The sequence below is a fragment of the Pinus tabuliformis genome, chromosome 5_2 (genome assembly GCF_031772625.1).
Source record: "Pinus tabuliformis cultivar Carrire ecotype Pingquan chromosome 5_2, CPIR1, whole genome shotgun sequence".
Taxonomy (NCBI): domain Eukaryota; kingdom Viridiplantae; phylum Streptophyta; class Pinopsida; order Pinales; family Pinaceae; genus Pinus; species Pinus tabuliformis.
The window spans coordinates 734,298,177-734,370,265 of record NC_142306.1 but is presented as its reverse complement, the minus strand read 5'-3'; the positions used below and the strand labels follow the sequence as shown (position 1 = coordinate 734,370,265).

General features: G+C 37.6%; 1 protein-coding gene across 1 annotated transcript; it reads right to left on the bottom strand.

Moving 5' to 3' along the window:
• Window positions 1–28,357: 28,357 nt before the first annotated feature.
• On the bottom strand, window positions 28,358–58,924 carry LOC149161321 (uncharacterized). The gene is made up of 2 exons (XM_089434842.1): window positions 58,292–58,924; window positions 28,358–28,453 (listed from the first exon to the last, which is right to left on the bottom strand). The coding sequence occupies exons 1-2, from the start codon at window positions 58,922–58,924 to the stop codon at window positions 28,358–28,360; spliced, it is 729 nt and encodes a 242-aa protein (XP_089290968.1).
• Window positions 58,925–72,089: the final 13,165 nt, after the last annotated feature.

Genomic DNA, 72,089 nt, shown 5'->3' with positions numbered 1-72,089 from the left:
CTACCCTTATCTCTTCCAAGGTCCCAGATTAAGCTGTTGGGAGCCTTTTCTTCTCTACCTGAACTACTTGTCTGCCAAGATTAAACAGTTTGGACAGACTTTCTTCTCTATTCTACAACTGCAAATTTAAACCATGGAATGATCCAGATTAGACTGTTGGACCATCCATCAAAATCTTAAGTCCATGCCTAGCTATATACATAGATTGGATTCTCTTGAAAATATGTGATCTTTGGGTTATCAAAGCAGAGTATAGTTGGTCCTTTCATAGTCAATCATGAAATATGAAACCTATTGGTATAGGTAGCTAACAATACCTTCCTTGTTGTTCCTGATGTCAGTATGGCGACGAGAGCTTGCCTCAGCTCTCTCCCTGCAATGGAAACTGCCATGGGATGATGGGGATGTTTTCCCATCATTCTCTTTCCTCGGCAATGTCTCGGACGAATCTGACACCTTTTAACGCTCTCCTTTAGTGTATCTCCAGCTTGAAAATCAATGTTCATGCACAACCTCCAAAGGTTGAGTGATGCCTTGGTTATTAGCACCAAGTTCTTCTTTCTCCTCGTGCCTCATCCTTGTAAGGAGCCTCATGTTTGTCCCTGTAATTAGGATCTCCAAATCTCCAACAGACATCATACTATGAGAAGATGAAATCAAAAGGAAATCAACATTGTTTACCTTCTCTTTAGATTTGGAAAGATCTGATGAGGGTTTCTCAACATCCGTTGTTGGTGGTTCGCTAACTGTCTCAGCGCATTCCCCAACTTCTTTCCTGACATACTCGAGTCCCGCCTGACAAGGTAATTCCTCTACTTTTATGGGATTAACAATGCCTTGGCCATTAACGCCCAAGCCTTTTCCTTCGTACCCCATTTTATTCAACAGTTTGGAGCCAATTCTTGTGGTATGATTTTTGAAAACAGCGAAATCATTATCAGGAAACATACATGAAGATGGAGAACTACTTTTTACCTCACATGGGTCTCGCTGTAGCTTGTCTAAGGCGTCGTCCTTTGCTTGTAGCTGTCGTAGCAAAATTTGTTTTTCCTCTTTCTCTTCATGTAAGCGCATCTTTAATTCATCATTCTCTGTTTGAAGATTATGCTTGTTTTGCTTTAGTTCTTCAATGGCCTCTTCTGTGGCTTGTAACTGAAGCTACAATCGCTCCTTTTCCTCTGTCTCTTTCTGTAGAGTTTTATACACGATTTACACTTTCTTGGAAATTTTGACCATGGTCTTGTACATTTCTCTTTCATCCTCTGTCATTGTCTACACTGCAATTCACATACACGTAAAGACCACTTCGATACCACTTGATCCAGGTCCAGGTGTGAAGAAGGACCCTTCCAAGACCTTTTACTTTCATGATGTGTTAAAATTTCATTTTAAAAGAACATTAACGAATACATATGGATGCAGAAAAGAAGAGGAACATAACAATCATCAACACATGAAAACATAAGCATTGATAACGGAGTTTGTCTAGGAGGGACTAAGTCTCCGAGCCCCGGTGTCAAGATGGTGTAGGCCGCTGCATTAAGTGCTGTCAATAAAGGTGATGTACACAAGAGATGATGTGGCGATCATGCAAGGAAAAATGCCCTCACGCAAGAGTGGCTTTAAGAGATATTCCACAATTGAAATTCTCAATCAAAAGACTCCTATCAATATGATACAAAAACATACATGAAGAGCATCTCGCCAACATGGCACAAAAGGGATCTCAATGCAAAATCATGTATGACGACAACAAGAGTATCCCAACAACATACAACAAGGGATCTCAAAGCATAACATGATGAGTTATGATAGCAAGTACATCACGTAAAATATTCCGCATCAAATCAAGCAAGGAATCATGACAACAAGTAATAAACAAGATCCTGCATCAAGATCAATCAAGGATCCCTGCAACATAATGTAAAAGAAGTACATGAACAATAATCATATACCTCACACCACGGGCTATCTGAAGAAGTGGATGTCTCACTGCTGAAACTGCTCAGACCATCAATCTCAAGGAAACAATCATACGAAGATGGTTGCTCGCATAAGAATGTGGACATTTGAAACAGAAGCTATCAAAATGTTGAAGCTTACTGAACACTGATTTCACAACATCGATTGCAAGAAGAATCAATCAAAATATGAATCGATCCTAAGAAGAAGAATCGATGATAAAGAAAAGAATTGATCATAAAGAGAATAACTTCTCTGGACTCTCGGTTTTGTAGTTTGCTGGATATCTAGCTCTGTAGCGCTTTAGCCTATGTCACTGCAGCTCTGCGATATCCCTGAACTTTAAGTTCTGTGGCTCTATGCATCTCAAGCGCAGCTCTGGCTTTAAGCTTCTCTGCATAATTCACAGCACAATCTAGTTATCTTTGCATAGCCTGGCCTTCTCATTCTATGAAAATTCATCAGGCGCAGTCTCCTTATTAGCTCTCTAGTACTTCAGGCTCTCGGGGATCTATAACATAGGCTCTTGGGCACTTTAGCATAGGCTCTCTGGCCCTCTGTCACGTAGCCTCTCACCTCCCCCCTCGGCTCTCTGCACCCATCGTGTTTTATAACATGTTTGGGGACAAGGCCGCTTAGAAATCAGAGTTATTTTGTTCAGAATAGAAGCCATTTGCATAGAAACATCGGTGGTGTAACAAAATCCTCCAAAATGGCATTTTTTCTATTAAAATAGAAATACACAGAAATACTAAAAACATTGGAAATTCCGACCAAAATTATAAAAGACCGGACTTCAAAAGATAGTAAATCAGCCCTATAAACCCTATCGGGTCTGCATTAGTCGCTTATCTCATCGCATCGCGGATTTGGCCAAAACCAAAAATACACGAGATTCCACTAAAAAGTCTGAATTCTCGGATCTCAGATTTTATCAAATCGAGCTTATAATTCCCATCGGGTCCGCGCTTATCGCTTATCGCCATCGCTGCTACCAACAGCCCTGCATATCGGGGAATCGTTGATTACCAATATGCCGATATGTCGATCGTCGATCTGTCGATCATTCCAATCGCCGATCACCGATATTGGCAATCGCTACGGCCCGAGTCCTGGTCCTAGGCCTTTGGGTTTCACCAACCTGATCTGTTGATCCAACACTCCATCGTTGATTTGCAAGTGCCTATATCACCAATCACTACCTGAATAGCATTGATATCATCCATCATTAGCCTCTGATTGCGATTTGCCTTATAAAGGCTTAAAACCCATTTTTTAGAGAAAATGCCTCATTTTCCTAAGGAACAAAGAAATCTTCTTTTCATGATAACTTCATCATCCGAACTCAGATTGAAGTGTCGTTCATGCTGTTGGAATCAGGACGAAAAGATCTACACTCTGGTCCTAGGTCAAAGTCATTCTGAGCACTTTGATTTTTGAGTGTTCATAAGCCTTCTTTGTCCTGGGTGTCTCTCTGGAGCCACCTGGATCAGTCTACCTTTCTCACGTTTGCTTGCAAGTCATAGTCAAGAGAATGCATACACTCAACATTTGTACATAGTGTAGCACAACACCATGGCAAGTCCACAAAGTGCATGACATGAAATTTCACTCATTTTTGTTCTATGGATGCTTGTAAGCTCGAAGTGTGTATGTCTTCATCATTATATCTTTCATGCTTGTTGGCTTGCGCAATTGCGATGATCGCAAACCATGCCTTCACCAACATGGGCCAACCAATGCGTCGATGGCTGCATTGGAAGTATCACTTCACGTGAGACGACCCATGCATTGTTAGCTTAGGAGTAGGAGTAGTATTTGCTTTGAGTTGTTTTCTTACATGCATGTTTGATTCTTTCTTTATGTGTTTTCTTGCTTGCTTGTTTGTTTTCTTACTCACTCTACATATGCATTTGCTTTTGTTTCTTGCTTTTATTTTTGGTTCGTTTTCTTGTTTATGTTCGTAGGTTAGTTTCACATGGATCGTGTGCGACTCTTAAAACAAGCTAGGTGAAGTACATGAGGACTTGTACAACTATAAATACTTGGTTATCTATCGTCCTACCTCTTATGTAAGATCTTGTTTCCTTCAGTCCATGATACATCGATGGAAAATACGTACATATTCCATGAGAAGCTTGGCCCACACACGTATTGGCTACAATCACTTGACAAGTGTTATCGGGAAAAGTGTCTATTCAGAACGACCCTATCCCACTGAGTTGTGACAGTGACCTCAGAAACAAATATGGAAAACTACTCTTGTATTCTCCTTTATGAACTATAAACGAAGAGGAATAGGATGAACCAACCTGTGTCTTGCGCTAGTCCTTTGATCCAATCTCTCTTCTCTTTGACAGCTTCCAGCTACCTGCTCCCTTACTTGCCCAGCGTCACCAAGTTCCTGCAAGATCACAGAAGAAGGAAACTACACAAAGACATGGATTTATGTTCATAAAAAGCTTAGGATCAGATTTAAGCTAAACATACAAATATAACAACATCAATGATATACAAGCATGTAGGAGAAACTAAAATAGCTTTATTGATAAAACAAGAAGATCCAGGAGGAGTTACAACCGATGATTCCTGATCCAGCATCAACCTCCCAGCATAGAATCCCCTCTTCACCTCCAACAAAGCATAAATCACCCAATACCACTACAACAAAACCCTGTGATTAGCATCTCTTTTTGCTTCCTTTTTTGCATCTAGAGCCCATTTTTGGTGCTATTTGTGTCCATTTATCAAATATGGTGCAAACATTGATGCAAAGTTTGCACCGATTTTTGCACCAAGTCTTACATCAATTTTAGCACCAGGTATTGTAATAGGTTTTGCACTAGATTTTACACCAAGTTTTATGCCAGGTTTTATGCAAATTTTTGTGCCATCCTTTGCACCATGTTTTGCATCAAGTTTGACATCTAATTTTGTTTCACCAACTTTTTCATCCTCTATTGCATCCACTTTTTGTGCCTACACTTGCATCAACTTTTGCATCATCTCTTGCATCCTCTTTTGCATCATTTTTTAAATCATTTTTTGCATCAATTTTTGCATATTTTTTGCATCCCCTTTGTGTCAAGTTTTGCATCAAGGTTTGTGTCTAGTTTTGCATCTAATTTTGCATCTACTTTTGTTTCATTTACTTTTACATATTGTTTTGCATCCATATTTACATCATCTTTTTCATCTGTTATTGTGTCCACTATTGCATCCATTTTTCTTGCGCCATAATTTGCACCTAGTTTGACACCTCCCTTTGCACCCTTTTTTGTTTCTAAATTTGCATCCACAGTTGTGTCCTCATATACATCTAGGTTTTCATTGACTTTTACATCTATTTTTGCATCCCTTTTTATATCCACTTTTGCGTCAATATTTGCATCACGTTTTGTTTCTCATATTGCATCTACTTTTGCATCGAATTTTGTTGCATCAAATTTTGCATCCTATTTTACATCCATTGTTTCACCCATGTTTACGCCCACTTTTACATCCCTTTTTGCATCTTATTTTGCATCTCATTTGCTTCTTTTTTTGTATCTATCATTACATCCACTTTTGTTGTGACACAAATTGTGCCATGTTTTGTACTTACTGTTGTACCCACGTTTGCTTCCAATTTTGCATCCATCTTCGCATCCTCTTTTTCATAAAATATTGCATCTATTTTTGCATCCACTTTTGTGTTGGGTTTTGCATCTCATTTTGTTTATTCTTTTGCATGTACTTCCATTGCATCCATATTTTGCATCCAATTTTGTTTCTCCTATTACACCCGTGTTTGCATCCACTTTTACATCCCTTACAGCATCTTGTCTTGCATCTTTTTTTGTGTCTATTATTACATCCACTTTCTCATCCACTTTTTTTGTTCTATGATTTGTGCCATATCTTATGCCTATCGTTGAAACCCACATTTTCTTCCACTATTGCATCATGTTTTGTGTCCAAGTTTGCATCAAATATTGTTTATGTTTTTTGCATCCCATTTTGAATCTACTTTTACATCCACTTTTGATTCATCCAATTTTGAAACTAATTTTGTGTCCACTATTGCACCCATGTTTGGCCCATGTTTACATCCCTTTTTGCATCCAAGCTTTCCTCCTTTTTGCATTCAAGTTTGTGTCTTTTTTTTTACATTCATTGTTGTATCCACATTTGTTTCACCACAATTCATGCTAAGTTTTATGCCTACTATTGTTCCCATGTTTTCTTCCACTTTTTCATCCATGTTTGAATCCTATTTTGTGTTCAGGTTTGCATCAACTATTGCATCTACTTTTTCATCCACTTGTGTCAATTTTTCTATCTTTTTTTGCATCTACTTATGTTGTGTCCACTCTTCATCCAATTTTACGTCTATTTTTACCCCCATTTTTTTTGTTCACTTTTGCATCCCTTTTCCAACACACATCATATTTTTTGCATTGATAATATTTCTTATGACATTGAAAATTATGAACAACTAATGACAATGTCAATAATTATGAAGATGATGAGGATGACATGAATTGCAATTGTTATGATACTGACAACGATGATAAAGACGATGGGGGTTACAATGATAATGATGATGACGATGCTAATGACCTTGGCCATTCTTCCCAATTTTTAAATGTTGTCATGGTCATAATCATAATAATTATCTTTGGTGTCGTCTTCCAAGTCATCATCATATGATCATCATTATCATTATTTTCATCTTGGTCATCATCAACAACAATGATGACATGAATGATGATTATGATGTTCATGATGAAGATGGCAACAATTATGATAAAAAATTATATTAGTTATGATGATGGGGATTATGACAATTATAATGACGATGATAATGGTAGTGATGATGTTGATCATTGATCATCTCTAAAAAACAAATTGTTATTTCTCTTGCATATATCATGTGTCCTAACAACCCTTGTCGAGCACTTGTAACATTTTTTGGGTTGATGATATTTCTTACGATACCTATAATTATGAACAATTGACAACAATGTCCATAATCATGATGATGATGATGATGATGAAGACATGAATGTTGATTATGACGATAATGAAATGATGACAGTAATGATGACAATGATGGTAGTGATGATGGCGATAACGAAGATGATGACCCTCCCTCTAAACTAGAAAGGTACTCATAATGAGACAAAAAAGTACCCTCAAGTTGAAATATCCATATAAGAAGGGATCTAGATTGATAAGCATCAATGATGATTTACATCATCATAGCCAACATTGTCAAAATAGCAAGGCCTTGAATAACAAGTTTATCTCTCCATTAGATTAGAGCACAATGTTGGGAGGCAAAAATTTGGACACCACTGCCTCTCTAGGCACTTACCCCACCAGGATTTTCACTAGGTATGTCCTCACATGATCATTTCCTAATCCACTATCATAATATTTGACACTAGGAAATGTCAATCCTCATGACTATTCTTATCTTGGATTAATGTACTTGACTTATGGCGGTTAGTCCTAGTCAAAGTACAAATTCTCAAAGAATATTGGTCCCAAATGTTTATCCAATCCACCATTCTCCCTACTGGTGTCTTTACTAGGCTTACGACTATTAGTCCTAGCCATAGTACATGACACATGGATAACACGGTATCTATCCTCACTCCCTCTCAACTAGAGAGGATACATCCACAAGCATAAGATTTTCTCAAGAACACCCATCATTTTCATAGAGAATAACATCATTAATTTGTTTTCATCGCATGATGCCTTTACGATTAAGCATTCATAGATTTGTGGCAAAATATTTCCCATTTTGTCATTTCTGATGAAATAAAATCAAAAAGTGAAAGCCAAAATCATTAAAGATACACTATAATGATTTATCCAAGTCTAAACTCTATGGTGGAAGTGAAAATTCATGTAAATGTTATATCTATGAGTTGTGCCAAACTTATGAAAACCTTATTCCCTAAGTCCTATATATAACAAAAAGAAAAAGAAAGAAAAATAAGGCCCAATGAATGGTAACTCATGTATTCACTCCCTCTTTCGAAAATATATGAATATATACACTCCTAGTCACACTTGATCACATGTTTGTGATGGTTAAATCATGAAATCCTATTTTCCCCTTGCATTTTCACTTCATCATTTAAGCACCTAATTGAGGATCTAGGGAATGTTTGTTGTGTAAGGGTTTAATGTCTACTCTTGGTATATTTATGTCACACTACTATCAATTTATATGACAGAGTGAAATACATAAGTTTGTGGAGTTATTAGAATAGTGTATTAATTTAGTCACCACACAAACATGTATTACATCTCATTGATCCACATGTGTGGGTTGGAGACTCATTGCTTGACAACTTTAATGGAGACTACTTTATGGCTTTAATGGCATAGCTTACAAAATATCTTGTTAAACATTGTGATTCATACTTTCTTTTCCTCGAGATACTTGATAATATTGAAGTCACTCCCAATAATCCATGGAGATGGGGAGTATAAACTACTTGTACTATAAATAGAATTGAGAAATAGAGGTTTTCCATTTGCGATATTGGAGTCATAGACATTGGATACATGGTAGTAGTCCTCAATGTCAATTAACTAAAATTGCATTCTCATAATGTGAAAAGAGATAAACATATTGGTAACCTTGATGTCGTAATCATTTCAAATAATAACCATTCCACCCAAGTATCTCTAAGCATCAATCACTACTACTTGGAAATTCCTCCCCCATTTTCTAATTATATGAGGTAGAACCTCACTTAATATTTTTGTTTCTTATATCAACATTATTGATGGGTGCTTTGCGTACCATTTTTCTTGTAGGAGTCTTTGTTTTCCTTTACTATTGAGGCCCCTCATGTTCCATGAGACTATTTTTATCGAGAATTTACAGAGAAATGAAGTATAGTGTGACTAAAAAAACATGTCTCAAGATTTAAGTGCTTGGACAATTCCACTTCATGACTCCTATATTTCCTTAACCTGGGACCGAATGGTGAACATGATGGCCTTAAGGGAAATTGACCAATGAAAAACTAAAAAAGAGGTGAGTTTTGACTTTATCAGATACAATCTAATATACTAAAAAAATATCCATAACAATTTCATCAATCAGTGAATCATTAAAAAAAAAATATCCAAAACAATTTCATCAAGCGATGAATCATTGCATTATAAAATACAATCTATAAACCTTTTGGGAACGTTTTGCTAAACCATGCTCAAAAACCAACATATTTAATATTAATATTTAACAATAATATGGACAATAACAACATTTTGATAAATTAAAAAACATATTATCAAGCCTAAAAATGTTACTAACAGAAAACTATCAAGCATGCAACTAATGAAAGTGACCACTCAAGGCCGCCATAAGACAATTAATCTATTAAGACCAAGATTAATGGGGACAGAGATCTACAAAGGACAAAGGCAAACCTATTTTAACTTTATTTTTTTATTAGGTTCAAGATGAACATTTCAAGATATAATGAAGAACATAATTAGTTTTATTGCATTAAGAAAACCCAAGCACATTCTATAACTTAGCAAAGAAGAGATGTATAATACCCATCTCAGTGACACAACACATGGCATTAAGTTACTCTTTATATATAATTTAAACTCCTATCATAAAATCAAAAATTTAGCATGAATGGGATGTTTAAAATCCATTTTTATAAAAAATATATATATATAATTTTTCTCATAGAAAAAAAAATACCAAAAACTAAATATTTTATTTTAGAAAATAAAAAAAAAATATTAAAACTAATATATTAAAAAAAAACTAAAACATAAGCAAACTAGAATTTGAATTTGACACTCTTGTTCACTTGCGGAAACTCATATGGTGGAATATGATCTCTTTATCCTCATCTTTAGCTTTTTCCTAAAAAATAAAATCATACAAAAGCGGGAAAGAGCCATAAAGCATAGGGAAGCTTTTTCCTAAGCACAAAAGCATCTAAAAAGTGGAAAAGGCCATTTATATATGAGGAAACATTATTCACCCAAAATATTTTGCCCAAATTTAACTAATGAGGAATTTGGGAAATATTCATAGCCTTCACTTTCCTATATATTGGAGGCTTGGCCATTAATAAAATGATGGGAATTCTTGTATTGTCAGGCTGCTGAGATCTATCTTGAGAGGGAGAGTTTTGGAGCTAGGAGTTGGGGGAGTTGTTGCTGCAACTACATATAATTGTTGTAACTCTCCTGCAACTCCTTTATTAATATAGATCAGTTGTTATTCCTTCCATATGTTTCTATTCATTCTTTACTTATTCTATTTAACTAATGAATGTATGGAATTTTGGTTTATATTTATTTATTCAATAATATTTATATGTTTCTGATAGTTTCGGTTATCAAGATATTATGTTGTGAAGGTTGCTTTATTCTCTCTCTTATGTGTAGGACCAAGCTTTGGAGCTAGCTAGGAGCACTTCCTAGCTATAATAAAAACTCCAAGAAGACCTGCATGCGAGGACTCACAAGAATTCCTTCTCTTTTTCTTAATCTATACTCTACATCTTGATCTACTAAGAATCCTGAGCCTTAGAACAACCTTTCTCTTAATTGGCATGTCCTAGGTTTCCGAGATAAACTGAGAGGGTTTTATGTTCTTCTAACCGTGCATTAAATCATACAGCAAAATGATATGTAGAAACTTTAATATATTTCACTATGTAAATGAAATTAGTAAAATGAACCCATAGAGGGGGTCATAAATGGAAATAAAAGTAAAACTCTAAACAAGAAGCCAAAAGTGGATGTAACCATGGATGCAAAATTGGGAGTAGAATTGGATGTTAAACTAGCCATCAAAACAAGATGCAAACAAAGACACAAAAACGGTTTTAAAGTAAAATTAAAAATGGGTGCAACACTAGACACAAAGAAGGGAACAAAATAGGGCATATGAAAGGATACCAAATTGGGCACAAACAAGGATGCAAAAATGGACACCAAAATGAGGATGCAAAGAATGGTGTAAAATTAGGATGCAAAATTGGGTGCAAAAAGGATGTAAAAAAAGACACAAAAAATATGCAAAATGGGACTAAAAAAGGGTGAAACCAAGGATGTCAAAAATTATGCATAACTAGATGAAAATTAAAACTAAAATCTAGGTGAAAAATGAAATGCAAATGTGGACACAAAATGTGGCAGAAGAAAAGCATGCCAATTTGGATGCCAAAAAGGATGCAAAATTAGATACCAAAAAGGATGCAAATTTGGACATAAAAAATGGTGCAAAATTGGACACAAAAGAAGAAAAAATGGTGCAACAATGTTCATAAAAATGAACCAAATTTGAATGCAAATTGAGATGCAACATTGGATGTAAAATGAGGTGCAACAAATCATTCAAAACTTGTTGCAAAAACAAATGCAAAAGTAGACGAAAAAATAGCTCAAAATTGAACATAACAATAGACACAAAATGGGTTGCAAAGGTGGATGCAACACATGGTTCAAAATAGGATGTAAATTTAGATGCTCAAAAGGATGAAAAATTGGATGCAAGAAATGGTGTTAAAAATGATGCTAAATTGATGCAACAAATGATGCAAAATTGGATGCAACAAATCATGCAAAATTGGATGCAAAATATGGTGCAAAATAGGATGCAAAAAAGGGAGATAAATAAAATGCAAAAGTGGATGAAAAAATGGTGCAAAAATGCATGCAAAATTTGGCACTAAATCAGATTCAACATATGGTGCAAAATTGGATGGAAAAAATGGTGTAAAAAAAGGCAGAAAAACTGGCGCAAAAATAGATGTAAAAATAAGTACAAAATTAGAAGCAAAAAATGGCATAAGACCAGATGAAAAAATTGGCACAAACTGGATGTAAAAAAAGGCACTAAATCAGATGCCAAAGATGGTTTAAAACCTGATGCAAATTATGACACAAAACTAGAAGCAAAGAATGCCACAAAAGAGGAATCAAAAAATGATGCAAAAATAGATGCAAAAAATGGCACAAAACTAGAATCAAAACCTGTTGTAAAACCAAATGAAAATCTCGATGCAAAATATGATGCAAAAAATGATGGAAATTTTGGCATAAAAAAAGATGCAAAATTTGGTGCAAAAAAAAATGCTTTAAAAATTGTACAATAGAGCCAGATTTAGCACCAAGCTGCTCATCCCAATTGAGAAAAAAATGCACTAAAATCTGGTGCTAAATCTGGCGTAAATTGCCTGTTTTGTTGTAGTGTACTCTGATATCTATCTTAAAACCAACAGCAATTCTCTGCAATGTACAAAATTCCAGCCCCCTGGATCTCTTGGTGAGGGATCCATATATAGATGTATGCAAAGAGGATGAGTCATCTCATGAATTGATTAGTGGCCTCTCTCTGTCAGTTCTTGCTTCCACTTGGAGACTGAGAGCCTCTTACTCATCACTGGTCGAATTCAGTGTGGCAAGTGTCATTGGAGAAGATTCTGGAAGCTTCCATTGTCTCTCCACCTCGTGGAATGACTCTGCCACTTGTCATTTCCCGCTCAACGCACCCTGGTAGTGCATTCAAGTGCATTGCAACGCACCTAGCCAGTGTATTTGGGTGCTTTGCAACGCAGCTAGCTAGTGGAGCAGCTGAAATGATCCTGATTTGACTAGTCCTAAGCAGTTTCTGGTGGAGAACTTCTGGGAGAAGCTGTAATTTGTTGACCTTATTTCTTTAGGAGCTGGAACAACACTTTTAGGGACTTAGGATCCCTTGGTTTATGGACATTTCATGCTTATAGCTATAAGGCACAAAAATGTCTATAACAACAAGGGGATTGACAACCTTCCTATCAACGGCCAAGATCTCAAGCATTATTTACAGTGGGTTGGGCTGCGCCCCGTGCCATGTACAAAGTCTTCTTGCTGCTTTTTGTTTTCATTTTGTTTGCCTTGCTTACTATCTTTGTTCTTATATGGTTTGTTCTACTTACTATTTTTGTTTACGTTTGTTTTGTTTGCTTGATACCTTACTATTTTTGTTTCTGGAAATAAGTGCTACCAACTACTTCGTTCTAGATTTTGAATAGAGTGTGTGGCTGAGATTTGAAGAAACTTGTGACACTGTCGCACTTGGCCAGTCTTTTGTCCGTATTCTCTGTGCTTGGTTATAACCTTCATCCAATGAATTCTTGACGGAAAATATGAGCCATCTACGAGGGAAGTTTTGGTCCAACCATGAACTGGTGTCCACACTGGGAAGCCCCATGCTTGCACTCAGCCTTTTGCTCTATGATTTCAAGCTCATCCAACTAGTAGAAATAGAGAAGGGGAAAATCTAAACGAGGAAACCTATGTCAGAGGTATTACATGCTTCTCTGAAGGAACAAACTCTTCTGCTCTCAATAAGTTGGGATCCCTCTTCGGCCCAAAATAAATAAGTGGCTATGCATAGTCCTCTTGAAAAATACAAAGGTGAAAGAAGAGAAAGGCTTCCTGTGCAGAGGGGTGAAGCATGAAAATCCACTGTGGTATTGACCAAGCTCGACGGCAGTGGAGCAATGCATGTGTTCCTGCGTGACTCCAACAGGGTACTGTCCAAGCATGCTGGCAAAGTTGCAACACCAGAGATAAAACCTTATACTCTGAAAATCTTCAACTCATTAGCTAAACTACCCTTCCTAAATTCGAAACACTGTGATCAAGTTGAAATTTTGATTGTGTTTGACTGAGTTGGAAAATGGTGAACCATGTATGTCCATGGGGTATGTGGGGAAGCTAGAGTAACTCGCATAGTGATTTAATGCTCCCCGAGAGACCAAGGCCATGTGCTATCAATGAATCAAAACAGAGAAGTTGGAGTTCTACCAGTGTGTCACCAAGTGTTGTAGCGGCTACAACCACACTCCAAAATTTTGGCCTGCACCCAATTTCAGAGCCTCCCTTGAGAGTTTCACTTGATGACACTCGGGTTCACTCCATGAGCTTGTGTGAGTCTTCACACCCACCTTTCTTGATCATTTCACCCAAGTTTTTGCATTTTCATGTCAAAGTCATGCTTGTGACCATGTTCTGGTTATGCTCAAAGTCTTCGCTTTTTGTGTACTTGTTGTGTTCGCTATGAAATCATTTGTCGCACTCACACACGAGTCACATTCACTGTCATGCAAGTGTCGTCACGGTCGACCAACGATCAATCACAAGTGTCGCGCTTGTCGCTTACACCGTTAGTCAGTGATGTTGAGCATGTGTGTCTAGATGGTTTGAGTCATCTCGTCGTCAAGTCATGTAAGTGTGTGTTTGCAAGATCGCGTATGGATCTTTCGCTCATTCACACACTTAGTCACTTTGTTGAATTTCTAACTACCGGATTCCCCTCTAATAGCCATACCATCACCCCACCATCGACTCGATTGATTGTCACCCAAAACCGTGCAGAAGCACCAAGAAAACCATTTCAAGCTGCGTTGTCCGCAAGAAAATCAATCAACCTTCATGCTGGTCAACTGAAGAGTTTGACCCAGCAGCCACCCCAGGATTGATTCCCCCAAAAAATTGTGCAGAGGATACAGACCTTACCCGCTCTGCTGACTGATAAAATTGCGTAGACATGCCGGACAGACACCCAGTACCCGTCCCTATCTCCCTCAAAAAATTGTGCAGTTTTCCTCAGCAAGTCCTCTACTACCCAGCAGTCCGCTTAGTTCTGAAACTATGTAGAGGTGACCAGCAGGCCAGCCTCCCAGCATCAGTGCAATTTTTCCCACTAGAAGCCTCTTGGAAGCTGACTAACAGTTCCCTTAAAGAATTGCACATTTTTTGCTGCCAAGCTCTAGCAGTTGACTTCCACTTCCCTCTAGGAATTGCGCAGTTTTTTCTGCCAAGTAGCCGACAGTTGATTTCCAGTTCCCCTCAGGAATTGCATAGTTTTTGCTACCAGTGACCCAACAACTGTCTATCAATTCCCCTTAGGAACTGTGCAGTTTTTGCTACTAAGCTCCCACTGCCCGCTCGTTCCAGAAATTGCGCAGATTTTGTCTACCCAACATTTCCGCAACCTAGATTGTTCCTCTCAAAAACTATGCAGTTTTGTCCTCCAGCTTAGCGAGACCCCGCAGAAAGTCACTGTTGATCTATATTGCCCATCTTCATCACCCAGTGACTCCTGCACAGTTTTCATCAGCAGTCCCTGGAGCCTCCATCCTGCCTCGCAACCTTGTCACCTCTCCCATTCACCTACATCTGAAATGATCATGCATCATGGTAGACTAGGAGGTTTATGGATTTGATGTCATCTCATCATGAGTGAATTGAGACACAGGTACATAAACAAACATGGCGCGATGACAGATGGGATGAACAAAGGTAGCACATGCAGAAGGACAGGTTCACCAACGGATGAATAGACGATTCATGCAAAGAGATGTGCTCGCGAACAGATGATCATGCAAAGATGTGTTCACAGATGGACAGATGAGAAAACATGCAATATGTGTTCACAAACGGATGGATGGATGAACATGCACCTTTCGCGAACGAATGAATATGTCAAGCTTACCAACATACAAGCAGGGAAAATTTTAAGAACCCCCCCAAATTTATATGTATAATAAATGGGCGAATCTCCATGGTATATAGGAAAAATGGAAGGCGATTTTATCAATAATATAATATGTATATATAATTTTTTGGCGAATCTCTCATCAGGCATGGTGAATATTTTACTCAATTATAAAATCTTGTAAGATCTTGGCGAGTCTTTCACTAAATAATAAAACTTTGTAAGGTCCTAATGAATCTTAGCATTGTGAACTCTTAGAGAATTTTTTGAAAAAGTATAAAACCATATATGACAAGAGCCACATGGTGGAAATTTCACTGTTTTTGTCACATTTCCATGACATGGAACTTGTTTAAAAAAATATAAAAAAATCCAACCAAGTCCCTTATAATATGCAGGTAAGCTTATAACAGAGTCTGATACATCTACTATGCTTGTCTTCATTCAAGTGTCATAGCTGCTATACTTAACACTATGAATCACAACTCTCTCAGAACTCAACTCTATGGTGTAATTAAAACCTTTGGAAATTGAATCTGACAACTCTATAAAAAGGATTAGTGAAATAGAAGCTTTTGTGAATGAGCCCACTAATTATCACTGCTAAACAATCAATCTAGACTATGAAGTCTTCCATCTTGATCGCAATTGTGCTCACGATCAAGGAAGTGTGACCATCTGGCCTGACATAATGGCCATCATAACTTCCAATAATCAACAACCACCTTGCAAGGACATCCTAGCTCATGTCTCATGAATTTTATTCATCAATCTTAACTGATATAAATCTTATAAAGATAATATTAGAATCCTCTCCAGATTCACTGTTAATACAAGGGTAAAGGAAATTTTCTAGCTCAAGGCACTAGACAATACCAACTTTGGTATTTGTGACCCCTTTGTGGGTATGAACCTGCCCTGCCCCATTGGGTTTCTGCCTTGTAACATAGTTCAAGGATCACAAGCTTTCCAATCTTCCTACTCCATTAGACACACTTTATATGCTATACATAGTGAATGGAAAAGAAGCATTATAGAACACATAATTTCACAGAAGGAAGAAAAATCTTAGCCAGTTCAATATCAAAATCTTAACCACTAATTAATAAAGAATAACAAGTAGTGTAATGAATTGTTCCAAGTTATTTATTTACAAGCTGTAAAGAATGTAGTGGAATGGAAAATATTACTTAGGCAACCGTTCGATATTTTCTACTAATATGTCTATGCATGTACATATGAAATTAAGAGCATTGTTGAATACAAAGTTTCCTTTTCTCTTGCCTCCATTTTGACAAATCAGTGTGAAATCAGTGTCACTTTGAATCTCCTTTCCTATGTGGATGTTTTGACAAATCAATGTGAAATCAAAGTCACTTTGAATTTCCTTTCCTACGAGGGATCACATCCACAGTTGATTAGTGAAATATAATCTACTATATATTATGTTCAAGAAACTGACTGCAATCTACAGTGGAAACGAGACCTCAATTCTTATTCTGAATTTGAATATCTCAAGACAACATAAGAGATAAAAATGCATATGGCCTTAGTAGCTAGAAAAAAATCATTCCATCATTACAAGACCACCTAGATTTCGGCACTTAATCTAAATAATGGCACTAGTTGGATTGCTTATTTGCATTAACACCATGGAAAAGCAACAACAATGTTTCAAAGCACACTTACTGGAAAAGTTGTAACGCTCCGAGAATATTTAATGATAGCATCTAAACCTTGTAGCTGTGGTGGGGAAACTAGGAAACCCAAATATTGGAAGATATCTCATACCAAATCTGAGAAAAAAATAAAAAGGGGAAAAATCAAAATCTATAAATCAAGCAATGAATTGTTTACAAATCAAATACAATTCCTTTAACTAACAGTTAAATTGTGGTGATATATTTAAATATTTAGTAAGAGGGTAACTTCAAGCCATGGAATATTACGTTTGTCATTACTGTCATCCCTCAGTGACTGAGATTACAAATCAATACTTATGGAAAGATTGTAAGAAATTTTGTGAAATAGTAAAGCATAACCTCTATTTTCAAGCAACAAAATCAAGAGCCATAATTGATACATAATCAATGAATCAAGTCCTTGTATGGCACAAGCTTGTTTCACAACCTCTATTTTCTTAATAACAAAATCAAGACATTGTATGTGGTTATTGCCAAAAGGAAACTGCGTTCTAATTTGGAAGAAGATCTTATCAAAAGACATGGATTTATTCAAAGCTACAAAGCCTAATGGGTTATTGAAAAATAAGTTGGAATATGGGATCATGATACTTAAATTGAAAAAATATGCTTTCCTTTTAGAAACATTACAGTTATACAATTTTTTTTGAAAGCATTAGAATTTGAAATTGGGCCTTTCTATCAAGACAAATTTTCATTAACATAATGTACTTTCCTACTAAAACGTTGTAGATATCCAAGAAAAACTTGAAAAGCATAAGAGAACTTAGCATAATGTACTTTCTTTCCTTCCTTAACATTCTTAAAGAGTTGAGGTTCCCCAAGTCATCAGGTAACTTTCGAAGGAAATGACAGTTAGTAATAGTCCAATTCACAACTAAATATGTGTCACAAATACGAGGGGGCATCTTCTCCAAATCACAAAAGTGCTCCAAGTTAAAATCTAGCATTATTGAAAGCTTAATGCTCGACTAGGTGTTATTGAACCCAGACATTTTTCCAATCTTCACTAAAAGCTTAAATATAGCTTCTCTAAGTTCTATATGACTTTGCTATGCTCTTGAAGTGGGGGCACATGTAGCCTATCCAAGTGAATAGTCTTAAACTAAGTGAAGATATGGTCGATAGATCATTCAGTGTGGATCTCTTTAACCCATAATTGAATACTATGTCTCTCTTGAACCCATAATTGAATACTATTAGGACTTCCAAATTTTTCATGAAACTCAATAATGTTGGAAGAAAGTATTTGCTTCCAGAAAAGAGTAAAACTAAAGCCTCTGCTTGAGGACAATTGATGTCACACCACTAATACTTCTCCATGGAATATGTATAGGTAAACCACAAATGCAGAATTGCATTAGAATATTGTGTTTATTGAATACACAAATGAAATCATTGCATTTCTTTAAAATATCTTTTGAAATCAAAATTACCGAAATTACATATCGATAACCTAGTGGGTGTAGGATAAAATTCACCCGTGTCATTCACAGAAAGCATGAGAAAAAACCTAACACTATATATAAAATTACATATCGATTACCTAGTGGGTGTAGGATAAAATTCACCCGTGTCATTCACACAAAGCATGAGAAAAAACATAATACTATATATAAAACCAAGAAAAATTCAAATTCATCACTTCTAGGGACCTCGTAACCACCCTGCCAATACACAAGTATGTTCCTGTTTGCAGTTAGAAAAATTACCCAAATTACAATCGGTTTACTCCAGCATATGTTGGAAAGTTATAGAAGGATGACTAGTGCAATCAATCCATTCCTTTTAGCCCTGGATTTGTTTCAGTTTAAAACAGAAGTATACAAATATACTTGTCCAATGTTTATGCTTTAACCATTCACCTTAAGATGTTTTTACAATATAATTTCCTAATTCTATTTAATATCTTCATTATTATAAAAACCAACCTATATCCATCTTAACTTCACATCTACCACTCTTAGGGGGATGAAATCTATTTATCCCTCTGAGCACTTGGTAGACCCAGAATTAAGATGGATCTAAGATGATAGAATTTCCCCTTTAATTAGTCTATGCTCACATGAATACCATGGTATTACCATGGGTCAATACCATGGGTTATCATAAACCTGGAGCTTAAAAATTACTATTAGTAATTTATAAAAATTAATAAAATTGATAGTTTATTTTTATTTTGTTTTTTTATTTTAACCAAGCTAAAATGTTTAACATACATTAAATTACAACATCCATTTTTACTCTTGATCCACCAAGCCCCGAGAGGGATCAAATATTTTTTCACTCTATGCTAGTTTGCATATCACAATATTTGATACCTCTCGGGGGTTTAGTAGATCCAGAGTAAAGATGGATCTATGCTGGTTTAATTCCCCCATTTAAATAGGCTACATTCCAGGTGAATACCATGGGATTTTGGTGAATACCACGGGTCAATACCATGTGCCATTTTTATTTTTATTAATACTAATATTGGGGTTAATAATATTTTTTTGCATGGTATTAATAACAATATAGTCCATGATATTTGTCCCATAGTATTTTGTCCATAGGTTTCACCTAAATATAACGCATTTTTTGAGTGTTCGTAAATATAAGGTGACTTATGGAGTAAATATAAAAAAATGCTTTATTTGTTTACCATACCTCTCGTTTATTTATATTTTTATTAATTTACCATACCTCTTTTACAAATATGGTATTTGGCCCATAGGATTCACTTAAATAAAACCTCTTTCTTGAGCCTTCATAAATAGAACGAGGGTTATGGACTAAATATAAAAATAGGTTTTATTTATTTACCATACGTCTAGTTTATTTACATTTTTATTTATTTACCATACCTTTTGAGTAAGTATAAAAAGTCGTTTTATTTATTTACCATACCTCCACTTTACTTATATTTTTATTTGTTTACACCCTTGCATGTATATAAGGTGACTTATGGAGTGAATATAAAAATGTTTTATTTATTTACCATACCTCTCATTTATTTATATTTTTATTAATTTACCATACCGATTTTATAAATATGGTATTTGGCCCATAGGATTCACTTAAATAAAACCTATTCTTGAAAATGGGCGAATGGAAGGCTGTAACTCCTAATTTCAAGGGCTAAATTTACCTTTTTTACCCTCTCCCTTAAAATAAGGTGGCCTATTTGAGGTGATTTGTAAAAATGTACTATGATACAAAATATTCGCCCACTAAAAATTTAAAACCCCTTAATTTCCCCAAAGGGAGAACATTCGCCCCTAAAATTTTTCATGCATACAAGCAAGGATCAATGTGTGAATGCAACATCAATTGAACCAATGACCATCGAAGACTCCACGCATTTTTCCATGCAGAGGTGAAGTTGTGACACACCAAGAGGACATCCATCACCCAGTAGCACTGCAACTTGACATGCACACCAACAGCAACACGAATGTACCAGCATTGTCAAGTCAAGTCATGTCATGAGTCATGTCGTCCACATCTCTACTATAGTCCATATTGTTAATCAATGTAATGTAACGTGGAAGTCCAAGAGACCCTCTACTATAGTCCATATTGTTAATCAATGTAATGTAACGTGGAAGTCCAAGAGACACACTTGTTGTACGAAGAGTCATGTAAAGTCAAAAATTCATGGAAGTCAAACAATCATGAGGGTAGTTGAACAACCACAAGGGTCAGTGTCACCCTTGGCTATAAATACCCCCTCATTTGTACATGCAACAGAATTTTCACCTTAGCTACTCCCACATAGCCTTGAGAGTATGTAATCTTTTCTTTGAGGAGTAAGTAGTGGCTGCAACGCCCCACTCACGGGGTTAGTGATTTATGGTGTAACGACTTGTCTTGGAACTTTCGTTTAATTCAGAAGCCTGCTATTAGGCCAACACATTTTCACACATGTATTGTAAATTTTGTAAGACTAATCTTAAACACTTGTAATTCATGTTGCTTTAACCTGTGTTTAACACTTGAACTAATTCACTTGTTGTAATACATATATGCTAATGAAAATGTGTTGTATATGATGTTAACGTTGTCTCGCCCATGTTGACTACTCTCATGGACATCAGACAGACCTTTCACAGAAAACTTGTTATAACAACAGTTGCACTCGCGCGAACTAATCCGTTGAGTGTTATACGTGTTATCTTACCTTGTGTGTTGTGACTGTTGCATCTATGTGAATTGTTCCACTAGAAGCTGTGCATGTCTTATTGTGTTGTGTGTTCCTAGAAGAGTTGGGACTACTCCCAACCGACTTGGGACTCACTCCCACCCTCTCCCTCTACCGTGAAAGAACCATTGACACAAGTGACACTTACAATCACCAAGCACGTGAACCTCACTTCTCGAAAGACAAAGCAGACCACTCTCCTATGCTGACAAGTAAGAGTTGAGGCAAATCTTTAAGATAATGGAAACCGGACCATCATACCAAATGGGACTCCCACACCAAATGGTGTGAGGACTAGTTGGGACTTCATATTGGGATGATCCCCTGAATGTTGGCGGGTCCAGCACTTTCAACACATCCCTTTTGACTATTTAATTTTATTTTCAAAGTTTTCATGCACACTCATTAATGGACGTGATCAATTGTTACTACGAGTCAAAACAAAAATCAAATTATTCCTATATTTTTTAAATTTTATTTTGCACAATATATACATTATATGTAAAAAAAATATAACTAATTTTGAATTGTTTTCAAAAACATGTCTATAAGATATACAAATATGAAGTAAAGTCCACACTTGATATTACACAGAAAAAGTTAAATTATATGGAATTTTATGTCTTTAAATATAATACTAGTGTAGCCCCCTTATTATTATTGTTAGTGTAGCCCCCTTGTTGTTATTATTGTGCCCATGTATCGCCCATATTTGTGTTGTTGAGCCTCATAGGAGCTCACTATTATTATTGTTGTGCCCTTACATTATTATTGTTATGTAGGCTCTAATTATATTGTGACCCCTTAGACTCCTATATATACAAAGGAGGTCTTATCATTTGTATCATCCAAGCATTGTTCATTTATGTGATGGGTTTCCCCCTCTAAGAGGCTATTTTTCAAATCATTGATCAATCTTTTCTTCAATTTTATGAGTTGGTTGCATAACATTTGGTATCAAAGCTTTGGATTCTAGGGTTTCACAGCTTCAAATAGGTTGTCATCGAATTTTCACTATAACTTTTTTTAATGAAGATTCAGAAGCTGAAATTATGATAACGTGGAGCCTAAATCTTGATGAACTTCTTGCTGGAATTTCATATCTTGGTTCTCTATATTTTCTGATATATGGTCTGAAGCAGTTGGGGTTTTTTCATGCTCCAGAATTCAGTCTCAAACAAGTGACTCAAGGGAAATTGTTATAACTTTCCCTTCAAGCATCAGATTGGAATTTGGTAAAAAGTGGAAGAAAGAAAATGGAATGTAGTTTCTTGTGTATCAATTTCAAGGCTAAACACTAAAATGGGGACACGTTGAATTATGTACAAGTTTACTCTACTGAACCAGTCCATAATCAAGCCATTATGGGATATTTGGCATAACATTATCTTGAAGAATCCAACTGTGGTCTAAATTATGGAGTTGGAAAGAATACTTAGAGGGCTACCACTAGAATGAATTTCAGACCATGGACATATGAAATTACAGAGTTACAAGCATTTAAATATGGAGCTCCTAAAAGAAAGAAAAAGGTGCATATTTGTTTTTAAAAAATTTTAACTTTTGTTTGAAAAATCATCTTGATTTCATTCCAAGGGCATATTGAAGCATATATATCAGTATTAGTTTCTAAAATTCCTCCCAAAAATAATAATTCTACACCTATAAATCCCTCAGAAAGCTCTACTATGACGCATGAAGAGGAAGAATTGCAACATGATATATCAAAATTACAGGACCAAGTGCAACAAATTTCGTTCTCACAAAGAGCAAACAAAGATGAACTAAAATGGGACATGGATGATTTGAAAGAAAAAATAAAAGGTGACTTTGATGGTTTAAATGTGACATGAATGGTTTAAAAGAAGAAATCGAAGGTTTGAAGGAAGGTTTGACAAAGTTGTTACAAGAAATGTTTCCTAATGGTGAAAATGTATTCTATGAAACTCATGATGACAACAAAATGAATGTTAGTCATGATTTTAGAGATTCCAATGTTGGGTTTAAGACCCACCATATTCCAAAGATGGATATAAGGAATTTTGATGGCAAGGATCCAGTAACATGTATACTACAGATGGAGCAATATTTTGATCTCCATGTTGTGCAACACACAAAAAAGGTCTGCATTGCATCTTTATATTTAAAAACCAATCAGTTTGTATGGTATCTATGGCTTTGTTCTCGTAAACCACTTGTCACTTGGTCAATTTTTACAAAGGAAATTATAGCACATTATGATAATACAAAGAACAACACCTTCTTTAGCCAATTGATAAATATCAAACAACAGGGTTCAATGGTAGAGCAGATTGAGGACTTCCAAAAATTGAATATCAGGGTAAATGACATTCCAAAGGAGCACAGGATCGATGTCTTCATAGGGAATTTAAAGGATAACATCCAACATGAGGTTAGCCTTTGGGAACCTGATTAATTAGAGAAGGCATTTAGGGTGGCAAGAAAAGTTGAAAGAAAAATTTTGGAAACAAGGAAGTCTACCACTCACAACTATAAATATGGAAGTGTTGCTTCTCCTAGCCTTCCACAACCTACAATATTGACACCACAACAATTGGAGGAAAAAAGAGCAAAAGGCCTTTGTTATAGTTGTGATAAAAAAATACACTAAAGGTCATAAGTGCGCCGAGAAGAAATTATTATACATAGATTACGAAGAGAAGGAACAAAAAGAACACGAAACATCAAAATAGGAGAATATACATGAGGAACCAACCCCAGAGAAAGAAGAAATGAATCTGACTATGTCTTGTAATGCATTGGAATAAATTACCACTCCTCAAATTCTCAAGATAGAAGGATATATCAAGAAGGAAAAGGTAATAGTGTTGATATATTCGGGTAGTACCCATAATTTTATTCATTGTAAGATAGCCAAGGAATTGAATTGCTTCCTATATCCATCATCCAAGTGTCAAGTGATGGTTGCAAACGGAGGAACTATAAATTTCTCTAGAAATTGCCATAATATAAAGCTAACCATGGGGGAAAATGTATTGAATAGTCCAATGCTTTCCATTCCAATGGGTTGTATTGATGTTGTGCTAGGAGTCCAATGGTTACAATCTTTACGAATGATATCTTTCAATTTTCAAAAACTTTTCTTGAAATTTTTTTATGAATGAAAGGAAGTTGAATTAAGGGGTATATTAGGGAAACTAGGAAAGATACTAATCTCTAATGACATGAAAGAAATTTATGAATAAATAAAAACGGGGCGTAATTGCACAATTATGCTCATTAGAGGTTCAAACATCGAAATAATATTGTTAAACACACATGGACAGCAAACAATGTGAAAGATAAATCATTCAGTACATTTTTTTATTAACCAGAGATGTACATTTATAATACAATGTTGTGTCTTGGGTTTCAGATCCCAAGGTCTCTTGGACTGCTTAGTCTTTTCGGCTTCCACACTAACCCTTTAGGATTAGGTGTCGAACATTCCCCCCCTTAATCCGAAGGGTTATGTATGAGTCCAAGAAAAGAGCTGTAATACAAAATGTGCAAAAAATACATGGCAGCACTAGGCTAAATGTGCTCTATGAAATGTTGGTATAAAGGGTGGTGGTTTAAGGATGACCACCAACACTGGAACGCTTAGTGCAGTTCCCGGAACTCTTCCAAAACTGGCAAGAAACTGAAGTTTTCTGCTAGAGGAAGTGATCCTATTGTTTTAATGAGGGAAACCTTCAACCATAAAAGGGAGGTCTCACCCCACATAAAAGGTAAAACTTCAACCTGAAAAGGGAAGTCTCAACCTGTGATGGTTTAAGGATAACCAACAACTCTGGAATGCTTAATGCAATTCCTTGAACTCTTCCAAAACTGGCAAGAAGCTGGAGTCTTCTGCTAGAGGAAGTGTCCCAGATTGCCAACTGAAGGCATGTTCAGGCATCTTTGTCTCTGGCTACAACTCTGAAACTGGTGTGGCAGGTTGTGGCTCAGGCTCGCTTGATGTGACTTTGAAGCTTGTAGATGACCATCATTTCCCCCCCTGTCAGATACAAGGTGAGAAGATGGAGAAAACTCAACTGCAAGACTGTTCAATACTTTGGAACAAGTTCTGATATGTGTTTGGAATATCTTCTTGGCTGTTGATGCCCATTGCCAAGAAGCAATCCATCCAAGATGAATCTTTGTTCTTGCAGGACGTTTGTTTCTGAAGCATCTGTGTGAAGAATGGCTGGTTTTATGACAGTGCTTACATGGATGAAGATCAAAACAGTGATCTTTCAAATGGCCAACTCGGTCACAGTGTTGGCATTTCACGATCTGTTGTTTTTGTTGTTGTGGAAGAGAGGAAGAATCTGGAACAGCTGAAGCTGAACTGTCATGAGGAGCAGGTGAACTGTCATAAATGAATCCAGCACTCTGAAACTGAGTGGGCTTGGCATAGTCTGGAATATGAAAGGACAAGTCCTTGTCATATCCAAGACCAGTTCTGTGCTTGTTGTGGACAAGATGTTCCCAAGGTCTGATGATGGGCTTGGGAAGTGCAGACTGAGTTTCTGCATCTGCATGTACAACTGCTGCTTTATTTGAATGAACAGTAACATTACTGACTTGCTGTTGATGGGTTGCAGTCTCAATGTTCTGAACAGAAACAGGTTCAGAATGATGACTCCACTGCTGTAATTCTTCCTGCTGCAGTTGTGATTCAAGCTGCAAAAACTCTATCTTTTCTTGTGCATATTGCAGACATGTTTGAATGTCTGAAAGAGAGGCTTTGTTAATTTTGACTGTGTTGTTAGCAGTGGACATGATTAGAGTTCTCAATAACTCTAATATTCTTTCAAGCTTAGCCATTTTTCTACACCTTAAAAAACCTCCAAATCCCACAGAAAAATGTAAGCTGCTAAATATCTTCAAGTTGCACAAGAGATCCCTATAGCTTAAAGGGAAAAATCAACCAGAGATATCTTGAAACTGTCAAAATTATACAAATATCACCAGACTTTCAGAGATTCTGTTCTTTAAATTCAGCAAATGTTAGGAAGAAAAGTGGCTGTAGATAAGTGTAACCACATAAAATACAAGTTTGTAGCCTTGGGGCTAGATCATTCTTTATGCAGTGCTTTAATTGAAAATGCAGTGGTGTCAGAAGAATGGGAAGTGAGCTTTACTTTTGTTCTCTATCAAATCAAACTTTAGTTTACAAGGGCATGCTATGGTCCAAAATCCTGGGGCAGTTTTATCTAGATCTTCAAAACGAGTTATATATTTCACCATTTGCTATCTATCATAGGCGATACAGCACAAATACCAGTCCTAGATGGCCTCTTGCACAACCCATGATATTTCTCAGGCATAATGCAGATGAACATTTAGTCAAGCAGGTGCAAGCAGAATGTAAATGACTGCCACTGTAATATGTGAGCACTGCTATCACTGTACTATGTATTAGAGCATATATGTGTTGACACAGGCCAGGTTAACACATAAATTAATGAGCGCGTATATGTTGAGCATATAACATAGCGCATATATGTTGAGCATATAACAGAGTGCATATATGTTGAGCATAGAGCGCATATATGTTGAGCATATAACAGAGCGCATATATATATATCACATGAAAACGCTGCACCGAATCATCATAGCATCAATTCATTAAAAACGCATACCAAAACCCGCTCAACTCATCCTCAGCCCAGTGCTCTAGTTTACAGCCAAGCCACAAAAAGGGAAGAGCCTTCCAAACGACTTTTCAAACCACCGTTCCAAAGCAGGCGGACAGAGGCATTCTCACATTAACGTTCTGGTGTCTCTTCAGATGCTCGAAGTATTCTCGAACAGCGGCAATGGAATGAGCAATACGGCTTCTCGTTTCTCCTTTTCATGCGGTCTTATCGAACTCATGACCTCCTTTTGATAAGTCACCACAAATGGCCATCAGAGTAGCGAGGACCACCCACGCTTTTGCTTCAGGCAACTCTGATGTATATCAGCAGCAAACAGATTACGTTCCAAATTCCATAAACAAACCTTCAGCCCTGGTGAACTTGACCGTCCAATGGAAGGAGCTCGAAGACCTCTTCGATGGGCTGGAGAGGCTGTTGCAGAATCGCTTCGAAGATCTCGAGCAAAAGGGCAAAGAAAATGGAAAGGAGAAACAATCCGCAGCAGAAAGGAGCGCTGGAAGCTCGAATAAGACCTCGGAGAAAAATCCCCCCGCAAAAGAGAGCACTGAAAACCCTAAAAAGACCTTGCCGGCCTTAAAACATGACGTGAATCCGCGCCCAAAGCTGAAATCTCTATGCGAGAATATGGACGGCGAGGGCCTCAGGGAGTTCTTAGCCAGTGCCCGTGAGGTCGTGGCGGTACGTAACGAAGTCCCCGCGGCGCTTAGGTGTGCTGCGGACCCGGCCAAGCTGGTTTTACAGACCCTGGATGTTTTTTATCCGGCCGATTGCGAGGGTGAACCACCTACGGGCCTTGATGCGCAGAGATATGCGTGTGATTTTCTCTTGGAGTCCCTGCCCTATGTTTTGTTGTCGGACGAGGTGTCATCGGAGGCGAAAAAAGATGCTCTGAAAATTGCTGCTACATGGAAATCTAAAATGAACCCCGACGATGCCCACATCCCTCCTGTGGAAGCACACGCATTCTTGCAGCTCTTGGCTTCTTACGGAATTTCAAAGGAATTAAAGGATGACGACTTTTGTACGCTGTATTGCAGAGGAATTTGGCCGAATCAAGGCGAAATTCTGCCAATTTTATTTGTGCCTGCGTTTCCAGCGCTCAACCAATCGTTCTACAGCAACTTCCCACAGATTTTAGCATCCTTTTAATTGATACTGATGCAAGGACCATTATCACTTCATGCAGATTATAAAACATCAACTCCTAAATGTGAAAAGCATTTCATTATCACAACATGAACTTCAAACATAAACTTCCCGCAACTCTGATCGTTCTTAAACTATTCATCAATTCGGATCATTGTTGAACTATTCATCGAGGATGGCCATCAGAATCTTCTCCCTCGCCCTTACGTCTTTCTTTTCTCTCGCGCTTCCGTAGACATAAACCTCCAAACGCATAAACCAGCTGAGTTAAAGATAAAGCGGACAGAAAATCTTAAAACTGCAGAGACAAGGATGAAACGCAAATTTCCACAATACCAACTTCTTCACCCACTGCACCGGACTGCTATTCCTCAGCTGAATTAAAGATAAAACGGACAGAAAATATTAAAACGGCAGAGAAAAGGATGAAACGCAAATTTCCACAATGGCATCTTCTACTGCAGCATGATCGCAGACCACCGACTGCACCGGACTGCTATTCTTCTCAGAGGCACGAAGTGCTTCAGATATTAAAACTACGGAGTCAAAGAAAAGACGCACTCGATGAGTTATGAAAGTAGGTCAGTTACGGACTTAAAATGAAACGCACTAGCCCACAAAACAATTTCACTCAACCAGAACGGTTTTGGAGTCGGCTTCAGGGAGCTGACACCATCAGCAGCGCAGCGTTTTATATGGAAAATTGAGCAGCGTCTGGCAATGAAAATTGAGCAGCGTGGAGCAGGTCTGAGACAATGAAAATTGAGCAGCATGGAGCAGGTCTGAGACAATGAAAATTGAGCAGCGTGGAGCAGGGTAATTATCATGAAACGCTCATGGACAGTGCAGACAGCACGCAGGAAAGGAATATGCACAGCCCAGGGAGTGCAGAGGATATGAAACGGTTTTGGAGTCAGAGCACATTCAAATGAATATGTTAGGGCAGCGCTCAGGTTATGGCAGCGCTCAAGGGAACGTTTAGGAATAGGACAGCGCTCAAGCGTTTCAATGTCAGGATGACAGCACAACAGAAGCGCAGGGCGCAGTTCAACGACTTCCAACTTATTTGCAGAAATGGACCATAAAAAACTCATTAAAACATAGAAGCGTTGGTTTACACATGCCACAAAAACAAGTGGCTCACACAATATTGAGAAGGTTATGAACGTACTAGCTCCGATACCATGTTAAACACACATGGACAGCAAACAATGTGAAAGATAAATCATTCAGTACATTTTTTTATTAACCGGAGATGTACATTTATAATACAATGTTGTGACTCTTGGGTTTCAGATCCCAAGGTCTCTTGGACTGCTTAGTCTTTTCGGCTTCCACACTAACCCTTTAGGATTAGGTGTCCAAAAAATATATTTCTCCAAATATCCAAAAAGTCTTGGACAACTATTCCAAGGTGTTTCAGACTCCTAAAGGCCTCCCACATATTTATGATCATGATCATGCTATTAATTTGATTCCAAGAAGTTTTCCTCCAAACATAAAGCCTTACAGATATCCTTATGCCCAAAAGAGTGAAATTGAATGTATGGTTGTAAAAATGCTAGAGGCTGGTATAATTCAACCTAGTCAAAGTTATTTCTCTACTCTAGTAGTATTGGTGCACAAGAATGATGGATCATGGATTATGTGTCCGGATTATATGGAGCTCAACAAGCTTACTATTAAAGATAAATTTCTCATTCATGTCATTGATGAATTGTTGGATGAATTACATGGAGCAATTTACTTCTCTGAGATGGATCTTCGTTCAGGATATCATCAATTTATTAGAATGAAGACTGAAGACATTCTGAAAACAACATTCAAAACTCATGAGGTCATTATGAATTTTTGGTCATGCCTTTTGGCCTACCTAATGCACCTTCTACATGTCAAGGTTTGATGAATTCCATTTTCAAACCCTTTCTTAGAAAATTTGTTTTAGTATTTTTTGATGATATACTAATCTACAACAAGTATTGGAACGATCATGTTCAACATGTTGACAGGGTGCTCAAACTATTGGAGGAGAAACAATTATATGAAAAAACCTACAAATTTTACTTTAGAGTACAAGAGGTGGAATATTTGGGTCATATTGTATCTCATGAGGGTGTTAAGGTAGACCCTACCAAAATTAAATCCATTAAGAAATGGAAAATACACACAACCATAAAGAATCTTCAAGGATTTATCAGGTTGACAAGGTATTACCACAAGTTTGTTAAGAATTATGGGAGAATAGTAGAACCTCTAACATCATTACTAAAGAAAGATGCATTTTCTTGGACTCCAAAAGCAACTAAGACCTTTGAACATCTTAAAGAGGAAATGTGCCAAGAACCAGTCTTAGCTACGCCAAACTTTACAAAAACATTTATTTTGGAATGTGATGCCTCATGAAATGGAATTGGTGTTGTTTTAATGAAATAAGGAAGACCCATTTCTTTTAAAAGTCGTCCACTCAAAGGAAAGTATTTACACAAACTTATTTACAAGAAGGAAATGTTGGCAATACTACATGCACTAAAACAATGACGACTTTACCTAATGGGAAGACATTTCAAGGTAAAAATAGTTCATCATAGCCTTAAATACTTTTTGTAACAAATATTATCTTCAGAAGAGAAAAAAAAATGGGTGATAAATATGTTGGGTTATGACTTTGAAATCATCCACAAAAAAGGGAAGAAAAATGTTATTGCAGATGCACTCTCAAGAAAGGATGAGGATGTGGAATCATTGCTTTGTCCCATTTATATTATCCAACTTTACTGGATAACCGAAGCAAGGGATGAATGGAAGAATAATGAAGAGGTGTGGATACTCATTCAAAAGTTATAGCAAGACCCTAGTACATCTGATACATTTAGCTGGAAAAATGTTTGATTATTTTACAAAGATCACTTATATCTTTGTAAGAATTCTCAACTCAAACAAAATATTCTTTTGGAATTGCACACCTCTCCCTTAGGAGGGAACTCAAGATTTTTAAAAACTTACCATAGGGTCAATAAGGAGTTTTTTTGGGATGGTCTTAAATATGATATTTAAAATTTTATGGCAAAATTTTTGGTTTGCCAACAAAATAAAGTTGAGACAATTAAGGCCTTGGGTCTATTACAACCTTTATCCATTCCAATTCAACGTTGGGAGGAGGTCTCAATGAATTTTATCACATGTTTACCCAAGTTTGAAGGAAATAGTGTCATCATGGTGGTAGTTGATGGTTTTACCAAGTATGCACACTTTTGTGCATTATCTCATCCTTTTAAAGCTAGTACAATTGCTACTACATTTATGGAAACAATTCAAAAGCTTCATGGAAACCCAAAGATTATAGTAAGCAACAAAGATCCCATTTTCATTGGAATTTTTTAGATAGAATTATTTTCTTGTATTGATACTCAATTAGCTCATAGCTCATCTTATCATCCTCAATTTGATGGGAAAACTGAGATAGTCAAAAAATGTTTGGAACGATATCTTTGTTGTTTTGTATCGAGTAAACAAACACAATGGGTCAAGCGATTACCTCTAGCTGAATGGTGGTATAAAAATTCATTCCATACTGCAGTAAAAATGACCCCATTTATGGCACTTTCTGGATATCATCCACTATCCATCACATCATATTTAAGAAAAATTTCTAAGGTTAAAGAAATGGAAGATCACATTGAGCATCAACAACAACTTCTCCAACTCTTAAAGGATAACCTCACTTTGGCACATAATCGAATGAAAAAATAGGCAAATCAACATCGCAGTGAAATCATTTTTGATATAGGTGATTGGGTATTTTTACAGATATAACAATACAATCAAATGTCTCTCAAGCAAGCTAAGAAGAATAATAAATTATCACCCAAGTACTATGCTCCTTACAAGGTGTTGTAAACTATTGGTACTATGGCATACAAATTAGTGTTTTTTGCACCTTCTTGAGTACACCCAATTTTCCATGTTTCATGTTTAAAGAAGATTATCAGTGACAATCTTCCAATTCAAACAATGTTGTTAGAACTTGACAAAGAAGGAAAAATCATATTTGATCCTGAAGCAGTCACTGAAGCAAGAACCCTACAACTACGTAATCGATCAATTTCAGATTATCTCATTAAGTGGAAGAACTTACTCGCTTAGAATTTCACATGAGAGGATGATAATTTTATACAAAAGCATCCAAAACTACTCAAGCACTGAGGAAAACACTTTTTTGGAGAGGGGCATGTTAGTTCCCTATAATACTAGTGTAGCCCCCTTATTGTTATTGTTGTGCCCATGTAGCCCCCATATTGTTATTGTTGTGCCCCATAGAAACCCACTATTGTTATTGATGTGCTCTTACATTATTATTATTATGTAGGCTTTGATTATATTGTAACCCCTTAGACTCCTATATATAAAAAGGAGGTCTTTTCATTCATATCATCCACGAATTGTTCATTTATGTGATGTAAAGAGGGTTTCCCCCTCGAAGAAACTATTTTTCAAGTCGTTGATCTATCTTTTCTTCTGTTTTATGAGTTGGTTGCATAACATTGATCAACTGTTACTACAAGTCAAACCTGTTGGGTTGTGTTATATTCTTTCCACGACTATCCCACGTAGTTAACCAGGGGGTTAGAGGGGAGGCGAAGCCCCCCCTTCATTGCGCGGATTGTGCAGCGGGAGGTTTGAGGGGGGCGGGTAGACCCCCTCTACGAGGTCTAGGACAACACCCCGGGGAAATTTTTTCTGGACCCTATATTAGGTTGGGCGGATGTACCTAAGGTTTTGTGCATGGTTTTCACACATCGTTTTGGACTTGATGGTTTTCGGTCCATGGTTTTGGACGCGATGGTTTTTGGTCCATGGTACTGGATGCTTCGGCATGTATAAATATGTATTGCAACATTGAAAGGAACATAATGAAAAATCAAGTTGGTAGTCCCGGTTTTGGGATCCAAGGGAAAATCTCTGTGTATATGTGTTTTATGTGTTATGCTCTCGCATTGTTTATTTTTTATTGTTATAATTTGTATGCAGGTAAATTTTGTAGGAGGTTAAAACCTACATTTAGTATCAGAGTTGTTTTGGCGTCAAGAGGACACCTTTGTTGCTGAGGAGTTTCGCTCAGGCTTGTGGTAGACCTTGGTCAGTGGGAGATATGCGAGATCGATTCTGGTGGTGAAAGAAGATGGTGAGTAGTGGAAAGATAGAGATCAATAAATTTAATGGTCAGAGTTTTGAGTTGTGGAGACTTAAGATGGAGGATCTGTTGGTGGACAAAGATCAGTGGATCGCAGTAGATCCGAGTACTAAACCAACAGGAGTGTCCGATGAAGAATGGAAGAAGTTGGATCAGAAGGCAGAGAGCACAATACAATTGTGTGTCTCAGATTCAGTATTGCTAAATGTATCAGGGGAAGCTACGGATAAGGCTTTGTGGGACAAGTTAGGGACTTTGTACCAATCTAAGTCTCTGGTGAATAAATTGTTCCTACAGAAAAAGCTATATAACACGAGGATGAAAGATGGGGACTCGGTGATAGAGCATATGAACACATTTAATACTATGGTAAGTCAGTTATTATCTGTTGATATTAAAATTTCAGATGAAGATAAGTGCATCAGTTTGTTGTGCTCTCTACCAGATTCATGGGATAGTCTGGTTATTGCAATAGGTAGCAATGTAACTACCTTGCAGTTTGATGAAATAGTCTCATCCTTGATGACGAAGGAGATGAGACGGAAAAATATGTAGAGCCAGAATGGTGATGCCTTGTCTGCATGAAGAAGGTCCCAGAATATAAACAAAAATAAGTCATCGAGTGGAATATCTAAATCTAGAGGGATATCTAAATCTACAGGAAAACCTGTAAAGGTGGTGTGATGGAAATGTGGAAAGGAAGGGCACTACAAAAGGGACTGTAAATTCAAATCTCCTGACAAAGGAAAGGGATTTGATGATGCTCCTTCTGTAGAGGCGAAAGCCACCTCAAATGAAGGTGGGGATGTGTACTTGGCTTCTTCAAGTACACATGTAGATCATGAAGCATGGTTGACTGACTCAGGTGCATCCTTTCACTTCACTCCCCGTAGAGAGTGCTTTTGCGAGTATGAGAAATATGATGGTGGTGATGTCTTCTTGGGGGATGACAGGAAGGCTAGAATCGTTGGTCACAGAAAAGTAAAGTTGAAGTTGAAAGGGGGAAGGGTTAGAACACTTCTAGGTGTTTTGCATATTCCTGCATTAGCCAGAAATTTGATTTCTATAAGCAAGTTGGATGATGCAAGTGTAAAAACAGTGTTCGAGAAGGATACCTGCAAGATGGTTCTGGGAGCACTGACATTGATGTGTGGAGTTCGAATTGGAACTCTGTACAAGTTGCAAGGTAGCACTGTTTTTTATGGGTGCAACAGTTCTATGGTTCCTGAAAGTGGAGCAGAAAATCTAGTGGTCTCTGGAGAGAAGACAATGTTGTGGCATCAAAGGCTTGGACACATTGGAGAGAAGGGCCTTCGAATACTTCATGGTAAAGGTATGGTAGAAGGTATGAGTAATAGCTCTCTGGATTTTAATTTTTGTGAAAATTGTGTATATGGGAAGCAAAATCGGGTGAGTTTCCCCTCTGGTGGTAAGAGGGCGAAACAGGTATTATAACTTATGCACAATAATGTGTTTGGACCTATGAAGATTCCATCACTGGGTAAGTATGTGTACTATGTATCATTTATAGATGACTTCTCAAGGAATACATGGATATATTTCCCTAAGAAGAAATCTAAAGTCTTTGACGGGTTTAAATAATTTAGGGCTCTGGTGGAAAACCAGACAGAGAAGAAGATAAAGGTGTTGAGGACAAATAATGGTGGAGAGTTTTGCAGTAAGGAATTTGAAGAATTCTGTAAGAAGTGTGGTATAGCACAGAAGAAGACTACTCCATACACACCTGAGCAAAATGGAGTTGCAGAAAGAATGAATAAGATATTGATGGAAAGGGCAAGAAGCATGCTCAGTGGTGCTGGGTTAGGACAGGAATTTTGGGCAGAGGCAGTGGAGACAGCATGTTACCTGGTCAACAGATCACCTTCATCAGCGTTGGAGGATAAGACTCCACAAGAGGTATGGACTTGTAAGAAACCCCCTCTTTCACATCTGAGGGTATTTGGATGTGATGCATATGTACATGTTCCAAAGGAGAAAAGAACCAAGTTGGACTGTAAATCTGAAAAGTGCATCTTTATTGGGTATAAGGATGGTTTAAAGGGTTATAAGCTTTGGAACCCAGTAACAAGGAAGGTTGTGTACAGCTGAGATGTGGTGTTCAGAGAGCTGAAAGATCTTATTAAACATGAAGTCCACCCAAAGGAACCTAAGAAGATAGAGTTTGAGCTAAAGGAGGAAGAATCAGACTCTACAGCAAAGGAGGAATCAGAAGATGAAGAGCCACAAACTCCGGGTGTGAGAAGATCAGTTCGAGAAAGAAGGCAGCTAGAAAGGTATATTCCATATGCTTTTTGTTCAAATTTTGCTTTATCTATTACTGATGATGATCCCAGAACTGTGAAGGAAGCAATAGATTCATACGATGGAAAACTTTTGAAAGAGGCCATGGTTGATGAAATGGCATCTTTGCACAAAAATGAGGCTTAGGATCTGGTGGAGTTGTCGGATGGAAGGAAACCATTGGCAGCAAATGGGTGTTCAAGAAGAAGACAAATGCAGAAGGAAAGGTGGAGAAATACAAAGCTCGGTTGGTAGAAAAAGGTTATTACTAGGTGTCGGGAATTGATTTTGGTGATATTTTTTCTCTTGCTGCCAAGGTAGCTTCTATTAGATTACCTTTATCTGTTGTTGCTGCTTTTGATTTTGAGGTAGAACAGATGGATGTGAAGACAACATTTCTTCACGAGGAGCTGGAAGAGGAGATCTACATGAAGCAACCTGAAGGCTTTGCGGTGAAGGGTAAGAAAGAAAGAGTATGCAAGTTAAAGAAGTCTCTACATGGGTTAAAACAGTCACCAAGGATGTGGTATCATAAATTTGATACATTTATACGGGGACTTGGCTTCACCAGAAGAAAAGCAAACCACTGTGTGTATTTTAGATTAATTGGTGACCATGTTATTTATCTGGCCTTGTATGTGGATGATATGTTGTTGGTTGGAAATGACAAAGAAATTATCCCGAATTTGAAGACCCAATTTTCCTCCAAATTCGACATGAAAGCTCTTGGTGCTGCAATACTAATCTACAACAAGTATTGGAAGGATCATGTTCAACATGTTGACAGGGTGCTCAAACTATTAGAGGAGAAACAATTATATGAAAAAACCTACAAATTTTACTTTAGAGTACAAGAGGTGGAATATTTGGGTCATATTGTATCTCATGAGGGTGCTAAGGTAGACCCTACCAAAATTAAATCCATTAAGAAATGGAAAATACACACAACCATAAAGAATCTTCAAGGATTTATCAGGTTGACAAGGTATTACCACAAGTTTGTTAAGAATTATGGGAGAATAGTAGCACCTCTAACATCATTACTAAAGAAAGATGCATTTTCTTGGACTCCAAAAGCAACTAAGACCTTTGAACATCTTAAAGAGGAAATGTGCCAAGAACCAGTCTTAGCTACGCCAAACTTTACAAAAACATTTATTTTGGAATGTGATGCCTCAGGAAATGGAATTGGTGTTGTTTTAATGAAATAAGGAAGACCCATTGCTTTTAAAAGTCGTCCACTCAAAGGAAAGTATTTACACAAACTTATTTACGAGAAGGAAATGTTGGCAATACTACATGCACTAAAACAATGACGACTTTACCTAATGGGAAGACATTTCAAGGTAAAAATAGATCATCATAGCCTTAAATACTTTTTGTAACAAATATTATCTTCAGAAGAGAAGAAAAAATGGGTGATAAATATGTTGGGTTATGACTTTGAAATCATCCACAAAAAAGGGAAGAAAAATGTTATTGCAGATGCACTCTCAAGAAAGGATGAGGATGTGGAATCATTGCTTTGTCCCATTTATATTATCCAACTTGAGTGGATAACCGAAGCAAGGGATGAATGGAAGAATAATGAAGAGGTGTGGATACTCATTCAAAAGTTATAGCAAGACCCTAGTACATCTGATACATTTAGCTGGAAAAATGTTTGATTATTTTACAAAGATCACTTATATCTTTGTAAGAATTCTCAACTCAAACAAAATATTCTTTTGGAATTGCACACCTCTCCCTTAGGAGGGAACTCAAGATTTTTAAAAACTTACCATAGGGTCAAGAAGGAGTTTTTTTGGGATGGTCTTAAATATGATATTTAGAATTTTATGGCAAAATGTTTGGTTTGCCAACAAAATAAAGTTGAGACAATTAAGGCCTTGGGTCTATTACAACCTTTATCCATTCCAAGTCAACGTTGGGAGGAGGTCTCAATGAATTTTATCACATGTTTACCCAAGTTTGAAGGAAATAGTGTCATCATGGTGGTAGTTGATGGATTTACCAAGTATGCACACTTTTGTGCATTATCTCATCCTTTTAAAGCTAGTACAATTGCTACTACATTTATGGAAACAATTCAAAAGCTTCATGGAAACCCAAAGATTATAGTAAGCAACAAAGATCCCATTTTCATTGGAATTTTTTAGATAGAATTATTTTCTTGTATTGATACTCAATTAGCTCAAAGCTCATCTTATCATCCTCAATTTGATGGGAAAACTGAGATAGTCAAAAAATGTTTGGAACGATATCTTTGTTGTTTTGTATCTAGTAAACAAACACAATGGGTCAAGCGATTACCTCTAGCTGAATGGTGGTATAAAAATTCCTTCCATACTGCAGTAAAAATGACCCCATTTATGGCACTTTCTGGATATCATCCACTATCCATCACATCATCTTTAAGAAAAAATTCTAAGGTTAAAGAAATGGAAGATCACATTGAGCATCAACAACAACTTCTCCAACTCTTAAAGGATAACCTCACTTTGGCGCATAATCGAATGAAACAATAGGCAAATCAACATCGCAGTGAAATCATTTTTGATATAGGTGATTGGGTATTTTTACAGCTATAACCATACAATCAAATGTCTCTCAAGCAAGCTAAGAAGGATAATAAATTATCACCCAAGTACTATGCCCCTTACAAGGTGTTGTAAACTATTGGTACTATGGCATACAAATTAGAGTTTTTTGCACCTTCTTGAGTACACCCAATTTTCCATGTTTCATGTTTAAAGAAGATTATCAGTGACAATCTTCCAGTTCAAACAATGTTGTTAGAACTTGACGAAGAAGGAAAAATCATATTTGATCCTGAAGCAGTCACTGAAGCAAGAACCCTACAACTACGTAATCGATCAATTTCAGATTATCTCATTAAGTGGAAGAACTTACTCGCTTAGAATTTCACATGAAAGGATGATAATTTTATACAAAAGCATCCAAAACTACTCAAGCACTGAGGAAAACACTTTTTTGGAGAGGGGCATGTTAGTTCCCTATAATACTAGTTTAGCCCCCTTATTGTTGTTGTTGTGCCCATGTAGCCCCCATATTGTTATTGTTGTGCCCCATAGAAACTCACTATTGTTATTGATGTGCTCTTATATTATTATTATTATGTAGGTTTTGACTATATTGTAACCCCTTAGACTCCTATATATAGAAAGGAGGTCTTTTCATTCATATCATCCACGAATTGTTCATTTATGTGATGTAAAGAGGGTTTCCCCCTCGAAGAAACTATTTTCCAAGTCGTTGATCTATCTTTTCTTCTGTTTTTTGAGTTGGTTGCATAACATTGATCAACTGTTACTACAAGTCAAACCTGTTGGGTTGTGTTATATTCTTTCCACGACTATCCCACGTAGTTAACCGGGGGGTTAGAGGGGAGGCGAAGCCCCCCCTTCATTGCGCAGATTGTGCAGCGGGGGGTTTGAGGGGGGCGGGTAGACCCCCTCTACGAGGTCTAGGACAACACCCCGGGGAAACTTTTTCTGGACCCTATATTAGGTTGGGCGGATGTACCTATGGTTTTGTGCATGGTTTTCACACATCGTTTTGGACTTGATGGTTTTCGGTCCATGGTTTTGGACGCGATGGTTTTTGGTCCATGGTACTCGATGCTTCGGCATGTATAAATATGTATTGCAACATTGAAAGGAACATAATGAAAAATCAAGTTGGTAGTCCCGGTTTTGGGATCGGGAAAATCTCTGTGTATATGTGTTTTATGTGTTATGCTCTCGCATTGTTTATTTTTTATTGTCATAATTTGTATGCAGGTAAATTTTGTAGGAGGTTAAAACCTACATTTAGTATCAGAGTTGTTTTGGCTTCAAGAGGACACCTTTGTTGCTGAGGAGTTTCGCTCAGGCTTGTGGTAGACCTTGGTCAATGGGAGATATGCGAGATCGATTCTGGTGGTGAAAGAAGATGGTGAGTAGTGGAAAGATAGAGATCAATAAATTTAATGGTCAGAGTTTTGAGTTGTGGAGACTTAAGATGGAGGATCTGTTGGTGGACAAAGATCAGTGGATCGCAGTAGATCCGAGTACTAAACCAACAGGAGTGTCCGATGAAGAATGGAAGAAGTTGGATCAGAAGGCAGAGAGCACAATACAATTGTGTGTCTCGGATTCAGTATTGCTAAATGTATCAGGGGAAGCTACGGATAAGGCTTTGTGGGACAAGTTAGGGACTTTGTACCAATCTAAGTCTCTGGTGAATAAATTGTTCCTACAGAAAAAGCTATATAACACGAGGATGAAAGATGGGGACTCGGTGATAGAGCATATGAACACATTTAATACTATGGTAAGTCAGTTATTATCTGTTGATATTAAAATTTCAGATGAAGATAAGTGCATCAGTTTGTTGTGCTCTCTACCAGATTCATGGGATAGTCTGGTTATTGCAATAGGTAGCAATGTAACTACCTTGCAGTTTGATGATATAGTCTCATCCTTGATGACGAAGGAGATGAGACGGAAAAATATGTAGAGCCAGAATGGTGATGCCTTGTCTGCATGAAGAAGGTCCCAGAATAGAAACAAAAATAAGTCATCGAGTGGAATATCTAAATCTAGAGGGAGATCTAAATCTATATGAAAACCTGTAAAGGTGGTGTGATGGAAATGTGGAAAGGAAGGGCACTACAAAAGGGACTGTAAATCTAAATCTCCTGACAAAGGAAAGGGATTTGATGATGCTCCTTCTGTAGAGGCGAAAGCCACCTCAGATGAAGGTGGGGATGTGTACTTGGCTTCTTCAAGTACACATGTAGATCATGAAGCATGGTTGACTGACTCAGGTGCATCCTTTCACTTCACTCCCCATAGAGAGTGCTTTTGCGAGTATGAGAAATATGATGGTGGTGATGTCTTCTTGGGGGATGACAGGAAGGCTAGAATCGTTGGTCACAGAAAAGTAAAGTTGAAGTTGAAAGGGGGAAGGGTTAGAACACTTCCAGGTGTTTTGCATATTCCTGCATTAGCCAGAAATTTGATTTCTATAAGCAAGTTGGATGATGCAAGTGTAAAAACAGTGTTCGAGAAGGATACCTGCAAGATGGTTCTGGGAGCACTGACATTGATGTGAGGAGTTCGAATTGGAACTCTGTACAAGATGCAAGGTAGCACTGTTTTTTATGGGTGCAACAGTTCTATTGTTCCTGAAAGTGGAGCAGAAAATCTAGTGGTCTCTGGAGAGAATACAATGCTGTGGCATCAAAGGCTTGGACACATTGGAGAGAAGGGCCTTCGAATACTTCATGGTAAAGGTATGGTAGAAGGTATGAGTAATAGCTCTCTGGATTTTGATTTCTGTGAAAATTGTGTATATGGGAAGCAAAATCGGGTGAGTTTCCCCTCTGGTGGTAAGAGGGCGAAACAGGTATTATAACTTATGCACAATAATGTGTTTGGACCTATGAAGGTTCCATCACTGGGTAAGTCTGTGTACTATGTATCATTTATAGATGACTTCTCAAGGAATACATGGATATATTTCCCTAAGAAGAAATCTAAAGTCTTTGACGGGTTTAAAGAATTTAGGGCTCTGGTGGAAAACCAGACAGAGAAGAAGATAAAGGTGTTGAGGACAAATAATGGTGGAGAGTTTTGCAGTAAGGAATTTGAAGAATTCTGTAAGAAGTGTGGTATAGCACAGAAGAAGACTACTCCATACACACCTGAGCAAAATAGAGTTGCAGAAAGAATGAATAAGATATTGATGGAAAGGGCAAGAAGCATGCTCAGTGGTGCTGGGTTAGGACAAGAATTTTGGGCAGAGGCAGTGGAGACAGCATGTTACCTGGTCAACAAATCACCTTCATCAGCATTGGAGGATAAGACTCCACAAGAGGTATGGACTTGTAAGAAACCCCCTCTTTCACATCTGAGGGTATTTGGATGTGATGCATATGTACATGTTCCAAAGGAGAAAAGAACCAAGTTGGACTGTAAATCTGAAAAGTGCATCTTTATTGGGTATAAGGATGGTTTAAAGGGTTATAAGCTTTGGAACCCAGTAACAAGGAAGGTTGTGTACAGCCGAGATGTGGTGTTTAGAGAGCTGAAAGATCTTATTAAACATGAAGTCCACCCAAAGGAACCTAAGAAGATAGAGTTTGAGCTAAAGGAGGAAGAATCAGACTCTACAGCAAAGGAGGAATCAGAAGATGAAGAGCCACAAACTCCGGGTGTGAGAAGATCAGTTCGAGAAAGAAGGCAGCCAGAAAGGTATAGTCCATATGATTTTTGTTCAAATTTTGCTTTATCTATTACTGATGATGATCCCAGAACTGTGAAGGAAGCAATAGATTCATAAGATGGAAAACTTTGGAAAGAGGCCATGGTTGATGAAATGGCATCTTTGCACAAAAATGAGGCTTGGGATCTGGTGGAGTTGCCGGCTGGAAGGAAACCATTGGCAGCAAATGGGTGTTCAAGAAGAAGACAAATGCAGAAGGAAAGGTGGAGAAATACAAAGCTCGGTTGGTAGAAAAAGGTTATTACCAGGTGTCAGAAATTGATTTTGGTGATATTTTTTCTCTTGCTGCCAAGGTAGCTTCTATTAGATTACTTTTATCTGTTGTTGCTGCTTTTGATTTTGAGGTAGAACAGATGGATGTGAAGACAACATTTCTTCACGAGGATCTGGAAGAGGAGATCTACATGAAGCAACCTGAAGGCTTTGCGGTGAAGGGTAAGAAAGAACTAGTATGCAAGTTAAAGAAGTCTCTACATGGGTTAAAACAGTCACCAAGGATGTGGTATCATAAATTTGATACATTTATACGGGGACTTGGCTTCACCAGAAGAAAAGCAAATCAATGTGTGTATTTTAGATTAATTGGTGACCATGTTATTTATCTGGTCTTGTATGTGGATGATATGTTGTTGGTTGGAAATGACAAAGAAATTATCCTGAATTTGAAGACCCAATTTTCCTCCAAATTCGACATGAAAGATCTTGGTGCTGCAAAATATATTTTGGGCATGGAAATTAAAAGAGATCGGGCAAAGAGGAAGCTCTGGTTAAACCGGAGGAAGTATGTTGAGACAATACTGCAGAGGTTTAATATGCAGGATATTAAGCTGGTGAAGGTTTCTATTCCAGTAGGTGTGAAATTATCTGTTGAACAGTGTCCGAAGACACAAGAAGAGGAAGAGGACATGTCCCATGTTCCATATGCAAGTGCAGCCAGTAGCCTGATGTATGTGATGGTATGTACTAGACCATACATTGCACATGCAGTGAGAGTATTGAATAGGTTTATGTCAAAACCAAGGAAGGAGCATTGGACAACAGTGAAGCGGGATTTCAGGTATTTACGTGGCATTAATGATAACAGCTTATGCTACCAAGGAAGACCAGGATTGGACAGAGTGTTGGATACTCATGGCTTTGTTGATGCAGACTGGGCTGGAGATTTGGATCAGAGAAGATCTACAAGTGGGTATGTGTTTAACCTATTTGGAGGCGCATTCAGTTGGATGAGTAAGGAACAATCTGTAGTGGCACTATCAACCACAGAGGTAGAATACATGGAAGCCACTCATGCAAGCAAGGAAGTAGTTTGGTTGTAGAGATTGTGTTCAAGTATGGTGTTAGTACGGGGAGCTATAAGGATAGACTGTGATAGCCAAAGTGAAATTTTCTTAGCAAAGAACCCTGCTTATCATTCAAAGACAAAGCACATTGACGTTCAGTATCACTTTGTGAGGGATATGATAGAAGAAAAAAAGGTGTTGCTAGTAAAGGTGGACACTTTGAAGAATACTGCAGATGCATTGACAAAATCTATGAGCTCTAAGAAGTTCTCTTGGTGTAGAGAAACAATGGGTGTTGCAGGGATGGATAAATGACTAAGCTCTCTTGTGGCCCCCTGTGGAAAGAAAACAACAAGTGGGAGAATGTTGGGTTGTGTTATATTCTTTCCACGACTAGCCCACGTAGTTAACCGGGGGGTGTTGGCATTATGATACATATGTTGTACTTGATGGCAACCCACTCATCTCAGATAATAAATTATAATGTAGAGAAACGTTCACACACTTATATGGAGAGAAAAGTTTATTTCATGTAGAGAAAAGTTCACGCACTTTTATGCAGAGAAAAGTTTATTTCATGTAGAGAAAGGTGCACGCACTTTTATGCAAAGAAAATTTTATTTCATGTAGAGAAAAAGTTCACGCACTTTCATGCAGGGAAAAGCGCGTATATGTTGGAGAACTTACCTTTGGTCCATGGTAGTTAGTCCTTGGTATTTGAACCTATGGTTTTGGACCATGGTACCTCGTCAGAAGTGTTGATCCCAAGTATTGGGTTCGTGGTATTGGTTTATTATGGTTTTGGTCTGTGGTATTGCATCCAAAAGTGTTAATCTCACGCACTTTCATGGTTGGTTCATGGTATTAGTCCAACAATTTTTTTAATCCTATGGTTTTGGACCGTGGTATTGTGGAAGGCCTAAGACTATAAAAGAGGAAGGAGATCATTTGGAAAAGTATCATCGAATGAATTGAATATCTAATAAGTGCTAGATCTAAAATATTTGTGATTGGGTTATGGTGTAGATCTGGATCTGAATGAAGGAGGAACCTTAGCGCATAAAGAAGGATAAGTTCTATTGATGGGTCATAATCTTTATGCTTGAATAATAGTATCTTTGTATGATTTTGATCTGTTATATGAGGCGCATGCTTGATCTATAAATCTGAAAATCTGGGTAAATTAGTGTCTGAATATTTGAAAGAAGGAATTATCCTTTATAGATCTGCACGCAGGCTTCAGGTTGTTGAAGTAGAGTATATCTTTAAATTATGATCTAGCTGCCTCTGTCTATTGTTGTAGTATTCTAGGTTCAGAATTTGGTGTGTGGTTACTGTTACTGTGTTCTGGGTACAGCTGTCAGAGAAGTGTTTACTTGATTCAGTGCTAATTGGGAAAAGGAGATTGTTTGATGCAGATATACTTGATGATTGATTGATGTTCATGGATCCAGTTTGAAAATTTATGAAAAGTGGTCCTTGAAAGAAAAGAAGTAGGGGGTTGTAACTCCCTTCCAGGAGAGAGAGTTGTAGCTCTCTGCAGGTTGCAGCCTGCATACAGGTAAAGGACTGCACCACTACAAAATCATTGTAAAAGGAATTTCTAATTGAAAGAAGATAGAGACATATTGCAGCAGGTGGTTTTCACCCACATTGGGTTTCCACCTTATATCTGGTGTTCTTTGGTGTGACTATCTGTTTTTCTTGTTCATGCTCAATATTTTATGGTACTGACATACAATAATTCAAAGTATAAATATATTGAAAAAGAATTAGATAATACTGATTCACCCCCCCCCCCCCCTCTCAGTATTATTTCCAACAATTGGTATCAGAGCAGGTACTTCTAAAGAAGCTTGATCGCTTGAAGGAAGATCTAACATCATGAGAAACTATGAGAGGGAAGCATCAATCAGGCCACTGATTTTTGATGGAACAAACTTCGTATATTGGAAGGTAAGAGTTACTGCCTATCTTCAATCTTTGGGTATAGAAGTATGGGACATTATAGAAATAGGGTATACTTTTCCATCAACTACTCCTACAGATTCAGCTGAGAAGAAGAAATATGAAACAAATGCAAAGGTGGTTAATACTCTTCTAGGATGTTTATCTCAATCTGAATTCGTGAAGGTTATGCAATATAAATCCGCAAAAGAAATATGGGACAAGATTGTTTTAAGCTACGAAGGAGATGAACAGGTAAAACATGCAAAACTTCAAACCCTCAGGATTCAGTATGAGAATCTCATAATGTATAATGATGAAAGTGTGGCTAACTATTTCCTTCGGGTAGATGAGATTGTTAATTGTATGAAAAACTTGGGTGAAGAAATAAAAGAGGTTGTTGTGGTTGAAAAAGTCCTAAGATCATTGTCCCCCAAGTTTGAACCTAAAGTGTCTACAATAGAAGAAAAGGAAAATCTACGAACTCTTACTATGTCTCAGCTACACGGAATTCTAACTGCTTATGAAATGAGAAAAGGAGATCCATCAGACAGGAGAGAAGCTGCTTTTAAGGCTTCAGGCAAAGGAGACTACTATGAATCAAGTCACGTGCCAGAAGAAGAAGAAGAATCAAATTTTGTCAGAAATCTTCAACGGGGTACTGGAAGGTTCAGAGATAAGCTACCTTTTAAATGTTTTGCTTGTGGAAGAGTAGGTCATTATGCTACCAAATGTCCTCATAAGGATAAGATTGACAAAGGAAAGGAACCTGCCAGATGGAACAAGAAACAGAATGCAAATAAGAAAAGCTACTACACTCATGAAGACAGTGATGGTCTATCAAATAGTGATGAAGATGAACGAGGTAATGACTATAAGCTTTTAATGGCATTTGAAGATGATGATTACATGGATGCTATAGATGTGGATAGTTTTTATGAAGAGATTTCTAGACTTAAGACATGTATAGAAGAAAAGAATATGATCATTGATACTCTACAATTTCAAATTGATGAAAAAGAAAAATATCTTGAAAAGTTAGAAGGTGAAATTGTTGGCCTTAGAAAAGAAATTGAGAAAACAAAGGCTATTAATCTTAAGTTTGTCAAAGGATCTGAAACTCTAGATGAGATCATCAATGTACAACGTTCTCCGTTAAACAAGACAGGTCTGGGGTATAATGGAGAAACATCTCAAGCATCTACCTCAAAGAGTTATCTTGATGCAGCAAGAAGGAATGAGCAAAAGCACAATGGAGATCACCAGGTAAAGCAGGGACGAATTACATCAAGAACTAACAAAGACTACCAGGTAAACCAGGGGCAATCTGTCTTAAGGGTGAACAAAAGCTACAACCAGCCACAGGTAAAATCTTCTCAATTTTCTTCAAGAATGGATGACAATAAGAATTACAATCATTTGGGTGGTAGATTTGATAACCGCAGAAGTTTCTTCAATGGCCAATGTTTCTCTTGCCATGACTTTGGTCACAAAGCAGTTCAATGTGTTGCATATAAAACAATCATGACTAGAGAAGCTCAAAAATAAAGAAGTATGACTGGGATTACAAAAAGGACCTATAACAACTTTTCGGCTCTTGAAAATGAAATTGAATGTTCTATTTGTAATAACTTCGGTCATGAAGATTCTGAATGCAGGAGCAGATTTCAGCAGACAAAGGAACAAGCCTCAAGCACCAGAACATGGAGAATAAAGGAACCATAATCAGAAAGATGTGGGATAGCCTTTTATGCAGAGGGACAGGAAAATCTATGGTACATCGACAGTGGATGTTCGAAGCATATGACAGGTGATAAAGAAAAACTTGAATCATATTCTGCTTTAGAAAAGGGAAAGAAAGTTTCTTTTGGAAATGATACTCCAGCAGCTATAAAAGGAAAAGGCACAGCTCAGTTAAAAGAAAAGGTCAAAGCTGGAAATGTTTTGTATGATGATGGCTTGAAGCATAACCTTCTGAGTGTCATTCAGATGTGCGATCAAGGAACCGAGGTAATATTTCGATCAAATGGATGTAGCGTTCATGATCTTGATACAGGGAAAATAGTGATCAAAGGTAGAAGAACTCCAAATAATCTATACATATTTGAAGAAGGACAACAACAATGTTATTTGAGCAAGGATGATGAACATTGGTTATGGCACCGGAGGTTGGGGCATCTAAGCTTTTCACAAATAAGGAAGGCATGCAAATATCAGGCAGTTCGTGGTCTTCCAGATATCAAAATTCCAGACAACACTATATGCAAATCATGTCAGTTTGGTAAGCAAACCAGAATCAACTTCCCGGAGAAGGAAGGATCAGCCAGCAGGCCTCTTGAACTAGTCCATACAGATGTATGTGGTCCTTTCAGGACGAGGTCACCTCGAGGAGAAGAATACTTGATATTATTCATTGACGATTTCTCCAGGTTTGTTTGGTTAGGACTTTTGTAGCACAAAGACGAAGCATTCGAAAAATTCAAATCCTTCAAAGCCTTGGTTGAAAATGAATCAGGTTACAAAATTAAGTGCCTCGGGTCCGACAGAGGTGGGGAGTTTACCTCAAATGAATTTTTCGATTTCTGTGAAGAACATGGGATAAGAAGGAAATTCTCTACAGCTAGAACTCCTCACCAAAATGGAGCGGTGGAAAGGATGAACAAAATAGTCCAAAAAATGGCCCGTGCTATGCTTGATGAGTCCGAAACTCCCGCAACTTTCTGGGGTGAAGCTGCATATGCTGCGGTTGTTATTCTCAATAAAACAAATGTCCGAGTGAACAACACTCAAACTCCTCATGAACTCTGGTATGGTGAGACTCCTTCGGTAAAACACTTCAAAAATTTTGGGAGCAAATGCTATATTAAGAATACTGATGAGCAACTTGGAAAACTTGAACCTAGAGCAGATGAAGGCATTCTTCTTGGTTATTCTCCACACATCAAAGCATATAAGTGCTACAATAAAAGACTTGGAAGAATTGTTGACAGCATTGATGTAGTGGTTGATGAAAAAGGATACATTCCTAGGCAAGTAAATCATGAAAATATCGAAGAAGATGAAGACTACCCTCAAAGACAGAATGATGAAGAAGAAGAACTTCAAGAAGCACCAGAGGAACAGATAAGGGTAGAAGAGAAGACTCCATCCAGGTACGTTTAGAAGAATCATCAAGAATCTCAGATTTTGGGGCAAAAAGAAGCAGGTGTACAAACAAGAAGAACAATTGCAGAAGCTTCAAGCTATTTGGCATTACTCTCATCCACTGAACCACAAAATGTAAAAGAGACATGCAAAGATGAATGTTGGGTCAAAGCAATGGATGAAGAACTTGAGCAGATCGAAAAGAACAACACTTGGGAGTTGGTTCCTAGACCAAAGGATAAGAATGTTATAGGAACAAAATGGGTCTTCAAAAATAAGTTGAATGAAAATGGGGAAGTGATTAGAAACAAGGCCAGACTTGTTTGTAAAGGGTATGCGCAGCAAGAAGGAATAGATTTTGAAGAAAATTTTGCTCCTGTTGCAAGACTTGAGGCCATCCGAATGTTCCTTGCTCTCTCAAGCTTTCAAAAGTTCAAAGTATTTCAAATGGACGTGAAATCAGCCTTTCTGAATGGAGACTTAGAAGGAGAAGTAAACATTGAGCAGCCAGATGGTTTCATTCTTGGAAATGATCCAAACCTTGTATGCAGATTGAAAAGGCTCTCTATGGTCTTAAACAAGCTCCAAGGGCTTGGTACTATAGTTTGGACAAATATCTTCATCAACAAGGTTTTTCAAAAGGATCAGCAGATAGCAATCTTTATATAAAAATTGAAAATGACAAATTGCTAATACTTGTTGTGTATGTAGATGACATTATCTTTGGCAGCAATGAAGAATCTATGAGTCAAAGCTTTGCCTTGGTGATGCAGAAAGAATTCGAAATGTCCTTTCTTGGAGAATTGACATATTTTCTTGGTTTGCAAATCCAACAAAATGAAGGAGGGATCTTCTTGTCTCAAACCAAGTATCTCAAGCAGATTTCGAAGAAATATGGTATGGAAGAAGAAAAACCAATATGTACACCCATGGTCACAGGATGTAACCTCAGTGCAAATGATGAATCAACAGTAGTGCATCAACCAGCTTACAGATCTATGATTGGAAGTCTACTTTATTTGACAGGTACCCGACCAGACATCATGCATGCAGTGGGAATAGTTGGAAGATTTCAGGCAAATCCAAAGGAAACTCATCTTCATGCAATGAAGAGAATCTTCAAATATCTTCAAGGGACTCAAAACTATGGCTTATGGTATCCTAGAGATACAGATCTCACACTTCATGCTTATACAGATGCAGATTGGGCCGGAAGCGTGGATGATAGGAAGAGCACAAGTGGTGGTGCATTCTTTATGGGTTCCAAATTAGTATCTTGGTTCAGCAAGAAACAGAGTTCGATTGCCTTGTCTACAGCTGAAGCAAAATATGTTGTTGCTGCATCTTGCTACACTCAACTCCTTTGGATGATGCAGACCTTGCAGGATTTTAAAATCACTTGTACACCACCCATCTCCATCTTATGTGATAATACAAGTGCAATCAGCATTTCAAAGAACCCAGTCATGCATTCAAAAACCAAGCACATACCAATCAAGTATCACTTTCTCCGGGAACAAGTGCTTGAACAAAAGGTCAAGTTGGAGTATGTTCCTTCTAAGGAACAGGTTGCTTATATACTCACCAAACCATTGCCTAGGGAGACCTTTGAATGCCTCAGGCAAAAGTTGGGGGTTGTTGATGCATCATCTTGTTGTTGAATCTCTTCTGATTATTGGTTGTACGCAAGGTTCATCTGAAGTATATGCGTACATGTGTTGGGTTGCGGATTGGTCAAAGATCGAATGGCACAGGTTCAGGGGGAGCATATCATGCATTGTTGGCATTATGGAGGAAGTACAGAAGGAGATCATGGATGCTGGTCTGAATATTGCTGCAATACGTCTCTATCTCTTTCATGGTCATGGATTATGGTTCTTCTTTGCAGATCTGGTTTATAGTCAGGGGGAGCTTGTTCTTAGGGGGAGCATAACCCTTTGTCCTTGATGTCAAAGGGGGAGAGTGATTGGTTGTTGTTGCCATCAAGTACAAAGGGGGAGATTGTTGGCATTATGATACATATGTTGTACTTGATGGCAACCCACTCATCTCAAATAATAAATTATAATGTAGAGAAAATTTCACGCACTTATATGCAGAGAAAAGTTTATTTCATGTAGAGAAAAGTTCATGCACTTTTATGCAGAGAAAGGTTCACACACTTTTATGCAGAGAAAAGTTTATTTCATGTAGAGAAAAAGTTCACGCACTTTCATGCAAGGAAAAGCACATATATGTTGGAGAACTTACCTTTGGTCCATGGTAGTTAGTCCTTGGTATTTGAACCTATGGTTTTGGACCATGGTACCTCGTCAGAAGTGTTGATCCCAAGTATTGGGTTCGTGGTATTGGTTTATTATGGTTTTGGTCCGTGGTATTGCATCCAAAAGTGTTGATCTCACGCACTTTCATGGTTGGTTCATGGTATTAGTCCAACATTTTTTTTGATCCTATGGTTTTGGACCGTGGTATTGTGGAAGGCCTAAGACTATAAAAGAGGAAGGAGATCATTTGGCAAAGTATCATCGAATGAATTGAATATCTAATAAGTGCTAGATCTGAAATATTTGTGATTGGTTTATGGTGTAGATCTGGATCTGAATGAAGGAGGAACCTTAGCGCATAAAGAAGGATAAGTTCTATTGATGGGTCATAATCTTTATGCTTGAATAATAGTATCTTTGTATGATTTTGATCTGTTATATGAGGCGCATGCTTGATCTATAAATCTGACAATCTGGGTAAATTAGTGTCTGAATATTTGAAAGAAGGAATTATCCTTTATAGATCTGCACGCAGGTTTCAGGTTGTTGAAGTAGCGTATATCTTTAAATTATGATCTAGCTGCCTCTGTCTATTGCTGCAGTATTCTGGGTTCAGAATTTGGTGTGTGGTTATTGTTACTGTGTTCTGGGTACAGCTGTCAGAGAAGTGTTTACTTGATTCAGTGCTAATTGGGAAAAGGAGATTGTTTGATGCAGATATACTTGATGATTGATTGATGTTCATGGATCCAGTTTGAAAATTTATGAAAAGTGGTCCTTGAAAGAAAAGAAGTAGGGGGTTGTAACTCCCTTCCAGGAGAGAGAGTTGTAGCTCTCTGCAGGTTGCAGCCTGCGTACTGGTAAAGGACTGCACAATTACAAAATCATTGTAAAAGGAATTTCTAATTGAAAGAAGATAGAGACATATTGCAGCAGGTGGTTTTCACCCACATTGGGTTTCCACCTTATATCTGGTGTTCTTTGGTGTGACTATCTATTTTTCTTGTTCATGCTCATTATTTTATGGTACTGACATACAATAATTCAAAGTATAAATATATTGAAAAAGAATTAGATAATACTGATTCACCCCCCCCTCTCAGTATTATTTCCAACAAGGGGTTAGAGGGGGGCCAGAGCCCCCTCTTCATTGCGCTAATCGCGCATTGGAGGGGTCTTAGGGGGTTTGAGGGGAGTGGGTAGTCCCCCTTTATGGGGTTCGGGGCAGCGCCCTGGGGAATTTTTTTTTGGACCCTATATTAGGTTGGGCAGGCCTACCTATGGTTTTGTGCATGGTTTTCGCACATGGTTTTGGACGTGATGGTTTTCGGTCCATGGTATTGGATGCTTCGGCATGTATAAATATGTATTGTAACATTGAAAGGAACATAATGAAAAATCAAGCTGGTAGTCCCGGTTTTGGGATCCAGGGGAAAATCTCTGTGTATATGTGTTTTATGTGTTATGCTCTCAAATTGTTTATTTTCTGTTGTTAGAATTCGTATGCAGGTAATTTTTGTACGGGGTTAAGACCTACAAAAACAAAAATCAAACTATTCCTATATTTTTTAAATTTTATTTTGCATGATATATACATTATATGCAAAAAATTAAACTACTTTTCAATTTTTTTCAAAAATATATCCATAAGATACAAACAAATATGAAGTAAAGTCCATGCTTCATCTTACCCATAAAAAGTTAAATTATATGGAATTTTATGCCTTTAAATAGGCTACAATAGAGAAAAATACCGTGAGAAGAATCATGAGTTAAGAATACTATGGGAAATTCCATGGGTTTTCAAAACCATGAATGGTAAATTGACTAATTTATCTCAACTGTATTTTAATGATTAATTTCATTTTTAATTTTTATTTTTATTTTATTTTTATTTTTATGCAATTTTGCCGAGTCAAAATGTTTAATGGGACAAGACAAGACATTAAAACATCTCTTACATACTAGGTTAGAGAGCGCCTCACAGCGCAAGCATTTTATTGTCAAAATAACATTGTTAGTGGAAAATATTTAAAATTTGGTTTATTTTAAACTTCGCTTTTAAAGCTATGCCAATGATAGAAACTATGAGTAAGGTATATGTTATGATTAAAATATTTAATTAAATTTTTAGTTTTAAAATATGTAACCTGTGTGAAGTTATCTGTTGAATAGTGATGGCTTTACATTATGGTCTACCTGGAATAAGTGATCCTCTCGTAGAGGCATTGGGGGTATAGCTTGTTACATTAAGAAGAACATCTCTCTCCATACTAGGATTTATAAAAACGACCCTTACAACCAATATAGTTGGATAGAAATTACTCACATTTATGATAAAAATACCTACATAGCAATATGTTATTTCCCCCCATCAATTCTAACTTCTATAAGAAAAAGAATCTAGATAAAAATAGTCCTTACAATGGTTTAGAAAATGATATTTCTAGCCTAAGGAATGAAGGCAATATCCTTTTAATGGGTGACTTTAATGCTCGAACTTCAAGCAACCAAGCTATTCTTCTAAGCAGTCATTCCAACCCTAATCCCCTTTAGTTAGACGAAGACGTTCCTCTGGCTAGCCAGTAAGAAAGGAGCTATGAAGACCTCGAGGAGAATTTGTTTCGGTCAGAGCTAGTCAAGCTTTGTAGTGCTCAGGATCTCATAATTTGCAATGGTCTAAATAAGTGGCCCATTTCTAGCGAGATGACGTGCATCCATGGGCTTGGTAGCAGCATGGTAGACTATGTTATCTCCGACCTCCCTCTATACAACAAAATAACAAATTTTGACATCTTAAACGACCATGAACCTGACTCTGATCATAGGCCTTTACTTATAACTCTCAATTTTGTCATGCATAGAGATCCCATAGAAGATAATCCTTATAGCCATAATAAGTAATCTTTGGTAGAAATAAAAAAGATATCTTTCTAAATGAATTAAAAAATAATTTGCTTCCTTTATCTAATATAGACAACATAGAGGATCTCTATCATAATTTTACTACAACCCTCTCATATTCTATTAACAAGTTCTCAATTGAAGTTTCAAGTAATAAAAGAAATAGCAAAACCAACCCATGGTATGACAAAGATTGTAAAAGTGCGAGGAGAGCAATTAAGGAAGTTGTTGATGAATCTCTTAAAATTGGCAAGATAAAAATATACAAAGCCCTAACTAAAAGGAAAAAAAGGGAGTATATTAGTAAAAGACAAGAGAATCTATTACACCTCTCTAAGGTAGCTCCTAAGAAATTCTGGAGACAGATTCTAACTAGGAATACTAAAAATAATAATAAAATTTATTTACACGACTAAAATTCTATCTTAAAAAGCTTTGTGAATCTCCAAATGTCATGGATAACTTTGAAACCTTTCTCACAATGAAAGAAGTTTTCTCATTAGAAGACATTGATTTTGGGGATAATCGCTTGGCTAATGGGAAAGCTAAGGACATTGAAGGTTACCAGGCAGAAATCTTGAAAATTGGAGGTCATGTCCTCATCCCCCACATTCACAAGCTTTTCAATCAAGTGGTCAAGCAAGGGTTCTCTAAACCATGGACTCAAAGCCTCATTATCCCTATTTTAAAATTAGGGATACAAATAACCCCTCTAATTATCATACAATTATGTTCAACCCTCTCCTAGCCAAGTTATATGGTATTATTTTGGAAAGGAATTTGAGCATAGGGCTTGAAAGTGAATGTAAGCGGGCTAAAGGCCAAGCGTGTTTCAGAAAGCAGCACTCAACAACAAACCACCTCGTTACGCTTAGGATCATTGTGGAGGAATGTCGTAATGATAAATCCAATCTCTTTTGTTTCTTTGTGGACTTTAGAAAGGCTTTTGATATAGTTCCTAGAAACAACCTTTGGAACAGATTAGAAGAGCTAAAGGTTCCTTTTGAATTGAGAGTTGTCACTATAAGGTTATACGAGAATGTAATTACCAAGTTAAAGAGCAATGAGGGGTGGTCGAAAGATATTAAGTGTAATATCGGAGTTAAACAAGGTTGCCCCCTCTCCCCTACCCTATTTGGCATTTACATCGACAAGCTAGAAGGTTGTTTAGAGGAAGAAGGATGTGTTGGCACGATCTTAGCTGGGATAGTCATCATCCTTCTTCTCTACACTAACGATATTGTTCTTCTCACAAGGTGCCCATCTGATCTTGATAAGAAACTTATACTGCTTAAGGATTTCTGCTTTACCATGGGTATGATTGTGAACACTAACAAAACAAAAGTTATGATTATCAAATCCAAGAAGGACACTTACGCTAATTTTATGTATGACAATAGTAACTTGGAGGAAGTGTCTTCCTACAAGTACCTAGGAATTGATATTCATCACAAGCTCAACTGGAACTATAGCATTGAGAAAAGTATTAATGGGGGATGGAAAGATTATTTTGGTCTTGAAAATAATTGTAAAATGGCAAACCTCGTAATGTGGGATAGAAAGAAGTTCCTCTTTGAAACTTTAGTCACTCCAGTTATCTTATATGGATGTGAGGTTTGGGTTTGTAGCATCTCTAGAGAATCCTGGAGAAAGATTAAGCAAATCCAGAAGCTTTTTATAACGTATAACCTCAAAATTAAAAGCAACACACCATATCCTATTCTTCTTATAGAAGTGGGTCTTTCCCCTATCGAGAGCTTAGCTATGACTAGGCTTCTATTATACAAGCACAAACTCAATAACATAGGAGACCATAGACTTCCTAAGCTAGCTTTAAATTCCAGCCAGAACCACCTAAGGCTCAAACGAAGTTGGTATAAAGACACTAGGGCCTGGTTAAACCATTGGGAGATCGACGAGAATGTTGCATTGCAAAAATATTAATAACGTTAAAAATATTGTTACTTCTAAGTTCAAAGAAAAAATGTGGTGTGAGAAAGATTTAGCAGTTAAAAGAAAATAAAGATATTATAAGGAGGTCATCAACCCCGCCCTAGAAGATCAAAAGTATCTCTCTGTTTTAACTAGCTCAAAGAATAAAATTAATATAGCCAAGATTAGAACGAACTCTCATGAGCTCCATAATGAAATAGGTCGTTGGGCAGTTCCTGAAACACCATGGATGGAAAGGTTCTACCATCTCTGTGAGAATACGAACATCGAGGATGAAAATCACTTCCTCTTAGAGTGCCCAACGTACAACCACATTAGATCTCAGTTTCAAAATATTTGTTGCAATACTGACCTTCCTAGCCTTTTACGTTTTCAAAATTACAGTGAGCTTGAGAGGCTTCTCTCCAAGCTTTTTGAGCATAGGAATAAAATCTTAAATCAAACTAAATAATTCATTTCTTTAGGTTCGATAGACCAAAGTTTGGTCTCAGTGGTCGTTAACCATCATCATCATCATCATCATCATAAAAAATAATTTATTTTTATAATGTTTATTAATTTAAAAATTTAGATTGAATATCTTTTTATTTATAAAATAAAATAATATTTTTGATTTTTTCTATATTCAAGCTTCTGTGATCCATAATGAATGAAACAAAGTCTTTCGGTAGAAATCACATGAGAGAATTTTTTGGTCGACGCATTTTGAACCAACAAGTGTGGTTCATCATCACGACTAGATGAAGAGGCAGACCATGGCAAAGGCTTAAATAGAGAACAATAATGTTTAAATTATAATATTAATTTATTAATATGTTAAAAACAAATATTATCAAGTAACAACTAGTTTTTGAAAAAAATATTTAAATAATGATATTATTTCATTAATTTATTAAAAATATTAATAGGTAACAGCTATATTAAACGGACTAGTTTTTGAAAAATAATATTTAAATTAATTTATTAAAACCAAATATTACTAGTTCCTCAAAAATAATATTTAAATAATGATATTAGATTATTAATTTATTAAAATATTAATATGTAACGGTTATATTAAACAGTTGGTTTATGAAAAATAATATTTAAATTAATTTATTAAAACCAAATATTACTAGTTTTTGAAAAATAATATTTAAATTGTGATATTAGTTTATTAATTTATTAAAAACAAATATTAATAAGTAACTGCTATATTGCTAGTTTTTGAGAAATAATATTTAAAATAAATAAATAAATAATCAAAGTCAAACTTTAAAAGAAGGGAGTCAAAAATTATAAAAACCACAAGATCATTTGATAAATAAAATAACTAATGGAAATAAAATAAAATAAAATAAATTAAAAATAATTAATGGAAAAATAAATAAAATAAAACAAAAATATACACAAGTCAAAATAAATATATATAAATAAATAAATAAAAACAAAGCCATTCAATTTCTAGTTTTAAAATTTAAACTAATTAATATTAAACAACATTGAATCCAAATTTATTAACAAACTAAACCTATCATCAAAAAGCCCAAATTTATTAACAAACTAAACCTATAATAAAAAAAGCATTGAAACCAAAATATTGTATTTAATATTATTGATTATTAGTCCATCTTAAAAAAATTAATTTAATAGTTTTCTATATTTATAAAAAAATTAATCTAAAATTTTAGTAATACATACAAAATATTCACTTTTTAGTTAATTTAATTCAACTAACTAAAATTTACAAATTTAACAATTAATTTCAATAAATATACTATATTTAATTTAAATTTTATTTTTATTTAAATATATTTAATTCAAATAACTAAAATTTACAAATTTAACAATTAATCTCAATAAATATACCATATTTAATATAAATCTCATTTTTATTCAAATGTATTTTCATATCGCAAACAATAAAATAACAAAATTCTTTGGAAACTAAGTTTTAATCATATTTAATTATTATTATTATTATTTTTTAACTGAAACGGTTGTGATTTTTATTTATTGCAAAAGGGATGGTGGGTCTTTGCCGTAGCGACCCCTATTACATGGTTGTTTTCCTTTTTTACAGCCTTTCAGCTATTACAATTTCACATTTTTTGGAAGAGTCTTTCCCCATTTGCAGTTAAGCTCCCTTTCCTGAGAGTGCATCCAATGTTCGCCATCCGATCCGCTTCGCTGTTGGAGTTTCTGAGTATGTGGTAGAGCTTGTATGAGTTGAAGTCTTGTAACACTCTCTTCAGTCTGTCCATAATTTTATTGAGACCAACATTGTTGAAGAGTTCCCCTTTGATTAAATTTTTAATTATAATTTCTGAGTCTCCGAAAACTTGGAGATATTTGATTCCTTTCTCCCTTGCAATAAGACAAGCTTTGAGTAACCCAAGGATCTCAGCTTGATTGTTAGTTTTCAGGCCAAGTCCCCATGCAAATGAGTCTCTTTCTGTCCCATCCGTGGAGTAGATGACCCCACCAGCACCGGCTACTCCGGGGTTCCCTTTGGAAGCCCCGTCGAAAAATATGGAAGTTAATTTTTGGGACCTCCACCATTTCTGGAAGATGTCATCTGGTTCTCTTATTTGCCAATCTGATTTAGCTTTCAGGGGATGCAAAAGATATTTTCGGGGGTGAGGTTCTAGGGCCAGCCACCTCTTTTCTTCCAGCGTGAGCAGAGGATCATCTTTGTGGTATTGTTGTTGGGCCGTTTCCAAGAGGAGAGACTTTGCTTTGGCTGCAACTTGAAGTGGGGAATGTTGAATGTCTTTGAATATCTGCTGGTTATGTTCCATCCAAAGCTACCAGCAAACATATTTTGGTATCGCTATCCATACCTTGCGCCAAAAGGACTTGGGAGGGATGCGCTGAGGGTAGAAGGCATTCCATGTGGCAATGAAATCCGGGACAGAAATCTGTGATGGTATGGAGATCTGAAAATCTTGCAGGATGAGACCCCAGACCTCTTTGGCGAAGAGGCATTCCAGAAATAGGTGTTGGGCAGTTTCAAGGTTTCTTTTGCATAGATCGCATCTATGAGGCCCTTCGATCTTCCTCTTTACGAGATTATCTCCTGTTAAAAGTTTGTTGTGCGCTAAAGTCCAGTAGAAAAAATTTATTTTTGGAAGTGCCAGCGGCTCCCAAACCTGTTTCCAAAATGTGGGTGGATGACTACTGTTCTTCGAACCTTGGAGCGCTCTATAGCCTTCAGCTGAAGTGTAGTTGCCTGTCCGCCCCCATCCCCAACTATCTCTCGTGGTTCTGCTGATCGGCGTAGCATCTTTGAGGAGCTCCTCCAGATGGTTTTGTTGGCCATTTAAATGCGCAGGTGCTCCGTGGAAGTTCCAGCCTGCCCATTCATCGCGTCTGTCCCAGATTGACAAGTCATAAACATTGTTTATGTCTGCTCTTTCTAACCATTCCCTGAGCTCTGTGATTTCCTCATTCTCAGCTAAAGGTTCACACCCCATTATGCGGTCTTTCCACAAGTGTGTGTGCTTTCCATTTCCGGGGATTCTGTACAAGTGTTGCTTGAAAAAATTGCTGCTTTTGCAGCAGAGTCTCCAGACCTGTGTACATGGAATTGTGCTATCTAGATGCATTGTCCTAAGAGCGGAATTGTCTGTGTATTTTGTCCGTAGAGTGATGTTGACGGGGTCAGAAGGGTCGTGGATCATTTTCCACAAAAGCTTGCCTCCCAGTGTTGTGTTGACGAGGGAAGGGTCGCGGATTTGCAGTCCATCCTCAGTGATCGGTCTCTTGACCAGGTCCCAGTTTACAAGATGAATTTTTTTTTCGTTTCCTTTGCCTCCTTGCCATAAAAAGTCCTTGAGGAGTGAAGAGGTATGATCCATTAAATGTTTAGGAGCCAAGAGGAAAGTTGCTTGATAAATAGGAAGAGCTAACAGCTAGGATTTGATGAGAATGGTTTTTCCACCTTTTGTTAACCAATGACCTCCCAAAGCTTTGATTTTAGATTTGATTTTACTGATGATATCAGTCGAGAGAGACCTCTTGTTCGTGCCTGAGATTATTGGAAGTCCAAGATACCTGAACTTGTCCCATTGTGCATGCCCTTTGAATCCTAAGATCTTCGCGATGTTATTGATCTCCTGCTGATCTATATTCCAGCTGAAGATTTCACTTTTGTTCTCATTGACTGGAGCACCAGATACCCTGCAATAACTTCTCAAGACATTGTCAAAGGCTTTCGCTATTATGGAGGTGGCGCCTCCCAAGAATAGGGAGTCATCCGCAAAGAGAGCATGATTCAGGGGGGTTAATCCATGAGAAGTTTTGAGACCGGGAAGGGAGCCAGAATTTCTTTCAGATGATAGTTTTCTGCTAAGGGAGTCCGCCATGAGGATGTATAGAAAGGGAGAGAGGGGGCATCCCTGCCGGATGCCTCGCCGAGCTTGGAAAAAATTGGTGGGACGTCCGTTGATAAGGGGAGCAATCCACGGGGAATCAATACAAGCTTTTATGAGCTGAATAAATTGTTGAGAGAAGCCAAAAGACTACAATACTTTGCAAAGGAAAAAACGATTAACTCTATCAAATGCATTTTCCATATCAAGTTTGATAAACATACCTTTCTCCCCACGCTGCTTGCTTGAGTGGATGGTCTCCTGTACCTGTATGACATTGTCCAAAATGTTTCTGCCTTCCACAAATCCTCCTTGAGAGATGGAGATCAATCTTTTGAGCAAAGGCTTGATTCGATTGGCTAAGATATTGGCTATTATTTTATAAGAACCATTGCACAGCGAAATAGGCCTAAATCTTGCAAAAGGTTCTGGGTTGGTTTCTTTGGGAATTAGGGCTAAATAGGTGGAGTTGGTTCCTCCTCCTATCTTAGCTTTTTTCATGAAGCCCCTTATCATTTTAAGGAGATCCACTTTTATGACTTCCCAGCAAGATTTATAAAAATGGATTGTGAATCCATCTGACCCAGGGGCCTTGTCAGCTTCCATGGACCAGATTACATTGATGATCTCCTCCTCTGAGATGGGTATGCAGAGAGCTATGTTGTCTTCAGCGTTGACTAGGAGAGGGATTTCGGTGAGGAAGTCGGCAGTTTCCTCATCGCTGCCTTGGGTTCCGTCATTGAATAAGTTCCTGAAGTGATTTTCAGCAGCATCTTTAACCTGATTGAATCCTTTGCAAACTTGGCCCTCCGTAGTTTTGATTTCAGCTATATAGTTCCGGGACAGCCTGGCTCTGTATTGTCGATGGAAGAAGGAGGTATTACGGTCCCCAGCCTTCAACCAAAGACTTCTTGATTTTAGCCTCCAATGTTCTTCTTCAGCTCGAAAGGATTGGTATGTGGAACGTTGTGCTTTTACTTCCTTGTCCAGAAGTTCTGCGGTAATGACAGTATTTTCTATGTTTATCTGCAAAGAGTGCAACGTCTGGACTGCCTCTTTTCTTTGATTGGTTGGAGTGGGATCTGGCTTTTTGATCCACTCCTTCAATGCTAGTTTTGTGGCCTTCAGCTTTTGTTCCCATATATAGCTGGTGGATCCTGTAACGGGTTTAACCCAGGCAGCTTTCACAGTATCCATGAAACCCTCTTTTTCGAACCAAAGCGGGCTAAAACGGAAGGGGATGGGCCCCAGATCTTCTTCATCCTCCAGTAGGAGCTGAATTGGCTTGTGGTCTGAGGTTAGTTTAGGAAAAAAATTTGTAATGATGATTTTTTTGTTCATCATGAGGGTGCTTTGGACTAGGAATCTGTCCAGGCGGGCAGCAATATGATCCGACCCAGCTCGATTATTTGACCAAGTGTACCTCCCGCGGATTGGGATGAAGTCAAGAAGGTCCCAGTTCTGGAGGATCTCCTCCACAAATGCCAGCATGGGATCTCTGCTGCCTGATCCGCCCCTTTTCTCTTTTGGATTCAACACTATGTTAAGGTCTCCTGCTAAAATAATATTACTTGGGGAATGTTGCTCTAGAAAAGTTGAAAGTGAGTTCCAGCAATCTTTTTTCTCAGAATAGTTAACAGGGACATACATATTGAAAAGAGATATGTTCAACTTACTAGCTTTGTGCTTGAGTTCTGTATAGATCCAATGCTGAGTTTCTTTAGAGTTTTGAAGCTGGAAAGCGCCGTCTAACCAAAGAGTAGCCAGGCCTCCAGAGGTACCCCTGGCACTGATTGCCTTGCCTGTATTTTTATTCCACTTTGACTTACTGATGTCTAGAAGGGCTTGCCCTTCAATCTTGGTCTCTTGGAGCATGAGGATTTCTGAGGGTTCTGTTTTGAGTAGATCCTTGACTGCTTCTAATTTAGAGGGGTTCCCCAGTCCTCTACAGTTCCAAGAGACAAACTTCATTATTTACTGAGAGGAGGGTTGGGACCTCCCTTTGAAGGCCTCGGTCTGGTATTTCGTCCAATGGACATTTCTATTGTGGCTTGACTTCCTTGGGTTTTGAGTCTCTCTGCCTCTTCTTCTCTCATTTCTTTTCGGGATTTCCTTCCAACTCTTTTGTAGGGGCGCTCATAGGTTTCATCCTCTGATGAACCTGAGCTTTCTATGGCTTTTTTCTTTGCCACTTCTGCATATGAAGGGTTGGATGGGCTGCCTTGGGTAACTTCAACCTGAACTGCTTTTTCTCCTTCTTTGCTTGGAGGGGTACTTTCTTCCTGCGCTCGATTTTCCTGCTCTGGGGCTACAGGGTCGATCTGAGTGCTTGTTGTCTCTTTTGTTTTTGCTTCGCCTTCCTGAGTAGGCTTAGAGCTGCTTGGGATTCCTGTTGTGTTTCCTTTGCCGGAGCCTTTTTTTGGAAGGGTTGTTTTCTGAACTAGGGTCCATTGATCCCCATTTTGTTTGTCTGGTTGCTCTTCTGCCCTTTTCTTGCAGTGCTTGGCAAAATGTCCATGCCCGTGGCAGTGTCTGCATTTGAAAGGTAACTGTTCGTAGTCCAGCTCCTAGATATGCGTCCATCCGGCGACAGTGAGCTTGATTGCTTCGGGTAACCCCTCCTCTAGATCGACTTCAACACAAATGCGAGCACAAGAGTATCGATCTTTTCTTGCAACTTTGTCTATGTATTTTCCCAGCGCATTTCCGATGTTCTCTAGGGATTTTTGGTTCCACCAGTGGAGTGGCAGGTGGGGGAGTCTCACCCAGACCGGGACAGCTGATGGGACGTCTTGGGAGGGATCGAAATCTGGGGACCATTTGTTCAAATACAGTCCCTGCGGTCCCATAAAATATGGACCATTTCTGAAAATTAAACTTCTGTCTTCTATGCTTTCAAAAACAAAGACAAAGTATCCTTTACCTACAAAGTAGCTTTTGACACCTTCTTTGATTAGGGGGTTCCAGTTTCTTTGAGTCCAGTCTTCTACTGATTTAGGGGAGGGCCAGAGACCCGTGAACTGCCCAATAAGGCCTCTCTCTGCCAGGTTTAGAGTTGCCTTGCACGTCTCTTCTTCAGGAAGGGCCACTGAAGGGATTTTTTCCATTTTCTTGATGAACTTCTGTTGAGTCGCCGATGGCGCTCGTTTCGGGGCTGCTTCGATCATTGCTTTAAAGGCTATCACCTCTGGAGGCGGGATGGAGAGGCCCCCTGAAGAGTCCATGGTGAGAGCGCCTCAGTGCTGTGCGCAGGGGCGCAGCAGCCACGAGGGCGCACAGAGGAGCTCCCAGCAACCAAGAGATACGCTGCCCTTCTGCGCTGCCAAAGGGCTGGATGGTTGGATCGATCTGCGGCTTCAGAGACCAGAGGCGGCTAGGGCTCCTGCAGCGCAGCTCCAACAGATTCTGTTGCTATCATATTTAATTATTTTACCATACATAAATGTATAAAAATAAATTTTAATTATCTCTATAATTTAATAATTATATTTTTAATTAAATATTAAATTTAAATAAAAAATTAATATTTTTAATCTTTATTATGGCTTCGTTATAATTTAACCATGCATGCCAACCAATATAATCATAAATGATGAGGAATATAATAAACGTTAACCAAAATATTCTTATAAAAAGCAAAATTACAAATTTAAATATATGACCTTCATCTTTATTAGCATTTCTTATTAAGAAAAAAAAAATCATGGTTTGGAATTAAAGAATTGACCATATATCATTTACTTTATTTACACAAAGGCAATCACACTACAAAGGCGATGACACTACAGAGACTACATTTTATATAATTAGGCTCATAGATTTTTTTTTAATTAGTTTACTCAGAATTTTGTCAATCTTGCCATCTGCAAGTGACATGTTTGTCAATCTTGCCATCTGCAAGTGACATGTGTACACATTTATGCGTGTGCACTCCATATTTGCAAATTTATATCTGACATCTGCCCACCTCAAAATTTTGTCAATCTTTTCATGTGCAAGTGACATGTGTACACATTTATGTTTGTGCACCCCATATTTGCAAATTTATGTCGGACATCTGCGCACCATAATGTCCTGCTGTTGTACGAAATCCACAAAGTTTGTGATAGGCTGTTGAAACCTGTGAGAAAATTCTTGAAAATGATATTAATGTTCGCAGAGAATTCAATCATTCACGCCCAACAAGCTCTTGGACCAGGGGAGTATCATAATTATTTGAGTTGTTTTAAATATTTGAGTTAATTTTAGTGTGATTTTTTTGAAGTTTTTTTTATGGGTTTATCTGATTTAATTTTTCTAAAATCTAAGAAGAATTTTTAGAAATTGAGTAACCCTGCACAATAGAAGTATACCTTAGAGGTTTTTCAAAGTGGTGAATCCAAATCCATATATATACTGTGCAGAAATATACTATGCAGATTTTTCAACCTACTGAATCCATATATACTGTCAAAAAAAACAGTTTAAATAACACAAATCAAAATTTCACTTCAAAATTTCCCCAATTTTGACACCCAAAATCCAAAAAATCACACTAAAAACAACTCCACATTTAAGTGTCACATGGTTCAAAAACTGTCCTCTCTATCCTGGTCATTTTCTGCACTCACATTGTCCTCACATTGTCCTCGCATTGCATATGTTTCAACTGAAACTATCAACATGTTGTGAGAGATCTTCGATTGTCTGCACAAAACTCTCATGTTTTTGCTTGATTGCTTCGACTGCAAATCGAAGGGCATCTTCTTCCCTGGAACATAAATCAATGTCTGTGACAATGGAACCGATGGCGTCCTACGGGTTGTCCACCAGAACCCTACTGCTATCCAGATCATTAAGGGCAATAAAGGTCCCAATTTCCATCGTAGTGATGGTCACGCACTGGGATTTGATGGCTTCTTCGAATTTTTCCCCCGGAAGCGATTGGAACCGCTGCAACCACAGAGCATATCAGAACCGCAACAAAGGTCGCGACAAATATGATATTGAAACGTTTCTCCAAGCCCTAATGTGCCTCAGTTTATTGTCGAGCTTTTTCCTCTACAGTTGAAGCTTCTATAGCATCTGTGTGTGCCTTCTGTAAACAAAATCGAAATGCTTAAAGAAATGTTCAGAAAACGGGCTACCGACAGTCTCAAAATTCGTCAGATCTTCCAACATTTTCTTGCACTAGGCTTCCAAAGGCGGTAGGCTTCCGGTGGAGTCTGCTGAAGGGCGTTTTGAATAAACAGCTGGTAGTTCCTAGCCTTTCTAAGACGATTCTCCAGCACAGTGCAAAAATCCAGGGTTTGTAAACTATTTTCGAAATACTCTCAAACGAGTTCAAACAAATATCGGTTATTGTATATGTCCTCTTCGCATTTCAATAAGCCCTTAACCACCTCCTGGTCAATTTCCAGCAAGGAATCTACAGTCTCTGTTAGGGTTTCTAATGACACACAGCGTACCTCAACGCCATTTGCCAGAGCATGAATAGTGCGCCCAGTTCGTGCTTGGAGCACCTCATTAAAGTTCTTCACATCTGGGTCGACTTTACATGTTGCCTCGTAATCCCTTACGTCCATAGAATATATTTCATCTTCGATTCAAAACAACTTAATGTCTATCCTTATTCATCGCAAACAACTTGCTTATAGTCAGACCATTCTCATTTGCCTCGATCAGCTCGCTTAGAGTTGGTCCATCGTTATCGGGCTCAAGGAGCTCTCTCCAAGCCACCCTGTCCTCATCTGCCCCAAACAAATCACGTAGATCTAGTCTGTCCTCGTCCAACTCAAATATCATGCTTAGATCTGACATATCCTCATCCAGCCCAGGTGCGATTGCAAATTCTTCTGTTATGAATTCCTTAATAAATTTGAAATCATCTAATTCACTTGCATTAATGGGGAAATCCTTGGTTGCCTACTCTTTTATGACAACCAATGATTCTGGTTCAAATTCCTTTAATACAGTATCCACAATTATTTTCAAAACGTCCCAAAGGTCACTCAAAAGAGAAAACAAAGTCATTTAGGTTAGGAAAAAAATAGAACATGAATTTATACATAAGCACATAAATGAGAAAGGATTAAAGCATGTAGTTGTTATTCCTTCATTTTGCACAACTTGCCTTTAAGCCTATGAGATGTCTAGGAGGATTTCTTCCTTTCTTTCTGTCTTTTCCACAATGACTCTCAGTGTGTGCTTTTGAAAGGCTTTTTGATAACATTTTTTTGTTAATGTAATGAAGAGCCACAGGTTCAATATCATAGAACACTGGGATAACCTTCAGTTTGGAATCCAAAATGGAAGCCAATTCATCCAAGCACCATTTCGATTCAGCATAATGCTCCGAAAAAATGGTGACATGAATGCAAGAACTTTTAATGACTGCTTCGATTGCATTCGAGACTTCAACTCCACAACGAATCTCCTTTTGATCGAGGAAGACCTGTAGTTTGCAATTATGAAGATGTCATATTGCAACTCTCATTTTATCTCAATTATAAGTATCCCTACAAGTAGAAATGGATATGGCATCATATCGAAGTGGGGGGACAGCCAAGATAATATTTTAAGAAATATACCAAAACAAATTGGACAGGGATTCATGTAGTTGGATTATTTTTAATGTAATAGTCATATACAATGCCTCCAGGGATTGAACTAATAAGAGAACATCTATGATAATAAAACATTTGAGCATTCCAAAGCCTATAGGGAATTGGAAGCACTTACAATGAATTGTGATTGGTCTTGCTATTGCATATTCATTTAAGAAGGACAAAGTCATTTTGACCAAATTTCCATAAGTATTTTGTATTATGAATTAGTTAAGAGAATTGGACTTAAGAAGATGCTTAGAAATGAAGTCATTTTCTATATTCTTTGGTAACTTAACCAATCTCAAACGCATTGAGTTGTTTGAGTGCGAAGCTTTGAAGAGGCTTCTAGATTCCTTTATTAAGTTAAACAACCTCCATTAGATTCAATTGATTACATGCCAAGCTTTCAAGAGCCTGCCGAATTCCTTTAGTAATTTAAACAGACTCCAAGATATTCTAATATCTAATTTCCCAACTTTGAAGGGGCTTCCATAATATTTTATAATTTAACCAACCTCTTACATATCAAATTGTCTTGGTCCCTCGCTTTGGAAAGGTTTCCAAATTCCTTTTGTAAACTAATTAAACTCCAACATCTTGATTTGGAATCTTGAACTAATTTAACCATGTCAAGCAAAATAAGAGGAAATATAAGCACACTTGAATACCTAAATCTCTCTAACTATAGGAAAATTGAAGTGTTCCCTCAGGTGATGCATCATATTTTTCTTAAAATGTTATATATGAGAGGCATAAATTTAAAAGAATTGCCAAGTGAAATTGGAGAGTTTGAGTGATTTTTTTGAAATTCTGGATATAGGCCCTATTGAAAAATGTAACTAGTGTCAGTTTTCATAATTAAATAATGATGTGTATTTTTCAAAAGAAAAGGAATTCTTATTGTAAAAGAAAAATTGACTTATTAAAGAATGGGTTTCATGCTTGGGTCATTGATCAATAGGTCAAAGCACCCATTGAGTGCTCTAGGATTTTTGTTGAGTCAAAGGCAAAGTTATTATGTAAGAGACCCTTCTTAGGCGTATTGTGTCAAAGAAAGAAAAATTTTCTATGTCAAAATTATGTCTTGTCCTCCTCGATCAAGTCATCATTACCCTCTATCAAGTCAGCCTCTCCTACCATTCATGTCGGCCTTAATAGAATAGACAAAAACAACTATTTATACCAAGTGAACTCGACCTAATTTGAGCAAAAATAAGTAATTTTGATCTGCAATATTTTAGTGAGAATGAACGATGTGAATTAGCCTAAAAGGAGTTGAAAAGGATGCCGAAAGTGTCTTTCATTCTGTCACATGTAAGAGGAACAACGTACGACAGAAATCTAATGCATTGCAAGGCCGAGAGTACATAGGAGAGACAAGAGACCAAAGATTGAAGAAGTATAGAAGGACGAAGTCTATTGGATTAGTTGAAGTATTGATTTTTGAAAAGAATATTCTGAAAGGTTGACTTGATGGATGGAAGAAAGATTGTGTCATGGTCAAAATGGTCTTGGTCTATCTCATTTTGATTTGGTTCTACTAGTAAAGAGTAGGGAAAATTTTAAGGATAAATATTTATTTTGAAGTTTAGAAACCTTGGTGAATATTACTAGTTGCTAACATGTAAAGTTTAAAATGTTTGAAGATACTTTTGTAAAATTATTCAAATTTATAATGATTTTATATTGTGTTTGTAGAGTTTTGGCAATTTTTAAGGTAAAATAATTTTAGAGCATAAAATTTGGGTGAATTGGTTTTGGAAAAAAATGGAAATTGACAAATCTTTTTTTTTGGAAAAAAACATGGAAAATTAGCCCACCTGCAAATATTAGCCCCTAAAATTTTCCGTGGTAAAGAGTTTGACTCGGTTTTCCCTTCTTAGGGGTTCTTCCCTAGCTGAGTGCCTATCTCAGGTGTCTTTGTGATCTTTTGATTTGGAATTTTTCTTGATGATGAAAAGAAAATAATAACAATAATGAAGAACAAACTTAAGAATAAAACAAGGAAAGTAAATATGTCTAGAGGAATCATTCTTAAGGACCGAAGGGCTAGATAAATAACCTAGTCAAGGTTGAGAATCTTGAAAGGAAAAGCGAATTTATGTGTAAGAAAGTAAGGATCTGAAATCATCTCAGAAGTTTGAATTGTATAAGGTTATGCATTACACAAGTGACCAAATGATATATCTTGGGAATAATAGTATCCCTTCTAGCCAATCAAATAGCTCACTTATTAAAGAGACCAAGGCCAAAATATATGGAGCATTTTGTAGACCTATTTGAAAGATTTGTTATGAAGCTTTTTCCACCATGAAAGAACCGAAATTTATATAATGGAGAACACAGACTTGGGAACTTTTATATAGGTAAGTTGAGCCCTACAGTGACATAAATACCAACCTTGAAGGATTAGAAGAATCTCTATTTTCTATAAGACATATTGGTTGTCTACTTTAGTAATTTGGTGAAGCACTAATAAAAGGATCACCCTCAAAATTAAACATCAATCTTTGACAAGATCAGTAAAATCCTCTCATGGTATCACACGAATTATAACACATTGAATATTAAGATAAAAAAAATCACATCTTTTGGAAGAGTTCTAGAAGCCTTTACAAAGTCAAATTTTGTGATTGAAGAAGACCTAGTCTAAGGGTCAACTCTAAGCTATAGGTGTCCTATTAAAAGCAGTGAAAGGAGAAGAGCTTGTAATACTAGTAGAAACAATGATAGAAGACACATATACATTTCTTTCTATAACAGTTAGAAGAAAAATCTTCCTAAGAACCTGTAGTATCTTTTGATAACATCTACGATTGTTAAGAAGATGGCATCCAACATTTTTTTTCTCGGTAAAAACTATGCTAATATATTATGTACAAAAGACAAGAATTACATCATGATAAAATAGAGAGAACCAGGCTCTGGGAATATCATCCAGGAGCAGTTGAGGCTGATCAAAAAACTAGCCCACACAAGGGCGCCAAACAGAGAAGCGAAACCATCCAAAAGAGCTAGCCCACGCAGGGGCGCCAACCAGAAATCCAGATTATCCCATGCAAGGGAGACTAACAATAACCAACCCATTAACAAAGTTTCAGAGACATAAACACAAAGCATTGATGCCAAAACTAAGCCAAAACAGACAGTAAAAGAGACCAGAAGACCAGACAGAAGAGCCATGTGAACCTTGAGCTCGGGCATCATTATTCTTCCATTTGCACCTCCTCTACCCGGCACCAACCGTAAGCTTCCCTTTCAGCAGTAGTGGGAAAAGTGTCTTCTGCTTCGCTGGTCCCCTCCCTCTGATCGAACCTGCTTTTCGATACATTTTCCAGGTCTGAGGCAGAATCTTTAACCTCCTTCTCCGGATTAGCTTCAAGAATCTTTGCTTCTTGCATCTTGCTGTTAGTCTTCATCTTCCCATGTTCATCCAAGGAGTCATTGTCTTCCTGGGAATTTTCAATGAACAGGACCGAGACATGCGCACTAATCTGTGGGTTATTCATGGAACTGCTAAAATTGAAGATAACAGAGCCGAAGGCAGGCAAGGCAGCCGAGCTCGATGCACTCGCGTCCATGAATTGACTGGAGTGAAGGGGATTAGCTCCAGTGGAGCGTAAGTTATTGCAATGACAGCAATGGACAACATTATCCGCCTCATGACTGCGAGAGGTTCCTCCTCTGGAAGTGCCTCGACGGCTAAGCAGACGTTGTCGAGGTCTCACCATTCTCACAGGGGTCAAGGGGAGGAAATTCCAACAGAACACGGAATAATCCAAACAACCAGCTACCGGAACAGACTGCGGAATGAGCCAGACAGATAGAGAGGATATCCCGGCAGAGACGGAGAGGCAGGGCAACCAGAATTGCAAAGACCTGCTTGAAGGAGGAGCCACCAACATTCCCTAACCATACACTGCCACATTGTTTATAACCTCAACTGCCTTACCTTGGAACTCACCCGCCATAACTGCAACCTCCGCTTGAGCCGAATTGCCGTGCAGGGCATTTACTGTGCTCTGCAGCGTCACCTTATACCAGTTTCTTGCATTACCTACGCATCCGACGTCTGCCACGTGATGGCCTATGGCCGGCATGTGGCCTTTCGTCCACGCCCGTCCCATCCTATCTAACACCCGCATCCGGGGAACTGCATCTTTTTGGACCAGATGAGAGCATTCTTGAGCTTTGTCATGTGTTAAAATAGTATTCAGTTGCCCTGTGATTAGAGAGCGGTCATTCTCCACCCCCATATTGGCCATGAAGTCGGCAACCTTGTTACCCTCACTTTTTATGTGAGTGAAGGTGATTGCTTTATTTCTGTGGAGCTCAAGTTCTATGGCCTCCAGTCTTGGTTCGAGCCTCCAGCTGGTGGCTATTTTCCTGGCGTGAGATCCATTTAGGATAATTTTGGCCATGTTTATGAGGATCTAAGAGTCTCCTTCCACCTCCATAGGATGATAGTTGTGACCCCCAGCAAGTAGTAGTCCATGCCATAGTCCCTCTAACTCAGCTGAGTTATTGGTTTCCCATCCAATGTTTCCGTAATACAGTATCAGGGGTTCACCTTCATGATTCCTTATTATTCCTCCAAACCCTGCGAGTCCGGGATTCCCTTTGGAGGCACCATCAAAGTTGAGTTTGAATGTATGCTTTTGTGGGGGCTTCCATGTGACCTGTTTTTTAGTATTGCTTTCAGAATGGTCTTGCTTGTGAGATCCTGGAGTAAGATGTATTTGCCAGTTTTCCATAATGGTTTTCTCATTATCTAGCGTAGGCCAGTCCTCCTCCTTCCAAGATCTTAGCATAAGAGTCTCTTGCAAATTTCTACAGAGCAGGTTCCAAATATTGTCTATCGAAGAGCGCTGATTTTTTAATATGCGCTTATTTCGTTCCTTCCATATGCTCCATAGGACTAGCCCGGGAACTAGTCTCCATAGATGATTGAGGATTTCACTCTTGTAAGGGTCCTGTTGCCACTGACGTATTGAGTTCGTGATTTCATTCTCAAGTCTGCATCTTCTTTGACATCTAAAGCTTGCCTTTTCCCATAGCTGATTGGCCAAGGGACAAGAGTCCAGTAGATGTTGGAGAGTTTCCTCATGGGCACTGCAGTTGAAACAGATGGAGGGGCCATGAAAGTTTCTTCTTCTAAGCTTGTCCCAAGTTAGAATTCTCTGATGTCCTACCAACCAGAGAAAATGGCAGATTTTGGGCCAGGAGCCAGAGCTCCAGATTTTGCTCCAGATTGGGTCCTGGGGATCGGAATTATTGCAGATGATTTTGTAGGCCTCGGATGTAGTGAAGGCTCCTTTCGACTGATATCCCCATCTTAGAATGTCTCTGCTTTCATCGTACCTGATTCTTCTTTTGCTCAGTTCCTTATCCAGATCCATGGTAATTTGGTGATCTTCATTTGTGAATACTTGGTTGCCCGGTTTCCAAATCCTGAAGCCCTTCTTAGTTTCCTGGGTCCAGTACTGCCTAATATTTGCTTGTTGTGTCTCCTCCCCAATGGTGTCCGGTGGCAGGTTAAGTACATGGCTGAGAAGAGGCATTTGATTCCAGGCATCTGTCCAGAATCTAGTGGTGTTTCCATTTCTTACCTCCCAAAAACTATGCTTCTACATCATTTGGTAGTGTTCTCTGGCTGCATTCCAAATTAGCGATCATTTTTC

Coding starts and splice junctions, on each gene's coding strand:
- LOC149161321 (XM_089434842.1), bottom strand. CDS start 58,924: ATGGGGTGTGAACCTTTAGCTGAGAATGAGGAAATCACAGAGCTCAGG. Junction 28,454..58,291: donor CCAAGTCCTTTTGGCGCAAG/GTATGGATAGCG, acceptor TCTTTAACTCAG/CTGGTTTATGCGTTTGGAGG.